Source organism: Anas platyrhynchos, chromosome 20 (genome assembly GCF_047663525.1).
Source record: "Anas platyrhynchos isolate ZD024472 breed Pekin duck chromosome 20, IASCAAS_PekinDuck_T2T, whole genome shotgun sequence".
NCBI classification, from domain to species: domain Eukaryota; kingdom Metazoa; phylum Chordata; class Aves; order Anseriformes; family Anatidae; genus Anas; species Anas platyrhynchos.
The window spans coordinates 14,142,501-14,205,000 of NC_092606.1; the positions used below are offsets into that span (position 1 = coordinate 14,142,501).

Below are 62,500 nucleotides of genomic sequence, written 5' to 3' on the forward strand. Positions count from 1 at the left end.
ATCTGAGTTTTGATTTTTTAAAGAAAAATAGGTGCCTTATACTTCAAACCTCAAGTCAACCTCTACAAATGCTAATTATCTTAGCTGCCGTCAGAAGCAGGATGCTTCAGTAGAGAACGCATCGTCCTTTACTGTGTATTGAGTCATTCAGGGCTTCCATTTGGCATTTCAGTTTCGAATCCAGAATAAAACCTATGCGTTATCTTCCAGACATGCCCAAAAGAAAGACATGCACATGCAAATAATAAAATTCTACCATCATTATGTCTGAAAGGTTTAAGTTGATTGCACAAACCACAAGTTTTTGCTTTAGCAGAATTATAAAGAAGTGGATGCTGTGGTTATACCTTGCTGTCGGTCCTCCTTTAGTGCGAGCTGTGCATGCGGGAAGATCTTCTGCACAACTTGTAAAATATTCGCTCCTGATCTTTTAAAAAGTGGCTTGAAAATGGGTGATAGTGCTTGTCCGGGTGAAGCCACGATCCTGTTTGATGCCGGAACAACCTTCTTCAGAGCCATGAAAAAGTCCTTTGCTTTTATTTTAATAGAAGCAACCTCTCCCTACTTGCATAATATAATGCTTTTTTTTTTTTTTATATAATGCTTTTTTTTTGCTTTTATTTTAATAGTAGCAACCTCTCCCTACTTGCATAAATCTGAGGATAGCATCGACGTAGAGAGCACAGCGCAGCTTCAGTACATAAAGATTTGATATCTGCACCACAGTATCCTAACAAACAAAAATCAAACATTACATCAGTCAAGGCCCAGGTTTACAACATGCAACATTTAAAGAATTTGTAATGCCAAAACCAAACAGGTTAACAGGGAATTCAAAGTGCTACCGCTCTGCAGGGAAGTTTCATGTTGCGCACTGTCTGATATCTTGCGCTTATGCAGCTGAAACAGACTCCTCATCAAAAACTATACTCTTGAGGAAGATGCCCCAGAACCATTTAACGTTCTCAGACAACAAAAAGAACGACAACAAAGAGTAAATAGATGAAAGCATCTAACTCTGATTGCTATGAAGGCGTGCCAGCTGCCTCGTTGACTAGTTGTGCAGCAAGGCACAAGAGCTTGGGTACTGCCTGGTACAAGCTAAGGTTCTTTACAACTTGCTCACAAGCAAGAATCCATTTTGGTTTCAGTCTTACCAATGCATTTCTCAGCTAGTTCATCAAGCAACATGTCCGGTGGCTTTGGGGTCCAGTCACGAGTATGAATCTTGAAAATTTCTTTTCTAGCCTGGAAGCAAAATCATTGCGTTTTAGCTTGTCCCAAGTTTTCCTTAAAAATACCAAGAAACAAACAAACCAAAAAGCAAGCAAACAAATAAACAAACAAAAAAAACCCAGTCCTTCCTCAAAACCCCTCATCCATTAATACGCTTTTCTTATTTGCTCAACTTTCAAGTATTTTACAGTTATTTAATATACACTCTGCATTTTCAACCAGGAAATTGAATATTTCTTATTTGTTATACTGAACTTTTTCTAGGAACCTACAATGAAAGAAAAGGCATTTATAGCTTCAATAACAAGTTTCCAAACTACGGGACCTAATGACCCAGAGGAAAATACTGTAATGAAAAATTTATCCAGAAACATTTCTTTGTTGTCCAAAAATCTTCTCTAAAACTTAGCAAGCTTTCATTGTGACAGTCTCATTACTTCATCACATTTGCTTTTCAGTCAGTAAATTCACAGAAAGCACTTCTGGCACAATGCTTCAAATTGCTACAATTACTATAAAGAAGAAAATAATTATGACTCAAACTACTACCACCGATCCGGGGCACAATCAAATGCAAACACGTCCCCTATTCATTCATAAGTGAAGGATTGAGACCAAAAACACAACTTCATGATGAAAACGCCCAAGTGGACTAAATAATTAAGCAAACAGGTACAACTTTGAGAATGAAAGGTTTGATTATAGACCTAACTACTTGGTGGTATCATCCTGACCATATATATCCAGTACCAGATTTGCCCTCCATGGAACAACGCAGTGTCTCCACATATCACTCTTTTGTTCAAGTTGTCAATTATTTTTTTTTCCTATAAAGTTGGACTTTGCCATGGTAGAACTAACGTTGAATTTAAGTTCTCACCTCTTTATTTGGCAAGTTGAAGAGGAACTCTCTGCCAAAGCGTCCTGGTCTTCGTAAAGCAGGATCTATAGAATCCAGTCTGTTGGTAGCTCCGATTACCACGATCTCCCCTCTGTTATCTGTGCCATCCATAAGCGTCAGAAGAGTTGAAACAATGGAACTAATAGAAAAATATAGTTTTTATTTACTGGTTCAGTAAATTTTGTTACATTCCACATGACTTTCTTGATGCCGGAACAACCTTCTTCCTAGTAGTCATTCAAAAGTGGGAAAAAAATAGTCTACCAAGTCGGGTTTTTTTTTTTGGTTTGATAATACATCTGCAGACTGGTAAGTCATCAAGCACTTCAAGACTGTTTGAAATAATCTCTACATTAATGGAAAAGGAGTACTGCACACTTCTGCTCAGGAAGAAAATCACGGAAAATGTTCCGTGATGTTCCCTCGTGCTTTGGTAATGCTCTTTCTCAGTGTTTTTAGTCTTGTCCTTTCTACCTTGGCATCTCTCTGCAATAGCTGAGGAGGAAAGCTTTTTAGAGCTACATTCAGTGTCACACTTGAGAGAGGAAGTTTGCCGCAATTTCTCACCAGGCTCAGAAGTCTCTTTGCCGTACAAAACATTTTCATTAGAAATGAGGTCACGTTCTTTTGATCTTCTTGGTTTCTCCTTGTCTCCACCGTCATCACATTGGTACTGTGCGAGGTATTCATCCTTCCCAGTAGATTTCGGAGGGTCCGCGACACTGCACAAAATAAAATCACATTTCTCACTTCTGCTGAAGGACGTGAAGATTAACAGTAAAACCTTCCAAAGGCAAACAAACAAACAAAAACCTCCAGACTACAGGAACACTCGCAAAGATATGCCATTTAGAAACCTCTCCTGCGATAAGGACACCTTCTCCAGCTCCCAGAGAAAATGTTTTTCCCCTCTTGCTTCTGAAGCCATTGCACTAAAAAAGCACACGCATCTGTCTCCCTCCACATGCTGCTGCTCTGAATAAGAGCCAGAAGATTCAAAACCACCCTATTTGGTCTCCCCACATAGCCGAAAAAGACACCAGTTGAAACAGAGTTTTCTACCTCTCTCCCAAGAATTTACATTCACATATCCTGTGACTGCAAAAATAGAAGGCGGGGCTCAGGAGGAACAGCCAGTGTTGGAAATGAAAAAAAGCAGCCTGTTTCTTCAGAGTCTTAAGCCTATTCTACTAGGAAAACAAAACAAAACAAAACAAAACAAGAGGAGAGGAGAACAACAGCGGGAAATTTACCTATTCTCCAGGTGTTCAATTGCAAAGCCTCCGCTGGAGGATCAACAGCTGTGAATTCAGCGTGCTTAGGAGAAATCAGATCTACGTCTGAACCACAACTATTTCAGTAGTATCACTAACTTATGTTACTCTGAAGAAGCAGTCAGCACCGTTTCTATGTTAGGAAATAGCTGAACAGAGTCTGTTATTCACAGGAATTATTCAGGCAGGCTTCTTTAGGAAGGCTGGGTTTCACTAGAACATTACTAGCCTGTAAGCCTCATGGCATCACCTTCCATCTTGACTGCTAAACCTCCTTGCTCCCTACTATCTTCTTTGCCAAGATACAGCTGTCCACGTTTACTTTTCCTACTTGGCTGGACTGAATTTAAGAAGGGATCTTGCAACTCTTCCTCTTGTTTGCCACTTAATCATCATACCAAATGAAAACTATTTGCCTTTCACCTCTTTATTTCAGGCATTCTTTCCTAGTGGTCATTTAAAAACGGAAAGAAAAAGTCCATCAGCTTTTTTTTTTAATATCCAGCAGACTGTTAAGTCACCAAGCACTTCAAGACTGTTGGAAATAATCTCTACATTAATAGAAAAGGAATTCCTCAAACACACTGCGGCCGCTTACCTTTAATACACTCGTTGGATGAGACGGAGGTGTATTTCTTGCTTTTGCCTGCACTGGAAGGCTTCCCTTCCTTGTAAGGTTGTTTACTGCTCTCACTTCTGCATTGCTCACATGAAGAGCCATCTGGAGGATGGGATTCTTCCTTCTTCTCCCGCGTTATCTTCTGGAAACGAGGATCTAAGTGTTCCAAGGAGCCTTTCACTTTCCTGCTGTTTCTCTTTTTTCTTCTTTTTCTTCTCCTTTTTCTTCTTGTTTTACGCTTGGGATTGGCATTGTCAAAGTGGAGCACACAGAAACACAAATCGTGAAGTCTGAAAGAAACATGCAAGTTTAAAAGAGAAAAAAAGATGTGGCACTTGTTGCCTATATGAAACTTTATTTATTTTACCACAGGTGATGATTTGCAGCATGTCAGCTATTTTGTGGTGCTTTGTGCACACGCAACTTACTTTAGATGTAGCAAACTTAAGCCCTCAGATTGGAGGACCATAGGTCCTGGTTTGTACACAGATCATTAACAATGGCTAGCTCTGGAATACGTGCAAGCAGAAAAAAACTTTTAACCTAATCCAGAATGGTGTACGGATGTGTTTCCAACTATGTGGTCCAAAGCTAGTGCTCTGAAACAATTCAGCAATAGCTTTCCTATCTTCACTGATCAACCTAACAACATGATCCCCAGCCAGCTGATGCTATCTAAGTAACTTAGAAACTACCAGAAAAAAAAAAAAAAAAAAAAAAAAAAAAAAAAGAAGAAGAAAAAAAGAGAAGAAAAAAAAAAAGGAGAAAAAAAAAAAAAAGAAGGAATACATGAGAAGCACCCAGAAAAGAATTAGGATAAAAAATGCGGAGTATGCTGGAATCCTTGCTTACTTGGAATCCTTCTCTCCATGTTTATCCTTAGACTTCTTTTTCTTCTAGAACTTGTGATATTTTTGCATTTTTTTCACCACCTAAAAGCTCCTTTTCTATCTTTCTGTCTTTCCTTTCTATTTCACTTTCACTACCTTCTGCACGGGTAGATTTTCTTTTTCTGTTTCCTTCTGTTTCATTTTTCTGGCGACAGTTCTCCAAATGAGCTGACACAGGTGGAAGCGCATGTCTTTCACGAGAATGTCTTCCAGAATGTTGCTGAGATACCGAGCAACGATGCAAGTCTGCTCGGGGTGTGCTAAAGCGACGTCCATCTTCATCTCTCAAGAGGGAACCGTGAGGCCATCCACTTTTGTAATGATAATGCTTATGTGACCTGCCGTAGTAAGTTGCAGTCCATTTGTCAAAGGCTGCATCGCCGTGAGAGAACTTTCTCTCTCTACTGTCTCCTGTCGCATGAGGTGAATAGTAATCATTGTAATAGCTACAACTTTCCCACCTCCGTGCTTCATCTCGATAGTATCTTTCTCTGCTCCAACTTCTTTCCCCTTTGGATCGGTAATATCTATTGCTACCTTGTTCTGATCTTCCTCCGCTGCCAGATCTGTACTTTGAATATTTGACTGCTCTTCTGCCATTCTCAGGGCTGTTTCTTTCACCAGGGAAAGATCTGCACCTGCTTCCCTCCCAGTGCTCCTGCTTGTGACGCTTTTGATGAACAACTTCCACGCTCTGAGAACACCTCCTCTTGCTGGAAGGACCTGCTTTTTGACTCTCCTTCTCTTCACTAGGAGCATGTTCCCTCTTGCTTTGGTAATGCTCTTTCTCAGTGTTTTTAGTCTTGTCCTTTCTACCTTGGCATCTCTCTGCAATAGCTGAGGAGGAAAGCTTTTTAGAGCTACATTCAGTGTCACACTCGAGAGAGGAAGTTTGCCGCAATTTCTCACCAGGCTCAGAAGTCTCTTTGCCGTACAAAACGTTTTCTTTTGAAATAAGGTCACGTTCTTTTGATCTTCTTGGTTTCTCCTTGTCTCCACTGTCATCACATTGGTACTGTGCGAGGTATTCATCCTTCCCAGTAGATTTCGGAGGGTCCGCGACACTGCACAAAATAAAATCACATTTCTCACTTCTGCTGAAGGACGTGAAGATTAACAGTAAAACCTTCCAAAGGCAAACAAACAAACAAAAACCTCCAGACTACAGGAACACTCGCAGAGATATGCCATTTAGAAACCTCTCCTGCGATTAGGACACCTTCTCCAGCTCCCTGAGAAAGTGCTTTCTCCCCTCTTGCTTCTGAAGCCATTGCACTAAAAAAGCAAATGCATCTGTCTCCTTCCACCTGCTGCTCTGAGAAAAAAGGCATAGGGGCGAGCGGGGAACAGCCAGTGTTTCTCCAGACAGTGGAGAAAAATGGAAAAACATTCTATGAAGGAACACAAGTTCTCCTTGAGGCACCAACCTGCATCAGAGTGATATGCTCAGTGCTGATCATTAGTTCTGTTCGTAACGCTGGACATACAGTATGGAATTGTACTAATTTAAATCCTTCCATTAAATACTATTAGTAGACAGATAAAACCATAACGAACTTCCATAAGGTCTTGTCTTAATCAGACTGTGCTCATTTTACCTCGTTTCCTCTGACAAGCTGTTCAGCTGGCTGGCTGTGAGGGACTCCGTGATGATTTCTCGATTGACTGAAGGCATAGCTCCAGGCATCTGCAATCAAAACGCACAAGTCAGCAGACAAAAAAATACTATTTGTAGTAGTACTGAGGACTAGTCTTGTCAGAATTTCTCCATTAAATGGTAAGCAAGACCGTTTTGAGTTGTATGCATTATCTACACTTCAAAGATAACCCCAACTCACCTCCCAAAATCTACTTTATGAAACTTAGGAATTTTTATCTCAGCTGAGCTTAAGTTGACAAGTTCTAATGTAAGCTCAGGTCTGCAAATTCTAATGGGATAATACCACAAAGTCTTACAATCACATTTGTGCTGTGTTTTCTCAGTATTTCACCTGAATTAGGAACACAATAAACACTCCCGAATACATCATAGGTGAGAAATTCTCGATGGAGCAAATCTATGTTTCAAGCAATCCATTTGTTTTAGAAAAGAACATCTCAGAAGGTTTAACAGGTTCAACTCGGCAAGTGGAATCATCAAGTTTCAGTCCGTTTTCTTTCGATTCATTAACTAACCTAATAGCACCATTTAGTGAATCGGTTTTTGGCAGCTCATGCTGGGATCTTCCTTCGTCAGCATTCTGACAGGAAGAACCGGAATGCTGCAATGTACGGACTACCTTTCCAACCAAAATTCCATTAGAGGACATTGCATTGCAATTCCTTTTAAATAAGCCCTTTGACTCCTCCTCAGATTTTCCTGAAGATTCTGCACCGTAAGGGACTGTGTTATCAGAGCTGAGTTTAGGATTTTCATTCACTGTTGGCTCCACAAAAATCTCATCAGAAACTTTTTTGCTTGTTTGCATTTGCTTCATTTGCATTACCGAATTTGTAATTGTGGATGAAGGAACAGCCTGGTAGAGATCTTCGTCCTCCGCAGCACTGCTAAGACAGTCAGGCTGTGACACAGTCCGACGAGCAGGCAATTTATTGTGAATACTGGTGGTGATCTTCTGTTTTCTTGACGGATCAGTAATTGAAGGCCTGGTAATTGTCTGGTTTTGAACACAGGCCATCGGTGGTGCTGAAGATGGCCTTTTTAGGGTGACACCAGTGGTCTTTGCGTCCTCTTTTATGGATCCATTTCCATTTAAACGGCTTGAATTCTGTATTTAAAAAGAAGAAATGGCAAGATGGATTAACGCAAACACTGCATTTAACATTTTGAAACACAAAACTCTCCTACTGAGTATTTCTACAAATGGTCTTAACACCTACAAAGAAAAACACACTGCCCTTTAAAGATAAATGCAAGTCCAATAAGCGTATTCAATTCCTGCTTTTGGTTTACAGCCGATTGGAATCAAATTAACATCATCTTTGAAAACCAGCCAAACAACTTAACATTACCTGCTGCTATTCCCAAATATATTTATTTTCCCCTTTAAACATACCCTGAAAAGCCTGAAGTAATTGTTCTGGTGCTCAGGAATAAGACAATTAGTTTTCCCTGTCTTAGCTAAAGTGACGACGATAGGAAAAACAAGTCCTCTTTTAAATGATTCGAGGATTAGTACACTCTGCTTAAATTGTCAAAGAGCGTAGCTCTCTGTGCTTTAGAAAGCTGTCTTGGAGGTATTAAGTAATGGAGTCGCATGGCTGCACAATTTAGCAGTAACCACTGTTTCAATGACTCTGGCTGTAGCATGAAGGCTGTGAAGAAAGCTGCAGCATGGGAAGGAAAACAAAACTAAGATGCTGAAAACCAAACAAAAAACCCCACACCAAACCCCAAACCCACTAGCAGTTTGGTGCCGTTACCTGCCCTCCCACTTCCCTGAATTACCTTAATCATATGAGGAAGAAGTCGTGGTCCCATAAATCCAGCCTGCTTACTATTAGCCCCCTGCTGACCAGGAGGGAATGAACAGGGATAAGATGGTGCTGGCAAGTAAAACGCACGTTCTCCAAGTGTCAAATCATAGCGCCTTCAGAAAAGAGCAGTGATCGGAGTTTAGTTTTTCTTTCAGCCTACTCTTGGATTAAATCCCATCCTATAATTTTAGAGGAACAGTTCATACGATATGGAAGCCTTCTCTACAGAAGGCTTCGCCAAGACTACAAACTGAAAAGGAGAGAACAGTCTTCCTACTAAGACTATCACTTTCAGAACAATAATTCATTCTTACACGACAGATGACCTTCATTTTTCTCCTTCTCTAAATTAGCCAGCTACAGGTAACACATAGATAGCAATTTACACAAGTGCTGCAGTTTCAGGCCAAGCAACAAAAGATAATAAATGACACAGAGAATTTCAGGTTAGACAGAACTGAATTAGACAAATAATAATCTTTCCCTGGGATAGCAAGAAAAACACTTGCAAAACAGAAAAATATCAATAACAAGAAAGTAAATCTCTTCTGAACACATGTTAAGATTTGTTATTACCTGATATAAAAAAGTATGTAAGCTTGCTGACCAAGAACTCTCTTAATGTCAGTACGGACTACTTTAGCATCATTCATCTGATACCAAAGTCCATTACCAGCCTGCAAATAAAGACAACCATTTCTTTAGGTGAATTGCACGTGTTCCAAATGAAATCACGGATAGGAACAAAATACACACATGTCAAATAAAAATATAATGAAATCTTTTTCCCTAGAAACAGTAGCTGCTAGTCACGCTTTCACTGGTTTGCCAGCACAACCTTTACCCTGTTAGAAATGCTGTTGACTTCTACCTTTACATAGCATATATAGTGTCCTGAGTGACAGCTGACACCGTGATGTACCAGCACCGCGTATAAGGCATAGAGCAGTGGTTCTCCCATTGACTGTGACATGTAGGCTCTCAGGTCCAAATACTCCGGATATTTCACCACCTAAAGAGAGACCAAGAAGATAGAAAATTATCCCAGAGTACTTCGTGGACTAGCCAGAGAAAAACACTTCCAAAAAACACAGACTAGAATTTATTTCTAGAATATATTTCTAGAAGATATTTCTTGATTCACTACAAATAAGTCTTCCCATAAACAATGTTTAAGACTAGAAGTTGCAGAGAACTGTTTCCTGATGAATCAGCCTTCTCAGAGGAAAGCATATGCTTCTTGTCAAGCGGGAACTTTATTGATATTAAGAGAAAGAATAAGCCATAGTCGTTAGTCTACAATTACTGTCTGAAAATATAAACAACTTTCAGCTTTGGGGGATGTCCCATTACACAATGATATAGTTGCATTACAGTGGTAAATATACCTTGTTGATCTTTCCACCTGTGAAATCTGCAAATCTTTTCAGTGATATTGTGAGAACCTTGGAAGAACGGTGTATGGTAAATCTCTTGGATGCAGGAACCATCTTATTACACCTTAAAAACAAGCAGAGATAAGTGTTTGAAGGCATCTTCTTTTTTCGCCCCCAAAACAAACTCGTTTTAATGTCTCACGCATGCCTATGCTATTTGAATGACATTTACTTGCATAATAGGTTGGTCTTTTTTCTTTTCATAAACCCATGCACTGCGTGTCAGGTTTGTTAATACAGTGAAGAAGGTAAATTCTCCCAAAACCCCGGGCATAGCAGGAACAGGAATCTCTCACGAAAGGGTATTACCAGGTTGGATGGCAAGGTACCATTTCTTGGTCTACAAAAGTGGCTATTTGAACTCCAATCCTGGATACATTCTTTCAGCTTTCAAGGGAAATACAAATAATGAAAGTGGAACGAGAGAGCCTTGGTCCCCAGGACTAGAAATTGCAAATAATCTCCAACATAGGTCGTCTATCAACATCAAAAATACAACAGAAGCACATGGTCATTCTACAGGAGGGAGACATTTAACAGTAGGAAGTCTTCATGTACTGAGCTTGTCTGGAAAGACACTGAAACTGTCTGCCATCCTTTGAAACACAATAGTTCAGTTTGATACATTGCCCGCTCCAAGGTAGGACCTACAGTGTAAGCAGTGAAAATTAGCCACTAGCCCAGAGAACAACGGAAACTGGGCAGTTTACATCAAGAAAAGTACTGTCGAGAGCTAATAAATAGAAAGAACAAAAGTATCTCTTTTTGAATTCTGATGGCAAAATACGAGCCAGAGAATTGCAAACCCATAGGGAATGCCTCTGAACAAGACTTCCCCCCTCCAAAGAAACAAAAATCCAAGTGTTTTATAAACTTCCACAAAACTCGTAAGTAGATCCAAAGTTTAGAGGTAGTCCAACAGAGTCATGCAACATATAAAACTGACATCTAGGATTAAGACCTAATTCGTCAAAATCTTACTCGCTACATTTATAGCAATTCTCTCCACCCAGCTCTTCAGGTTTCACAAAGAGTTCCAGAGCTCTGGTAACAGATGAAACCGCCTAGAGGAGCGAGAAAGAAGAGCGTAAAGTCACCGTAAATTCAAAATTCCAGAGACGTACTAGTAGTTTGTAAGAGAATCTTACTAACATACTCCAGCGATCTACTATGAGCACTGTGAAGAAGGAGGCAGAAAGAGCATGCTCAGCATTGACCTCACCTGGAAGTCATTTGACTTCGGAACAAATACTTTTCCAGTAGCCTAGACAGCACCTATAGTGTGCTTTGTCATCAATACTGGGGACAAATTCATCAGTCTAACAATTAGATGTACATTGGGGTAGAACAACAGAGAAGTATGACAGCATTATAATTTTTGCAGAAAGAGAATTCTTTCCCCTTAAACCCAATGCAAATGTGGAGACTATTTACATGGGTTCCACAGAAGGACAAAGTCCAATCCACTTCCTTAGCACCACCAAGCTCTTACGTTTTAACATTATATGTGGTTTGGTTTTTTAAGGTAAACAAGTTTAATTTAGAAAGTTAGGCATGTACTTAAACATCATGAATTATATTTAGAAAACATCTTACCTTTATATCCAAAGTGATATCAAGAAATGCCTCATACGTATCCGAAACTGCTTTGCAATTCAAGCACTTCACTGGAAGCAAAATATAAATGCTTAACCTTATGTGAAGGAGACTAACTGTCCAAATTCAAGTTGTTGCCAGATACTACTTTAGACAAACTACAGACTGCTTTACTACCGACAAAAGACACAGATCAGTTCTAAGGACAGGAATATTTTTTAAAGTACCTCTCGATCTTAGAAATCCTCCAAATATTTGATGAATGATGGTGGTAGCTTGAGAAGATCTGTCCAATCTGGAAATAAATTATAATCAGACCTCAGAAGATTTAAGGCGCAGAGTTAACTCTTCAAAGAGTTTTATGAAAACTAAGGATGATGTAGACTTTCGTTGCTGATAGTAAATAAGGCACTAAAAGGTGCTAGAGATCATTTTTGATAGTAAATAAAGGACTAGAAGGTGCTAGAGAATGTATGAAAGTGAACTTGTTTATGCTTACTCGGTGCTTCCATTCAAGCACGCTTCCTGCATAGCATCAACAGTATAGCGCAAGAACTCGTGTGCATCTTCTTGACTGCCAAAACGGAAATGTTGTCCTATTCCTAAAGAAGAAGATGATAGTATTCACCTCATTTAAAAATGAAATCATTCTTGTATTTCTAAAATCTCTCTTCTTTCTAGTGTTAAAACCACTTATACACATCAAATAAGTATTTGAAGATTACAAGCTATCGAAAAGAAACACATCTGAAGCCACTTACGACTGAGATTACTGATAACATGCGTAGGCTCGATGGCATCAACAGTGCAACGCAGGGCCTGGTTAATGTGAGTCTCCATTGTGCACATCATGCAAAAATCTTGTTCACGACCTGAAGAGTGAAAGAAGAAAGCATCCCAGTCCAGCAAAATATCCATAACTACAAACAAACATCTAAGTAAAATTTAAACTATAGATACGATATCCACTCTCCTTGCTACATTCTATTCTCCCAAGATGCCAATGTCCCAACAGTCTTGTAACATTTCATTTCACACAACTTTACAGAATAAAAATATCCACTAAGCCTGTATTCAAATGCATTTTGTGATGAGAAATCTAAAAGACTACTGCAAAGTCACATTTGTAAAGGCTGACAGGAATGTGAACTCCACAGGCTGAAAAATGTATTACTCTCTAAAATTACTACTAAATGCATTACTGTCCAATGCACTTCATTATTCCCACGAAGCAATAAATGATCCTTTAATAAATACATAAATAAATAAATAAATAAATAAATTCATTAAACAAACAGTGCATTAATTGCACTCCGTATGCTATTCGGAGCCCACTGCTAATACAGTGCTCAAAGCCAGCTTCTACAGGTAAAATCAGGCAAATAAGCTTGTCTCAGAATCACTGCTGTTCTTTCACCTTCAGAGCTGTCCAACAGATTTGAAATACTCTTAGAAAGTACTCACATGACTGGCCGTGCTCGAGAGAAAGCATGTAATTGGCAAGTGGGGGTGTGTAGGTCAAACACTGTAGAGTAGCATTAAGAAAACATGTGTTGCCAAGATTGTACAGGCCAACTCCAACACTTTGTGTTTCTCGCCAATCCATACAAATCTTCTCAGGTGGAAAAAGAATGCTCTGTGGTGGAGCAATTCCATCATTAACGACTGCAAGAAAGTTAAATTTAAAAAGAGATTTTGTTTGTTTGTTTCTAAGCAAGGTATTTAAAAAAATACTATTCTGCAGGAGCACCTAGAGGAGCTAGCTACAATCCAAGCCAGAAGAAAATTATTGCAGACAGCTTTAATACCGCCAAATTCAAATTGGCTGGTCAACACAATGTTTTGGGGAAAAAAAAAAAAACAAAAAAACAGCTTTCGTCAACCATTTTAATTTTTCTAAGGCAAGGCTAACTGCCATTCTGTTTGTAGTACCTAATGCCAAGTTCCTCTCCATCTATAATCTTTAACCTGATTAACTCAACTACTGTTTTTTTCCTTATTATAACTTAAACCACAAGCTTAGACTTGAAATTATACGGAAAAAAGGTAAAAACTAGTAACTAGGAATGACGGTACCCCTACAGATACCAGATCTTTTCCTGAGCAATGTTATCATTCAAAAAACGTGTGAAAAATGGAAGCTGTGAATAGCAACAATCAAACACTTTTCTTTGCAAAACGGAAAAGACAGGGATGAATCTGTGCATTACAAAAAGCTCCCCATATTTCTCTGTTGACTGTAAATATATCAAAATTAATTTCTGTAACATCAGTCACTTCAGTTGCCTTAGGGGATTCGCTTTTGAAGTCTTTGTTCACACTAGTCCCCTTCTCTATCAGTGCAACAAGTAAGAACTGCATTTTCTACTTTTGCTTTGAAGAAAATGGAGTCAGGATAAAGCTCACACTTACTTAGATCTCTTGGGGCAAAAGCCTTAGATTTTTCAGATGATCTACAGTAAATAGCACCTCCACGTCCTTGGGCCACAGAGACTTGGCTTGAATCTTCTGCAGGCGGTATCTGGCCCCAGTTTGCGGTGCGTGACATCAGTATTTTAGTACTTGGTTTCTTGGATTTGCCAGACCGCCTTGAAGAGGGCTTTTTAGACTTTGAAGATTTGGGCTTCTTAACTACGGTCATTGTTGACATCTGCGACAGAGACAGAAGTTCTGGTTGACGTAAGAATATCAAGAAGCATTCCAAGAAGAAAAGAATAGCAGAAGTCCTGTCACTTAATCTCAAAGAAACAGCCTTAAGAACTAAATCGCTGGTATGAATGATTTAAAAAGAATCCCCAAACTAAACACACAAAGTGAAAATTTCCATCTAAACTCTATTGGTATTACTTTTAGCTTCTGCAGAACTAGTGGCTGATGCCATTTCTTTCACTTCCGTAGGATTTTAATCTATTACAACTCTGGAGTCTTTTTAATATAAAAATGTAGAAGACATTCTCTGAGGGGAATCAGTTATTTATTGATTTCCAGAGTTGCACAATTATCTGTTAATTATTACCTATGATCTAATAGATAATTGTTGCAATTATCTATTGCTGGCATTAGTAATGGAACACTATTACTTCACTGCCTGCGTTTTTCTGTTTCGTGTGCACAAAGGTACCCAGAACTCACTGCTCCTTTTCTTCTGTCTTTCCAGGGATCGCCCTCTACCTCACTGTCTACTGCACCAATCATGAGGGGTTTGTTGTTATTCTATAATGAGCCTAGCTTTTAAATACACCTTTTCTGGGCGTCACTTTGTGATAGCAAGTTAATTTGTGAGGGCTCCTCAGTCTACATCATGTGGTCGCTTTTTCCAGGTGAAAAAGCGGAGCCGTAAGTGGCAGTACACTAAAGCCCTGGCATGTTGAGATCCAAGAAGAGAGATGTTTGGCCCTCCTTCTCACTCCTGGGAACCATATACCTCAAAACCCACAGAGGATGGGCTATATCTCAGAGAAATCTTGGGAAAGGAGAGCATGAAGAGCACGTTTGCAAATTTATTTCTCCCTGGGCTTCTTCTGCTTCTCCACGAAATACGAGTTTGAATATAACTTTGGCAGCAGTACTTCTGGTGTTTTACTCCTACCACATTTAAAACTCCTACAAAAAACTGAAACGTTAGACTAAAAAGCAGCTCTTTCCGTTCTGCTTTGTAAAGTTGCACGTTTTCCTCATGCAAAACAACAGGGCAATGTAAGCTAGAAACGGAAATGCTGAATGTAAAACAAAACAAAACAAACCTCAGCCCTCCAGGACAAAAGCCAATAACTGCTACAAAGTCCTTTTTAAAATGCTGATTAGGTTTCAAGGTGATACCGCTTTAAATAAGCATAATTGTGTGTCCGTAGGCAGAAGCATCCATGACAGGATGAACTTCTATACTTCATGTTTTGTTACTGTCTTACTGTAGCACACAGGGACTTGTTACCTATAGGGAAACCACTAACCTAATGGAGCGTTTAAAACATAAGCTAGTTTGTTATACCAAAATGACTGAGAGAACAAAGCATAAAGTGCTTTCAGATTTCTAGCACGCCTTGATTGCTATCCATTAAACTTCAGACACGTTAAACAAAACACAGTAAATAAGAAAACTCCTAGTCCCACAGCTGGCAAATTATGTGCAGAGGTTGTAACTAGAACTTTTTTCCCTTGACATTTTACATTTAAGATTGATTTTAAATCCATTCTATACACACTTTCCGTTCCTGAAAAAACAATACGCAAACCTGAAAAATGCATTTACACGAGAAATGAAGTCGTCCTTGTCCGACTGGAAGACTAAGGTGACAGCTCCTGGGCTCAGGGATTTTCAGATAAGCTCCGATCTTCACCAGTGACAGCTCCTTTTTTCGGATTGAAAGAGAAAATGTTTCAGCAACACACTGAAAACACACTTAAGGGACAAGAAACAAAATTAAGACTGTAGTGAGAAGGAGAAAAGAAAAACAACACTGGGGAAGAAAGGAAAAGGTAAAGGAAAAAGGAAAAAGGAAAAAAGCCTTGATCTTTATACTGACCAACGAGATAAGCCTTACACATTTTTAAGTTTATTTTTGACAACTGATTGAGGCGTTACCAGGTATTAAGTACGATTCAAGAGCAAATATTAACACTAGAAAGAAGAAATCCGATCCACCACCACCGTTTCAAAATACATCCATTTCTAATGTGGAGATAACGTCTCTCTGACAAGGTAGTAGAAAAACTGTAAATACCGACAGAGCTTCCTCTCCCGATGTTCCATATACATACCGATGCTGTTCCTACACCTACGCTCTGAGCATAAATTTATGTTGACATGAGTATCGGGTGTTACTCCTCTCTTTGTTTGCCTTGAGAGACACACCTCTTGTCCACTGAAAAGTAAACTCAAGATTCCAGATCAGTTAAGACAGTTGCTATCCCCCCATTCAGAGTTCTGCAGCAGCACTGTTCAGATGTGTTTAGCAGTCTCTTTAGAAAACGTTATCACTTAGGACCTGCTTCTCAGTAGGTACACGTTTGGCCTCCGCTTAGCAGAGAGTCAATCCCAGCTTAAGCTTTCGTACAAGAGCCCCTTCACGAAACGGACTTGGGCCCTGACATAACTGAGCTTAACCTTTAACCTTGAAGCTTCCTTAAAGAAGGAAGCAGCACCCAGGCCAGGAAATAGAAATTAATCGTCACTTTACCCTGAAACGCAGTGAGCTATTCTGTGCTGGCAGGATTGCTGCCGGGCTGGCCGACGAGGCGGCGGGCAGCTCCCCGGGGCCACAGGGCCTGTCACAGGGAGCCGCCGGAGGTCTCCAAGGTCCGGGAACAGCGGCAACAGCGGCAACAGCGAGGACAGAGGGGACAGCAGCAACAGCAGCAGCCACCTCAGCCAGGGCCGTCTCCACAACCGCCAAAACGGTCTCGGAATGCTGCCGAACTCGGAGCTCCAGCGTGACGCCTTTTGAACCTGGCCGCTGGAAGGACCTGCTTTTTGACTCTCCTTCTCTTCACTAGGAGCATGTTCCCTCTTGCTTTGGTAATGCTCTTTCTCAGTGTTTTTAGTCTTGTCCTTTCTACCTTGGCATCTCTCTGCAATAGCTGAGGAGGAAAGCTTTTTAGAGCTACATTCAGTGTCACACTTGAGAGAGGAAGTTTGCCGCAATTTCTCACCAGGCTCAGAAGACTCTTTGCCGTACAAAACGTTTTCTTTTGAAATAAGGTCACGTTCTTTTGATCTTCTTGGTTTCTCCTTGTCTCCACTGTCATCACATTGGTACTGTGCGAGGTATTCATCCTTCCCAGTAGATTTCGGAGGGTCCGCGACACTGCACAAAATAAAATCACATTTCTCACTTCTGCTGAAGGACGTGAAGATTAACAGTAAAACCTTCCAAAGGCAAACAAACAAACAAAAACCTCCAGACTACAGGAACACTCGCAGAGATATGCCATTTAGAAACCTCTCCTGCGATTAGGACACCTTCTCCAGCTCCCAGAGAAAGTGTTTTTTCCCCTCTTGCTTCTGAAGCCATTGCACTAAAAAAGCACACGCATCTGTCTCCCTCCACATGCTGCTGCTCTGAATAAGAGCCAGAAGATTCAAAACCACCCTATTTGGTCTCCCCACATAGCCGAAAAAGACACCAGTTGAAACAGAGTTTTCTACCTCTCTCCCAGGAATTTACATTCACATATCTTGTGACTGCAAAAATAGAAGGCGGGGCTCAAAAGGAACAGCCAGTGTTGGAAATGAAAAAAAGCAGCCCGTTTCTTCAGAGTCTTAAGCCTATGCTACTAGGAAAAAAAAAAAACAAAAAAAACAAAACAAAACAAGAGGAGAGGAGAACAACAGCGGGAAATTTACCTATTCTCCAGGTGTTCAATTGCAAAGCCTCCTCTGGAGGATCAACAGCTGTGAATTCAGCGTGCTTAGGAGAAATCAGATCTACGTCTGAACCACAACTATTTCAGTAGCATCACTAACTTATGTTACTCTGAAGAAGCAGTCAGCACTGTTTCTATGTTAAGAAATAGCTGAACAGTCTGTTATTCACAGGAATTATTCAGGCAGGCTTCTTTAGGAAGGCTGGGTTTCACTAGAACATTGCTCCGCAAGTCCCTTCTATTCCTTTTCCCCTTAGAATCTGGGGATGTTTCAGCTAAAAAGGAGGGCAGAAACACTCTCCGTAGGTCTCCACCATGTAGTAAAACAGCGCTGTGTACCTGGTTAACTTCTGCAGCCAGCAAAGCATTGCTATTTGCAGCAGTGCCCTGACCCCAGCCTCTTGCTGAGCTCCGTCCTGTGCTGCTCGGATGCTCCCGCTGCTCAGACACGGGGGCTTAGAGAGCCACCGGGCCAGCACAAGCCCCCGAGCTCACTGTCAAACTTCACTTTTGGCATCTTTCACTTCACCATCGCCGCCGGACGAGGAGCCCAGCAATGCCTGACGCCGCTCCGGGCTCACCTAAATGCGGGGCAGGAAATTCAGATTCAAAGCTGCGAAGGTTTTTCTTAGTGAAAGCATGGAATGAGTGGCCATCGGTGACTAACCTTACAGGAAGGCATTCACTTTGTGAATGCTGCAGGGAGTGAAGACTGAAGGCGTTTTCTGAGTGACCTAAGGAGAGCCCTCCCCGAAAAGCAGGACATTTTATTGTCTATGTAACATCTCCTTTGAAGGCTTGAGCATGAGATACACCAGGTTTAAAATCTCAAGACACGGATCTGCCACCACAGAAGCAATACATTTCATCTACTAAGCCTAAATACCGTATTTTGCCTCCTCTGTAAGTTTAAAAAAACACGGCCATGCTTGAAGGAATGCATTCTCAGATATTCTACGTATTTACAGTGCTTTAATTAATACCACAGACATGTTGTGCTGTTGAGGGGAATTTGCAATTACATTTTCATTTCCAACCAAACGCAGCCTGACACAAATTGGGAGCAAAAGGAACTAATCATCTGGAAGCCGGGATATGCATCATTCGCCATTTTCTAAGAAAATGACAAAAATATAAAACCCCAGCAGTCTGAGAACGTGAGCGCTGAGGTAAAGGCCTGATCAAACAAACGCGCACAACTATGATTTGTCCTTTTAACTCAGCAAAAGTCTGCAAACTGCCATGGTAGCAAATGAGGAGAAGGAGCTGGTATTTACAGAAGTTGCAGCTGAAGATTCAGATAAACCATTCGGGTCGATGCTCCCTTCCTGCAGGTTTAAGCTGCGGTCACATCGCCTATTTCAAACCCTTTTGATTTCTACCAGTCACCCCAGATCCCACCTATTTTGCACGTTTTCCAATCAATGAATTCGCTACATGATTTCTGGGGCAGAAGAGCAGGCCTGGTGAAGAGGAGCATGCCTGGTGCCATCATTCAATCAAATCAAAAGCGTCCAGGAGAAGCCCGGGGTGTGGTACTCACAGGGAATGTTTGCGAGCGGCCAAGTTCAGCAGAAGAGAATAGGCAGGACTGGAAGCCCAGGGGAACGAGATGCATCTGTTGTTGCAGGCAGCCCCAGCAAAATGTTACAGCTTCACTAGCCTGGGGCATGATCCCCCCCTTCCCTTTTCACAGCCAAGTACAATATTAGCTTGCCTTTTCTTTTTTTTTTTTTATTATTATTATTATTTTTATTTCTTTTTGCCATCGTCAGGCTGAGGCCGGCTGAGAATATTTTGTGTCTAGACTAATAAATGTTTGTGCAGATTTTACAAGAGCGGCTTATGGGAACAGAATCCACTTTTTGTTTTCTGCTGGAGGAAAAAAAATAAAATAAAAATAAAGGAGGAGCATTAAAAGTAACCAAGCACCCCCGTGCATTTGTTTGAAATTACATATTACGGTGCTGCTATTTTATGTGCAATCAATACATAATTTGGAAGAAAAAAATGCTTTTAAAATTCAGAGCTATCCCTGAGCAGCTAAGGTTCTCTTGGAAACTGAAGGAGGAGTCTGAAATTATTGTTCTTTTGTTTGCCTCCCCCAGTGGGAAAGGCAGCACACAAGTAGAAACCACTGTGCTTTGAGGCGGCATGAATCATTAAGAATAAAGATTCCTCCCCCCCCTCCCCCTCCAATTAAACATGAGATATTAAAACTGAATCTAGGACAAAGGTAAACTAAACAGACGCCTTCCTTCCCAGGCAGTCAGTGGGTTAAATCAAATATCAAAGGGGCAACATCAACCTTATAACTTCCTCTGCCGAAATTAAAAAAAAAAATAAAGGTAACTTCTATTTTGCCTGCCCCGACCCCAATCGCATCGCCCGAATGGGTGCAAACTGCTGGGATATGTGAGGGCCCAAGCCTACATTTTCCCTTTTTCGTATTTGTTGGAGGAGGGCGGGGTATCTCCAGATGAAATGGCTGACCGAGCTTTTTATTTCCTCGCTTTGGGTGGAAATGACTGAATCTTTCCAGGCAGCGGAGCAGTGCTCGACCGGCTCCCTCGGCCTCCCCGCGTGGGAAGAGCTCTGCCGGGAGCAGCCCGCGTAACCCTCAGATGCCAGCCCCATCAGGATTAGGTCCAGCAATGGGATGTTGGCTCCTCTAAGTGAGGACGCATCCTCTCGAAACACATACACAGAGATTTAAATGAGATATTCCCAAGAACACCTGCCTATTCTTTCAGCACGTGTGCAAAGAGTAAATTCATTTTACTTCATTCCTCTTTTTCTCAACTCTCCCCTCCTTCCTCCGGAAGGAAACAGCCAAGCAATATTAGCAGGGCCTTCCTTTTCTCCTGGTGGAGTCCAAGAACGCGAGAATTGAGAAAAGCGACTTGTCAGGAATCAAGTTTAAGAAGAGTGTTTGTGGACTGCGAGGTAAAATACCGGAAGCTGTAATCAGAAACACAACTTTTAACTAAAAAAAGCTTCTTTCCATTGTAAATTATTCCAGTTAGTGAAATAACAAATTAGTTCTCTGCTCAGCCACAGCCTCCTCCACCAAATTTAAGTAGAACCTGCAAAGAAGTCAAAGTTGTAAAACATTTGTCAGATGCAAGGGGCAGCGTTGCGTGGGTTAGCATCACGCTCAGATGCCCACAGTACCAACAGGTGCTTTCTTTCCAGAGGCACCGGCTCCTCCACGAGTTCCCCGCACGAAGAACTGAAGAAGCTGCAGGCAGGGTGAGCCTTCCTCAGTCCTCATCCTCACAGCGAGGAGTACTGGGGACGGGGAGCTGTGTTTCAGCTTGCTAAGAAGCAGAAACCCCCCGAGTTTTCAGACGGGCTCCGCTCAGCTCCCCTTGTGACTGCTGCTCGGGACACGACCCTGCCTTGCTCAGCACCCTCGACTCCAGCAGGTGCTGCTGCTGGCAGCTGCCCTATGTATACAAAAAAGAAGAAACCAACACAGTATTTTCCTGCTTTTAAGTATATCCCAAAGATTTACTAGGCATTGTGACGTTCTGCAGAAGCCCACAGCTGTAACTAAGGTTTGTGGGGTGTAGAGGGGCTGGGGGCTAAACAAGGCCAAGAAGAGCCACATCTCCTCCCCGGTTGTCTCCCCTGTACTCTTTTTAGGACATCCAACATTCCCAGATCTCGTTTTGTCCCAGTGACCAAACAGGAGCCTGGCACTCATGCACTACGCCTTAAAACCTCTACAAACCGTGCGCCTAAGTCACAGCACTCATTATAAGCCGGCAGCTCTTTCTGGTCTCACAAACTATATGTGGCTTGAGAGATGCTCTCCAGATTCAGGGCGCTGAACACCTGCAGCCTTTGCCATAACCATGACAAAGTTCAGGAGCTCCCTGCTGGCTCCAAGGCTGGCTCCAGCAGCGGCTTCAAGCTGTGGGTCAAGAAGGCCAAGACACCCAACGAGAACCTGCAACACCAAGTGGCTTTCTGGAACGGCTCCAAACACAACTGGAAGCCTGTTGGTTTTTTTGGAAGTGAGCTCTTGTGGACCTGTTAGGTGCAAGCAGAAGTCAAACTCTCAAAGCATGTTTGCATCATTAAGCTCTCCATGATCTATCTCCAAGGTCTTCTAAGAGCTAGTAGCAACGTGGTCAGAGTTCTTGCCTGTTTTTCCCTTCACGTTCTTCCACGTCAGCAGCCCTGTGCTCCCTTTGGGCTGACTTCCAGAGCTGGGTAGAAAGGATCCCCTGGAAGCAGAGATGCTGCTTTATGCAACACCTTGCAGCTCACTGCACTCTGAAGGGTACACGAAAAGAGGTGAGTGGTCCTGGTGTGGTTCCTTCCAGCTCTCAGAAAGGCAAGAGAACTGGAAATGAACCATCAGCCAAAGGGAGGCACGGCGCAGCCTTGCGAAATGCCATCTGGCTGCTACAGGATAAGGAAAGGAGGCATTTTTGGTGGCTCCCATCTCCACAGAAAAAGAAACAACTATTTATGCAGCAGAGTGGTTGGAGTATTTCAGGAGGCCCTGAGCTACCCCAAAAACCAACAACGAAACCACAAACCAAACCGAAACCAAACCAAACTAACATGATGGACTGCAATAAAAGATGAACATCAGAATTAATACTACCCATGACAATAAAGATGTTGAAAACTTGAGTCATCACATCCCTTGTGTAGACTGCAGGAGGAAGCACCTTTAGTGCCTGATGTGACAGTGTCAGAAAGTTAATTAATAACACCACAAAACTGGATTCCTGTGAGCACACACTCGGCAAAGGTGATACAACCGACAGCCGGACTTGAACACTGATACTGGTACCTGACTGGGAAACAGCGAGGAAACAAAGGGAGGAGGGGAAACCGTGCTATCCTGAAAATTGCATCACTTGTTTACAAGTCACCGGCAACTCCGAGGCAAACCATCTCGGGCATTTATGGATCAGTGACCTCACGTCTCTGGCACAGGACGGAGAGGGAATACCGACCGTGAGTTCACAGAAGGGAATAGCGTGTCCAGGCCCTCCTGCACTGCGCCAAATGTGGTCAAAATGTCCCCTCCCCTCATCACCCCAAAACTTATCACGTAGGACTTCTATTAAACAGACCCCAAAGAGCTCGTTCTGTCAATTTTGCAACAGGCTCAGCATTTCTCAAAATTAGAGAGGCTAATTTCATAATATACAAAAATACTGCATCTGGCACAGGGGAATTCTCAGCTAGACTTCAGCCTTGAGACAAAGCGAAACTGACCATAGAAATAGAGATTGGCCAGAGCTCAGCCACAAGAGAGTATGCCTCCGTTATATTTATTATGTGCAAACAGAACTAGAAAAACAGTTTACACTGACTTGCTGCTTTAGAAGTTAGTTCCATAAAGATGGAAGAAATTCTCAACTCAAACTTGAAGAAAGCATCAGACTTCAAAACCAGTCGTAGATCTTTGAAGTAAGACTGTTATGAATTCAGAAGTCACATCCAAACAAAAAGATCATTTATATTAATGGTAACTAGATTAAAAAAAAATTAATCCTGTCCCTCAGGCTTTGTAAGTGACTGGGGAAAAAACAGCGCAAGGATAGTAATAAGCCTAAGTGAAACACCACAAACTGCTAAGGGAAGCAAAAGACCCAAGGAAACAGCCTTTTTGGTACATTAGGAACAAAAGGAATCCTAACAACAGCACAAAGTCCATCACTTGACAGAAATTCTTCAGCGTAGAGAAATTTACAAAAGGCAGAACCGTTCAAAACCAAGCTCTAACAGGCTCCAGGGATGCATGGACACGCAGCGATAAACATCGGTTTTCCTAGTAATAACCAGCAGAGATAAATGACGACAATTACGGCTAGCAAACGGAGCGCTGGATGCAGCTGAAGCAGGCACAGGTCATCGAGGGCTTGGCAAGAGAAGAGAGAGCCCAGGAGAGCCACAAGAAGCATTCAAGGAGTAGGAAAGCCTCACAAAGAGAATGCGTGCCCTACCTCCAAGTGTTATGTCTCAAACTTGTCTTTGTTAAACAAGCACAGTGCACAGGTGCTTTACGGAAATGCAAAGGGCTTTTTGGCTGAGGAAAGCTAGTAGGACTGCCAGCCTGAAGTTAGCAGTCACCTCGTTTAGAAAAAATGGCACCTCCTTCTAACGAGCTCCGGAGAACCCAATTAACAGCGTAACTGGAAGAGGCTGCCTTGCTGGCAATGTTTCAAGACGGTAACAAATGGGTTTTCTACATAATGTCTGCTTGTTCGGGGAGGTTTGGACTTACAGCCTATGGCATTTGGGTCCTGGGGTTTGCCTCATACAGGTTGATCTCCACAGCTGGACCAGGTTCCTCTGAGCAAACACCAACACAGCACAGGCTGCTGCTTAACACCAGCAGCACAGCTTTCCAAACTCCCCTCTCCTTTCCCCCTCCAGCGGGCTGCTCGTGTTCACCTCAGGCCTTCCACAACAAAGCCCCCTTTGCACGGATCGCCGTGCACTTTGACAGCCCCAAGGCGCTCTCTGGGGCGCCTGTCCCGGCTGGGACCGCCACCTCAGCCTTGACTCACCCTTCAACGAAGCCAAACTCCTCCGTCAAGCCTGACAGGGAGCCCCAGCACCTACCGGGCAGCGCTGACAGCCGCAGCCTCTCCGCTCCCTCAGCGCCCCGCCGCCGCCTCCATTAGGTGCCTCGCCCCGCCGGCTGCCGATCTCCAGCGCCGCGCAGCACCTGGGGGTCAGCCAGGCGTCAGGGCGGCCCCCGGTACCGCAAAAGCCCCCGGCACCGCAAAACCCCCCGGCAGGGCTGGGGACATGGCCCCGCTCCCCTCCCACCGCCACACCGAGCGCGTGTGTGTATATATAGAGGGGGGGGGAGCCCGGTCTCGGCTGGCTCCGTCCCGTTTCAAGGCACGGAAAGCGAAGTTGCTCGCCCTGCCCGTGTGCCCCCCATACCCCCGGCTCTGTCACAGCCCAACCGCGCCTCGTTCCCCCCTCACAGAGCCGGGGAAGGGGTGCTCGCAGCCGCCCCTCTCCTCAGGGCCGGCCGGGGGAGCGCCTCGCCTTCTCCCCGGGGGTCTCCCGTGGCCGCCTGGGGTCGCCTCCCGCAGCCGCCTCTCCCCCCTCTCCTCTCAGCCCCGCCACCTGCCTCCTCCGCCGCCGCCGTTTTGTGTCTCCGGGAGTCGTCCGCTGCCGGCGGGGCGGGCGCTGAGCCGTCGCCGAGTCCCAGCTCCGCCGGCCGCCCGGGCCCTCGCCTCGCAGCCCGCGGCACCCACTCGCATCCTCCTGGCGCCTCGCAGCTTCCCCCCCCGTCCCCGGGAGGGTTTGAGAGCCGGGCAGGGCCAGGCAGCGGCGGGCCGCGGTGCCTCAGCCTCCCCCGGCAGGGAGCGGGGCGGAGCCACTCCGCCCGGCAGGCGGCGGCCGGCCCGGCCCGGCTCGGCTCGCCTCGGCTCAGGGCATAAAGGCGCTGAGGGCGCCCGGCTCCCCGACCTCGGCTTCTTCTCCAGCCCCGAGTTCCCCTCAGGTGCCCACTGCTGAGGGAGGAATGCCCTCCGGGGCTGGCTGGGACACCCCCAAAACCTTTGGAGAAAAAACAAACAAACAGCGAACAAACAAAAAACCCACCCCCAACCCCCTTTTCTTCCACCTCCAAGTTGAATAAAGAGGAGCTCTTCCTTCAGTACGTGTCCAGATATCTTAGTCTACGCTTCGCTTTAACTCCCACTACGTACTTCTCTTCAATACCGCTGCTTTTAGCAATGTTTTTACCTCAGACGCTAAAAGTTGATCTTTTCCCCAAGTCAGAAAAAACAGAATGGGGCTTCTGGGAACCCTTAGCTGTGACAGCTGTTCATGTCCAACCGAGATTTACACCTTTATATATATTTAACTGTGAAGGTCTTCTTCTCTCCAGACTAATAACGGGGAGAAGTTTGCCCAAAACTTTGAAGAGCAAAAGTTTTGATGCCAGGAACGCTCCTGCTTCCTCGTTGCCTGTCATTCCCTTTTAAGTATGAAATTTTCCAGTTGCAATGCAATGAGCTGACTGTGGTTCCAGAGGTAAAGATGCATTTAGGATACCAGGTTTTCAACATCGTCTTGAAGTGGATAAGAAGAAACACATTTTTGCCTCAGTGATATTTTTTTTTCCTCTGCTTTGCCTGGAGATGCAATGAAAGCTTCCTGTTGTCCGCTCAACACAGGCATCTTCTTCACGGTAGCTTTTTAAATACAGTGCTAACAACACAGCTCTTTGTTCCCTTCTGTACATCTACTGAAACGCAGATTAGGTGCCAGGCGTAGGTCAGTCTTGGAAAAAGCTGCCACCCCTAACACACTGACGGAAACGTCGGCATTGAGTTGCACCTGGCTCACGATTTGCCAGTGTTTGCCTAGAAAGCTCCATGGTTTATATAGCATAGATAGATCCTGAAACAATTGAGAAAAGTTAGACTTGGAGCACTGTGTCCAGCAGTTCTGGGCTCCCCAGTACAAAAAAGACAGGGGTCTCCTGGAAAGAGTCCAGCGGAGGGCAACAAAGACGATAATGGGGCCTGGAGCATCTCCCCTGTGAGGAAAGGCTGAGAGACCCGGGGCTGTTCAGCCTGGAGAAAAGACTGAGAGGGGATCTCCTCAATGTGTATAAATATCTGAGATGTGGTGGACAGAGGGATTTGGCCAACCTCTTTTCAGTGGTTTGTGGGGACAGGACAAGGGGCAATGGCCACAAAATGGAGCCCAGGAAGCTCCGCACCAACATGTGAAAGAACTTCTTCACGGTGAGGGTGACAGAGCACTGGGACAGGCAGCCCAGGGAGGTTGTGGAGTCTCCTTCTCTGGAGATATTCAAGGCCCATCTGGATGCCTACCTGGGCAACCTGCTCTAAGGAACCTGCTTTGGCAGGGGAGTTGGACCCGATGATCTCTGCAGGTCCCTTCCAACCCCTACAATTCTAACAAAAAGGACTGGTTCATATTCATACTGGTGCCACAGTGGTGGAAGACGCTTATTAGACTGGCCTAGAAACCTGAAGTAATGTGCTCAGGAGTGCTAGCTAGTATCCCAAAAACTCAGCCCTGTAGAATGCAGTCACGGGAGAAAGATGACAATGCACTTACAACAGATTAGGAAAAAAGCTAGGAAGCAGAAATGGATATTTTTATGGTGTACTCTTTTGAGCACCTCAGAAGTTCTTGTCACCTGTCTTGTCTGTGATTCCTCAACTTCATGTTCATTATATAAAGGATTTCTCAAAAAGTCATTTTAGAGAACAAGAAAAGCAAACCATATACACAATCCCATTAAAAATGTCAAGCATAGATAAAAAACATCATACGATGGGTGAGCAATGTCTGACGGGTAGGGCTCAGAGGGTTATGGTAAATGGGGCTACATCAGGCTGGTGGCTGGTCACCAGTGGGGTCCCCCAGGGCTCCGTTTTAGGGCCAGTTCTTTTCAATGCTTTTATAAACAATTTGGATGTAGGACTAGAAGGTGTTTTGAGCAAATTTGCTGATGACACTAAACTTGAAGTTGTTGACTGTTGAGGGTGGAAAGGCCTTGCAGAGAGATCTCGACAGATTGGAGAGCTGGGCGATCACCAACCACATGAAGTTTTACAAGAGCAAGTGCCGGGTCCTGCACCGGGGACGGGGCAACCCTGGTTATATGTACAGACTGGGCGATGAGATGCTGGAGAGCAGCTCTGCAGAGACAGATCTAGGGGGGTTGTGGTTGACAGCAAGTTGAGTATGAGCCAGCAGTGTGCCCTGGCAGCCAGGAGGGCCAACCATACCCTGGGGTGCATCAAGCACAGCACTGCTAATCGGTTGAGGGAGGTGATTGTCCTGCACTGCTCCGCGCTGTGCGGCCTCACCGCGAGCACTGTGTGCAGTTCTGGGCACCACAGTACAAAAAGAACATTAAACTGTTGGAGAGTGTCCAGAGAAGAGCTACGAAGATGGTGAAGGGCCTTGAGGGGAAGACATATGAGGAGCGGCTGAGGGCACTGGGCCCGTGCGGCCTGGAAAGGAGCAGGCTGAGGGGAGACCTCATCGCGGTCTATAGCTTCCTCATGAAAGAATCATAGAAACACAAGGTTGGAAAGGACCCACAAGATCATCTAGTCCAACCATCCTTCTATTACCATTACTACCTATTACTAAAATAGCAGTAAGCACAAATGAAAGCTTAAGAACACTTTCTATTACTATAAAAATGAATAATTTGTAATACATGGTTAGTAATATTTAGCAAACAGTGTGCTACCACCATCACAACGGCCTATTACCCCTTCTAGCTTCAGAGGCATCCTTACACATCCAAAATAGAGAGGAGGATATAAACTATATGGATCTCTCTCAGCAGTGGTTTCACAACAATTAGAAGGAAGAAACAGTTGCTGAGAAGCCACAACAAGCTCAAGTTAATTTCTGGACTTTGAATAATTACTCCTTAAGTTCTCTCTCTCTCCATACAGTAGAGCACGCTCCTGACTAACTTGTACAGTGCACTCTGAATAGGAGAGATTTGTTTGCCTAAGCTAAAGGAAGAAATAGAAAACCAAGAAAGCTACTTAACTTTTAACACTTAAATTAAATGTTAAGTTACAAAAGTTCACAGGCCATGAGATAACATAAATAAATCCCTTCTCGAGCTAAAAGATCTCATTTTTTTTTTCAGGAGCAGCCTCCCTGAATCTAAATAATCCTCTCACAGGCAGAACAGAGTGTCCGTTCTAACTCTTTATCAGATGTGGAAGAAGAGATCGAGATGACCAGTGCCTAAAAAAAAGAGGCACTCTCTTTTCAAGGCAGACTGATCGGCACAACAAATTTCATCTGTTCTCAAGCACAAGCAACTCTAAGATAAATGGGTTCAAGGATCTTCAATGTGAAGAGTGAATATCCAAGCGTATACTGGGAACACCTGACTTGGACCATGGACGCCTCACACAGATTTCTGAGGAGTTCGGACAACTCCGAAATCATCTTTTACAGGAAGAGACCAGAGAATTTGACTCAGTGTAAAACTGGCACAGGCAGAAATCTCCCCAATTACAGATGCTCAAGCGCATTAGTTAAAAAGAGATTAGAGTGTGACTAGAGAGAAGTCTCAAACTCTTGTTATATACTTAAATTTCTCTCCAAGGATGGAACAACTGCTATCACCGTGCATGACTGGCTGTAGAGGGAGAGAGCGAGTGAAAGACTTAGAAAAGCACCTTCCCTTCGTAGTCCTCCCGCTCCCAAAATGGTTCCCAAGGAAAACTACTGACAGACTAAGGTTAACTGCTTTGAAAGGGCTGTGTGGGTGGACCCATTGTCTTCAAGTTCAAGCTTTTTCCTGCAGAAACTGCCAACAGTTATGCCAAATATAACAATTGTTTTGCAAGGTGGATAAACGTCTTCCAGACTGAAAGGGAGAAGTCGTACTGTTGTTGTCTGTGCACAGACAGCTAAGCAGTGAAGAGCAATGCTAAACAACCACGATACCCCGGAACACACAAATACTGCGTAACAGTGACAGAAAGTGCTAGCATTCAAAGCAAAAATTACCTCCACCAAATCGGTTTTGTCGTAGTCTTCTCTCTGGTTGTAAATACACTGATTAATGACGCCATATACTTTTTCCAGGTGATAAATGTCAAATCCCTTCGTTATCTCAGTGACAAAGCATAACAATTTCTGAAGACAACAATGGAGCAAAACAACAACTTTGAATACGCTCTATATGTTTTCGGAGGTTGAACAGTAACAATACAAGTGAGAGCCTACTTTTTCTTACGCTATTAAATAAAATGTGACACTTCAGAGAACAGATTAAATATCCCATGAGATTTCATCAGGGAAAATGAGTTAATTTTTCATATTTCAGAGAAAGGAAAGGCTGAAATTTCGGACAATCTTTTACTACTAACCAATCTATCACATCAGTGGTTGTAATTCCAAGTCGACTGCTCCCAAAGCAGCAGGGAATGACACGATCCTCTTTGTAGGACAGCTGCTGCCACAGCAAAGCCACTGTTGCATTTCATTAGAGAAGCATTGCAGCAGCGCGGGGCACTGTAAAAAGGCTGCAGATCTTGTAGATACAGCTGTGCCAGCTGGAAAAGGAAGCACCCTTAGGTGATTACCTTTACCCACGTGTGCCATGCCTACAACTCTGCTGGCAGAACAGATTGCTCAAACGCCCAGAGCAAAGGTGGATTAGTTTGCTCAATCCTACCTTTAAATTCAGGGGTGGGTAAATAGCAAAGCGACTGCTTGTAGCAATCACCTCTCTCTCACACAGTCATTTCTATTACCAAAGATGCAGAGATGATAATCTCTGGCACAGCAACAGTGACAAGCTAGTGGCAGCACCTTCTTCCACTGCCACAGCTGTCCATTACCTGTGTGAGCCTGCAAGCATGTAGCTTTAGGGAGCAGCCATACCAAATGGAAATACTACTGCCCCCTGGAAATAATGCTGCTTATCATCTTATCAGCAAACTCTGCCTCCTTCATGTATATATATATTTATATATATATATATATATACACACACACACACAATATAAGAAATTCTAATACTGCACTTTCAAGGAATTTCAGAAAAGTAGTCACTTCTCCATGGCTAGCTAGTTTACGTCAACCTGCTAACTTCAGGTTTAATATCATCACCGCAAGAAATAAAGATCCTTTTCAGGTTCTTAATACATCAAAGCATGAAAAAAAATCCCCAAATAAAAGCCCTCAAACCCATCATAAGAATTATGAATCATTAAAATGATATCCATAATAGTACTAGCAGGTTGTCAGTGTGGTATTTTAAAATTCAGCAAGGCCTTTTGTCTTAAAAATTAGGCAAAGAATCTGTCTCCTAAACTACAGATGACCAGAAGCAAATGGTAGCCTACAGAAATCTCCATGAGGTGTGGAAACTAAACAGTCACAGTGCATTACAGGCTGAATTATTTCACTATCTGTATGTCCTTCCAATTAATTGTTTTAATTGGCATTGGTTAACAATGGGCTTAATTTGCAATTTTACATGACGCAGGAATATGTCCTATTTGAGCATTAAAAAAAAGCTGAAATTAGACATACTTTGAGCTCATAGCGATCCACAATAACTATGTAGTCTGTCTCCGTAGGGACTTGTACAGTGTTCTCATCACTTATCTGTTGTTGGTCTTCTTCCCAAGAACGTTCAGGAGTCACCGCTTGAAATGCCCAGGAATCTGGAAGGACACAGATTTCTTCAGTCAGGTTTTCTGTTTATCTAGAATACAGTCTCAGTGAAGTATCCTGTACCTGCCAAACAGTCTCTTTCTACAAATACAGAGACAGAATTGTTATCGTCTTCACTGAGAAATACTTGGCTTCTCCCTTCTTTCCAGCTAAAGTCACTGCTCCACAAAAATTAGAAACTAAGACAAAAAAAGCAAACAAAAATACCCACAAACAAACCAAAAGCACTAATGAAAAGCTTAATAGTGGAAAAAAATAGTCATGTTGCCAATTCAGGTTAGGGAACACATCTTAGAGTACAACATTAGGGCTTAAGTCTCCTATTCCACATGTTACTCTGGATCCACGCATCTTGAAGTGCAGCTTTTTCACCTAAGCTGCTCGTTATTGGAAAGCACCTCGTACAATAAAAGAATGTCAGTGACTGCTGGCTTTCAGTTAGGTACCATTAGAAAAAAACAGACTTCAGAATCAAAAAAACAGCACCTACAGAAACATGCGGGCTTGGCTTGCACAATTAGAGGAGCAACATCATTACGGAATAAACTGTGTGGTGACTTTTGAGAGCTGTAACAGAAAAAATAGAGTGAAATTGAAGGCTAAAGCTAATAAATAGTGCAATCCTCCTCAGCAAGAATAAGGTGCTAAAGGATCCGTTGGACTTCTCCCTTACCATTTGAACTTGGATTTTCATTAGTTATAGTTCCCCATCTTGGTGGGGAATATTCACAAAGCTTAGCACTTTCCTTTTCAGTGTTAAGTTTTACTTGACATATGTCAGAAACATGTTTGTCCACAAACTCTTCTTCATCACTATCGTTTTGGTCATCTGTTGGTACTCTGTTCTCTGTATCGAATTGAGAACTCCTTCTTCGCTTTGCTGCAGCATGCGCACAGTTGTTCCTTCTGCACTTTCTTTCTGACGCACCTACAAAGAGACAGCATAAAAAAGTAATCCAAAACATAACCAAAAGAATTCTTTCTTCAAAATCCATTATCTTCATCTTACTTGACTGACAAGGAAAACAAAGGAACTGAGCTACCACTGCCTACATATGCTGAGAAAAGAGTTGAAAGTTAATGGGGTCAGTTTGCTATTAAGATTAAAAACAAGCAAACAAACCACACACACTGCTATGGAATTTCATTCACTAAACAGTCACTTTCAGGATTTTACATGCTGAGGATTCTTACTTTGGATTGGCAGTATTAATACAACGTGAGGTTATTTGATAAAGTCACTGTCTTACTGCATGAACTAATACAGATGAACATCATAAAAGCCTCTGGAAATAAGCTCTCCTTCGAGTCTGGTATCAAGCTGAAGACTTCAAAAGCTAAATACATGTTTGGAAGAGATTAATTAATGAGACAATTTTAAGGGAATATTCAAAGGAGAAAAAACGTGAAGACTTATACCTCGTATGCTTCCTGATTCGGTAAACCTTTTGTGAAAAAACAAACTTTGTGGTTTTGCCCAACATTCGTAGTATTCATATAGTATTGCAAAAGGATATGGGTGGAGTCCATGGCAAAATTCCCACTCTCACTAGTTAGACTTCCCTCCTTCAACTGGAAATCACAGTATGAGGGAGCTAAGATTTTAGCATTTGGGGAAGGGAGGGGTGGAGTGGGGGTAAAAATACCATTTTGCATAATTAAAAACTAGTTAAGTATTCAGAAACTGCCATCCACAACATTTTTTACCTCAAGAATTACCAATTTAGGGGCGACTAAATGGCAATTGGGCCGTCAAAGTTTTTGTTTGTTTGTTTTGTTTTATTTTGTTTTTTTGTTTTTTGTTTTTTGTTTTTTATATTGTAAACCAACTTTCTTTGAACTTTAATTCATAACTATATTGAATGGATGACCTCTGGATTTCTCTCTCACATTTTGAAGTAAATTTGAAAACAAAATACCTCTGGCATAAAGAGCCAGGCATCAGAGACACCTGTTGCGCCTCAAGGACAGAGAAGGTATGAATGACAAGAGCAGCTGAATAAAATGCAACTTACCATTAGAAATGGGTGTACTGGCATCTACAGGTGCCGCTGTCATCGCCTCATTTTCATTACTCTCTTCATCTGGTTTGTCGTCTTCAGTAGCAGGGTTCTGCTGTGGTGACTTGGAGTTGTCACATGGAGCACATGCTGGAGAGGTGCGACCTTGCAATAAAGAATAGATACCAAAGATCTTCGTTGTGCATTTTCAGTTACAAATGCAGAGACAAGTCTTAAAATCCTTAGCGTTAAAGCACGTACCTCTTTTTTCACGAGATTCTTTAATTTGTTCACAAAGTCGTCCAAACTCTGTATCCATTTTGTTCCTCACCATTGAATATGCAGTGTCTTGCAAAACATAGGCTCTGTGACAATCTGAAATTTTACAGACTTTAACTGAATGTTGTCTACCAACCAATGAAACTGTTTTGATCACAGAAAAAAATTGCTTTCTTCATAGGTTGGTTCCGAAAGGTTATCTCAGTGAATATTTTCAGCATATCAACATAGAAGTTAATTAAAACAAAAGCACTAGTTCCTTGGGAACATTTATATCACAATTCCATGCCCAAGTAGCAAAATGATAAAATATTTACAATGTGGTAAGAGATGTTCTCTGTGGATGTCCAAAATCATCGAATCCATCCAAAGTCTATTGTCCGCACACAGCATTTATCCATCTATACGTTTGACAGATTTTTTAAACTAGGGCTAAAAAGCACATCCTCACTTGTAGATCTTTGATCTGGGTAGTACTCTAAGGCATTGTTACAGATTGGATCGATGTCCTTCAGATAGTCTCCTGCAGCGGGGTACTGGCACGAGTCAATTTGAGTCAGAACTGTTGAAAGATCCATCGGCTCTTTAATCCTTGTGGCATAGTCAGGTACCTGCAGATCAAATACAAGCATTCAGAGGTTTTCTTAACCTTGCACACTGTCTACCAAAATTACTCTGAAAACTTTAAATAAACGACTTCCTAAAAACCCTGAACATTTGCGATGCATCAGAAGATGCTGAAATTAACCAGTTTGCTTCTCAAAAATGGAAGGGCTCTTTCAACTGGCATTAGAGCTGCTAGGAGAGGACAACAAGAAGTAGGGAGGTCAGAAGCACGTGCATGGTACAGAAGAAACACTGAGGGTGGGAGATTCATTTCACTTTGCTTCAGAAAATCACAACAGTGAAAGCTGAGTAAGCCATCCAACATTCTTTTTGCTGTCGACATTGAGGAAAAGGTGCATGAATTGCACCTGTGAAGTACCTATTGCAGGCATCTACTTTAGAATGAGATAACTGGGCCCAGAGGTGCTGATTTCTTCCCTCAGACCATAAGAGGAGCCTAATGACTAGTTCAGATGAAGACATATGTATCTGTCTAGATTTTTCACAGCTCAAGAACCTAGGAGAAAAGGGGAAGAAAAGCCAGTGGATGCCCACGTGAAGAGGCCTTTGCTGATCCGCAGGTATAGTCAAGTTACACCTGTCTTTGAAATATACGCCCCTAGTTTAGGCTTATCTAATCAATTAAGGAGAAAAAGGGATCTAAGCAGCCTATTGGAGGAAAAAGAAAACACACTGCACTTATGGTTGATTCCTCTTGAGGAGTTCCAGATGAAACAGAGAACAGGATCTCAAAACTTATTTTTACAAACTGCTGCTCCTATTCCTGTTCCCACAGGAACTGACAGTCCAATAAAAGGCTTTAGACTTCATTAAAGTAGTCCTGTAAGTACTGTTTGTAATTATAAGGAAAGATCTCTGTGCTTTTCAGTGCTGTGACATGCCTACATATCAAAGCCTTTTCACGAACAGACTGTGTTGGCATTTGGACTGGCTTCTTAGAATGAAACCAGGGCTTTCAGTGAATAATCCGATAAGAGACATCTGAGAGTCAGCAGAAGTAAAAGCACTGCCTCTGCTTCTTGCAAAATCCTAATAGTGCAGCCCTAAAAACGAAGTTGAACCTTCCCCAAAACGCTGAGAAATACAAACGCTGAGAAGTTACAGACACACACAGATCAGCACTAGTTTACCTTCTGTGGGTCAACGGGCTTTGCAAATTCCCTGAAACGTCTGTCAGTGGCAGGTCTGTGAGTAACGTCCCTCAAGAAAATTCTAAGTTCACGCAAGGTATCCTCCTCTTCCTCCTCCAGCATCCCTACTTCTTCCTCTTGTGGCTTCTGAGGCTCAGCTGGTGGTGCTACAGGCAGGACTTCCAATGTCCGATCAACTTCAATTAATCAGGAAAAATTAGCCAATTTACAGTACTCAAATACAAGCATATGACAAAATTACTGACAGAAAATGACCACCAAAGCAAATCCCAAAGAGCTAGTAACTTCGATAGGAAAGTTTTAGATGTACTTCTTATATCCTCCTCACCTGTTTTCTTTACAGGAGGCTTAGCCACTTGATTTAGAATTAGGTCCTCAAAAAAAGCTGCTCTCTCTGCCCTACCAGGCAACTCAATATTGCACACTTCTCCAAATTCCTTATTAAATAATTTTTGGATCTAAAGCAGAAGGAGGAAAGACATTTCAGATGTAAGGCCACAAAAACTCATCTTCTATTCCAAAAAGATGAGTACCTTTTAAAATGAATAATAACCTGAAGAACACAAACTGAAAAAAGTTATCTTCCTGGCCTTAAATGGCTACATTTTCACAGGCTGGCACGGCAAATTCAAATATCACCTTTAAGAATCACCTGTAGAATTAAATCTTGGTGAAGGGATTGTACGCTACACTGATAAAGTAATGGCTTTCACCACATCCAACATCGCTTCCTTTGTATTTACTTGCCTTGCTGCATCCTTTACTTAGAACCTTTATGGCTATAGAGGGAAGAGAAAGGCTTCAGCAGACAAGTGAGGGCTTTTTGCTGAGTTTTTATTTCTCTACCAAAAGGTGTCTGAAGTAGCTAGTACCTCTACATCTTCCTCCATTTTCAATTTCTAGTATTAAAAGGTAGGTAAGGAATTTCACTACTTATTTTAGAAGGAATTTAGAACCTGTACAAAAACTTCTGTGGGAACTCAAGCACTTTCAAAGCAGTTGATAATAAACACATCTAGGTAAGACCTGTTCTCTTCCCCCAGTAACTGAGACAAAATAATCGGAATGAGAACAGCGTGTTCCTGTTTTGGGCACCTTCCCTTAATGTAAACTCTCAGAAGTCAATGAAGTTCTGCATGTACTTTTACTACAGTTTATTTAGGAATACAACTAGAATTCCATTCCAAAGTTACTTGAGCAGAAATTGGAACTCAGCTTTCCAGCTTGGAAAGCTTTGGCCTATATGAAGAAAGAAACTGATTTTTTTTTTTTTTTTAATCAAACTGTTTCAATTCTCTACTAAATTGCATTATTAGCAGTTTACCCAACATAGCATGGAATGGCAGACTGTCAGAAGAAATCTCTTCAGTAAAAACATCTTCTTGTCATTTCAAGCACTGCATATTCTTGACTGAACCACTTTGTAGCCACCAGAATTATTGTATTAATTTATTATTTGCATGCATGAGAAGGGGGTGAAAGTCACTTGCTTGACTCAGAAAAAACCTTAAGCAGATGCTTTCACAGTATTCTTTTTCTCTAAGCAAATTTTAAGTGATTTGTTAGGGTGCCTGAGTAATAACAGTAGGCATTTAAGAAAGCGCAGCATTTTGATGCTGAAAGCATTCATAAATTACAAGACACTGAAGAAATAGTAAGAAAAGTATTGACAAATACCTCTTCTGGGAGATCTGAGTGACGTACATCAGACGTAGCAAGCAGCAAAACAGGCGAAAATGCTGGAAGAGTTAGAGTTAGAAAAGTAAGTTTCAAGGCAGGTCCAACGTTGTCCCACCATAAATGGATATCTGGGACATAAATTATGCTTGGTGCTGTCTTCTGAGCATTTCGGATCAGCTAGTGAAAAGGAAAGCTTGGGTAAGAAAACTAAAACACGTAGAATAACCTGTTAATACATAGCTACATAGCCACCTGACTGCCCCATGAAAGGAAACTATGTGAACAGAGTGGCAAGCATCCTTTCACATAAGGAATTTCTCTGTGCACCCTTTCAGATTACCAGTATTCGAAGAACTCTAGTCAGAAGATGGGAAGGATATATTCAGGCAGTGGCTAGACACCGTAGCTATATGGCCACAGCCACAATCATCGCATAACAAAGAAAGGAAATGTCCCTCTTATGGGACACATCAGTATTCAGTCGTGTAACATGTCTGTCCTTACTTGTATGGCTCTCAAATGTTCCCACTAAAGGTAAAAATATTTAAAGGTAGTGATGCCAAACAATAAAATGGATTTCCTGCCTAAAAGTAAAAACACCAGATCTGTTTATTTTTTCTAGTTAAAATCACATCAGCGTGCAAATGAAGTGTTTAGTGAATGTTAATGCTTTTATTGCACATACTGCAACGGCACAAGTTGTGTATGTCCGCGTGAAAACAAAATAAACAGAAGCCCCAAACCTTGGTTGCCTTACTAATACAATTTAGAAGAAGGCTACAAAAAGTAGCCGACATGCAGTCTGATACAGAACCATCTACTGGGAGCACACAGTCTTCGGAGGCAATGAGAACTACTTTCTGGATCCCAGGGAGATGAGCAGCATTTCTTTCCACAAAGAGATGTTTATTAGCAACACCGCCCAGCTTCCTGAGCTGCTAGCAACATCATCACTGTAAAATTGGGTATGGAAAATGTGGACATGTACAACATCCAGATTGTTTGTGGTTTTGTCTAAAAGAAAAGGGGATTTTCAGACAGAAGCAAACATCCCAGCACATTAAAACAACGCCACCTCCATTACCAATGAATTTTGCTCACCTTACTTGCAACTCGATTGATCCTTTACATACAGTCAGTGAATCCAATGAGAATAAAAAGAAAAAAGGTACCTGTCTGCAGATCTCTTCTGGCGGTGCAACGTTTGTAAGCAGAACAGAAAGGTCCAGGGTGTGAACGGGAAACTTCTCCAAAGCGTGCAACACCACGGGTGCCACGTAAGAAACCTGGCCGTACCCTTCTTTTCCTACTATTAGCAGACGGGGCCGGCGTGATGTTGGTTCACAGAAAGCACTCCTAGAACAAGAGTTAAGAAAACAAGTTTATAAATGAGGTGCTGAATAGACACACACAGATGTTCCAAGTAATTTTCCTATAGACTTACTTTTCCATCCCCAAATAATCCAAATGGTAGCGGTACATTAAATACATGTAAGATTTCCAGTTAAGTTATTCAGTCATTCCAATTGTTTCATCTTCTTCCCTTGTGTTGCCTATTCTTTACTGAACCAAGACTGCAAATTAATATCCCTGCAATCTTGCTTTACTACTAGGAAATAAATTTGTGAGGAGCATTTGTTTCCCCACTACAATCAGGCTGTACCTTTGCTGGCTTAAATCAAAGATGCTAGAGACTTCGCCTTGCTCTAGAGGACAGAAAATCTTCTGGACAGCACAGCAATAGAAACTGAGAAAAATAACTGATCCAGCTGTGACAACATGATCTAACTTTCCAACAGTGGGCTTGCATGACTTCCATACTAAAATACCACAAGATTAACACAACTTGGTGGCTTAACAAATAAAGACACCATTCAGATTTTTCTCAAGGTGTTTTAACAAGCCATTTCTCAGTTTTCTTTCTACTACATAATTCACCATTGGTTTAAGAATCCTGGAAAACAGAAGGGCAAAAGGTGGCAACACAAACCCATAAAGTTGGGGTATTTTTAGCTAAAAGGACAGACAGGACATTTATATGGTCTTGAGTCTTTCAAAGAATGCCATGGATTAAGTCAACGTGTTCTGGTAGTCTACGGATCACTTTGGCTTAGGAAGACAAGCCTGGGCTTTTCAATTTGGTCATTCAGAGCAACTTCATTACCACTTTAGTCCCTTCACCCTTTCTCCTTGTGAATACCAAGCACCCCTTCAACACACAAACTTGATGTTACCCCTTCGTCTACCACCCCTCGCACTTTTAACAGCTGGAACTGTTTACAAAGACTCAGCAGTCCTGAGAATCTAAACATAACAGGGATCTATCTTTCTTTACCTGCTGAAACAGAGGCGTTTTTTCTCTGGTCTGTCAGGCATTCCATCTTTTAATTCATCTCCAGAAACCAAGGATGCATCGTCATCACTGTCGAACATATCATCTTTTAAAATAGGATTTAAATGGTCTGAAAGACAAAAGAGGTTTGTTAACTTTCCTGAATAGCCTTTGTCTCTTTCTCTTACATGAATACAGCTTCTAAATCAGTGCCAAAACCCTTTCTTCATTTGAGAGCACACACTGAAAGCTATTTCCTAGAGTTCATCCCACCACAGATCTAAGGAGATGGCACAAGGCCCTACAAAGCTGTACTAAGTCCCACTGATGTGTACGTATAAGGTACGCTACTCTTGGTGATTTTTTTCTCCCCCTTAGAATAAAGGAGATTACAAACAATTTCCGCAGTTGCTAAATAGCTAAAAAACAAACAAACAAACAAACAAAAACAACAACAACAAAAAAAAACAAACAAAAAAACAAGACCATTTCTTTCTGGAGGAGGTTCCCACAATGAAAGCACGGGGATTAAGGATGTGATGGCCACAGAATTCCATTCATCTAGTAAATATCAGTGCTAATTGATCTCACGTGCACATGTATAGTACGATCTACAAACATTTAAATTAGGAGACTGGTTAAAAATGATGATAGCTAAAACAATATTTAGCTTAGACCAGTTATACTTGTATCCTGGTCCCGACATTCTTCAGAAAGGAATTAGAAACATTGACCTAGAAATGCTTCCCCTCCAAATATCTGAGTTTTGATTTTTTAAAGAAAAATAGGTGCCTTATACTTCAAACCTCAAGTCAACCTCTACAAATGCTAATTATCTTAGCTGCCGTCAGAAGCAGGATGCTTCAGTAGAGAACGCATCGTCCTTTACTGTGTATTGAGTCATTCAGGGCTTCCATTTGGCATTTCAGTTTCGAATCCAGAATAAAACCTATGCGTTATCTTCCAGACATGCCCAAAAGAAAGACATGCACATGCAAATAATAAAATTCTACCATCATTATGTCTGAAAGGTTTAAGTTGATTGCACAAACCACAAGTTTTTGCTTTAGCAGAATTATAAAGAAGTGGATGCTGTGGTTATACCTTGCTGTCGGTCCTCCTTTAGTGCGAGCTGTGCATGCGGGAAGATCTTCTGCACAACTTGTAAAATATTCGCTCCTGATCTTTTAAAAAGTGGCTTGAAAATGGGTGATAGTGCTTGTCCGGGTGAAGCCACGATCCTGTTTGATGCCGGAACAACCTTCTTCAGAGCCATGAAAAAGTCCTTTGCTTTTATTTTAATAGAATTAACGTCTAGTAGCAACTTCTCCCTACTTGCATAAATCTGAGGATAGCATCGACGTAGAGAGCACAGCGCAGCTTCAGTACATAAAGATTTGATATCTGCACCACAGTATCCTAACAAACAAAAATCAAACGTTACATAAGTCAAGGCCCAGGTTTACAACATGCAACATTTAAACAATTTGTAATGCCAAAACCAAACAGGTTAACAGGGAATTCAAAGTGCTACCGCTCTGCAGGGAAGTTTCATGTTGCTCACTGCCTGATACCCTGCGCTTATGCAGCTGAAGCAGACTCCTCATCAAAAACTATACTCTTGAGGAAGATGCCCCAGAACCATTTAACGTTTTCAGACAACAGAAAGAACGACAACAAAGAGTAAATAGATGAAAGCATCTAACTCTGATTGCTATGAAGGCGTGCCAGCTGCCTCGTTGACTAGTTGTGCAGCAAGGCACAAGAGCTTGGGTACTGCCTGGTACAAGCTAAGGTTCTTTACAACTTGCTCACAAGCAAGAATCCATTTTGGTTTCAGTCTTACCAATGCATTTCTCAGCTAGTTCATCAAGCAACATGTCCGGTGGCTTAGGGGTCCAGTCACGAGTACGAATCTTGAAAATTTCTTTTCTAGCCTGGAAGCAAAATCATTGCGTTTTAGCTTGTCCCAAGTTTTCCTTAAAAATACCAACAAGAAACAAACAAACCAAAAAGCAAACAAACAAACAAACAAACAAACAAGCAGTCCTCCCTGAAAACCCCTCATCTATTAATACACTTTTCTTACTTGCTCAACTTTCAAGTATTTTACAGTTATTTAATATACACTCTGCATTTTCAACCAGGAAATTGAATATTTCTTATTTGCTATACTGAACTTTTTCTAGGAACCTACAATGAAAGAAAAGGCATTTATAGCTTCAATAACAAGTTTCCAAACTACGAGACCTAATGACCCAGAGGAAAATACTGTAATGAAAAATTTATCCAGAAACATTTCTTTGTTGTCCAAAAATCTTCTCTAAAACTTAGCAAGCTTTCATTGTGACAGTCTCATTACTTCATCACATTTGCTTTTCAGTCAGTAAATGCACAGAAAGCACTTCTGGCACAATGCTTCAAATTGCTACAATTACTATAAAGAAGAAAATAATTATGACTCAAACTACTACCACTGATCCGGGGCACAATCAAATGCAAACACGTCCCCTATTCATTCATAAGTGAAGGATTGAGACCAAAAACACAACTTCATGATGAAAACGCCCAAGTGGACTAAATAATTAAGCAAACAGGTACAACTTTGCAGTGTCTCCACATATCACTCTTTTGTTCAAGTTGTCAATTATTTTTTTTTCCTATAAAGTTGGACTTTGCCATGGTAGCACTAACATTCAATTTAAGTTCTCACCTCTTTATTTGGCAAGTTGAAGAGGAACTCTCTGCCAAAGCGTCCTGGTCTTCGTAAAGCAGGATCTATAGAATCCAGTCTGTTGGTAGCTCCGATTACCACGATCTCCCCTCTGTTATCTGTGCCATCCATAAGCGTCAGAAGAGTTGAAACAATGGAACTAATAGAAAAATATAGTTTTTATTTACTGGTTCAGTAAATTTTATTACATTCCACGTGACTTTCTTGATGCCGGAACAACCTTCTTCCTAGTAGTCATTCAAAAGTAAGAAAAAAATAGTCTACCAAGTCGGGGGTTTTTTTGGTTTGATAATAAATCTGCAGACTGGTAAGTCATCAAGCACTTCAAGACTGTTTGATATAATCTCTACAGGAGGAACAGCCAGTGTTGGAAATGAAAAAAAGCAGCCTGTTTCTTCAGAGTCTTAAGCCTATGCTACTAGGAAAAAAAAACAAAACAAAACAAGAGGAGAGGAGAACAACGGCGGGAAATTTACCTATTCTCCAGGTGTTCAATTGCAAAGCCTCCTCTGGAGGATCAACAGCTGTGAATTCAGCGTGCTTAGGAGAAATCAGATCTATGTCTGAACCACAACTATTTCAGCAGTATCACTACCATGTTACTCTGAAGAAGCAGTCAGCACCCTTTCTATGTTAGGAAATAGCTGAACAGAGTCTGTTATTCACGTGAAGTAGTCAGGCAGGTTTCTTTAGGAAGGCTGGGTTTCACTAGAACATTACTAGCCTGTAAGCCTCATGGCATCACCTTCCATCTTGACTGCTAAACCTCCTTGTCCCCTACTATCTTCTTTGCCAAGGTACAGCTGTCCACATTTACTTTTCCTACTTGGCTGGACTGAATTTAAGAAGGGATCTTGCATCTAAGAAAGGGAACAAAAGTTGCTGCCCAGCAGCCTCTGGCTCAGGGAGGAGTGGGAAAGCTCTGTGCAGCCCCCAAGGTCCGTGCAGCAGGAGGCAGGAGGTGCTCCAGGCTCACAGCAGCAGTTCCCTTGCGGCCTGTGCAGGGAGAGGCCCCTGGTGGAGCAGGCTGTCCCCCTGCAGCCCATGGGTCCCCCGTGGAGCAGATCTCCACGCTGCTGCCCCCCTGTGGCTGGAGGAGCCCCCGGTGGAGCAGGTGGCTGTGGCCTGGAGGAGGCCGCGGCCTGTGGAGAGCCCCCGCAGGAGCAGGCCCCGGGCTGGACTGGAACAGGCTGTGCTGAGCCTGCTTTGCCCGTGACGCTCCTTGTGGAGTGATCTCCCTGTCCTTCTGGCAGCCCTTGAGCCCTTTCCAGCCTCTTTTCTCCCCTTGGCGTTGGAGGAGGGGCAGGGAGAGAGCGCTTGTGCTGGAGCTCAGCTGCCCAGCTGAGGAAAACCACCACGGTTTGCTCTCTCTTGCCGCTGCTGCAGCACGCTGGTAGCAGCCAGCAGCGTCTGTTCTTCGAGCCTCAGCAAGCCCACAGCATCTTCCTTGAAGGGATCCCTTTCCTTCACGCCTGCCAGGCGCCGCCTCCAGAGGCTGAGGGCTTGTGCCCCGTTTGCAAGCGCTTTCTCAGTGCCCCCTTCCCCAGAGAAGGATCCCAGCTGCTTGGCTCCCCTATCCCAGCAGCGCAGCAGCCAGCTGACAATGTGCTCACCTGGAGGACAGCTGCAATCTTGTCCCATGGCTCGCAGCTCACCCAGGGATGGGGATCACCTGCTTGCTGCTGCTTTTCTCTCTGCTCTCCTTTCCAACAGCCTCCTGTTCCCTGGGATGGCCCTACCTTGGGGTAGGCTGCCTTGCCTTCCTCTTGCTCCTTCCCCTTCTTGGGAGGACTTTCTGCCCTTCCGAAACGAGATGACTTCTGCATGCATTCCTTCCCCTTGTGTGTATTGGCGCCTGAGACAGCACCGGGGTAGTCCCCGGAGCCAGCTCTTAGGGCCTGTGCCAGGCTTGGAGGGGCTGCAGGGAACATGCCAGGGGCTCGAGGGGCTGCAGGGCGAGTGACAAGGCTTTGAGGGGCCTCAGGTCCCAGCGCAGTGGTTGAAGTCGATGCAGGGAACATCAGAGTTGTTGGAGGGACTGCAGGTAAAATGCCAGGGGTTGCGGGGGCTGCAGGGTGCTGAGTCACAGCTTTGCATCAGGTCAAGACGCATTTTCCTAGAACCATCCATTTCCTCCTGAAGGGGCTGAATAGCATGGAACGGTCTTCAAAATGCACAGAGCAGACCCCAGCAAACGTAGGGATGCTGCTAGCAAGTAGGGAACTTTTTTGTTGATGTTGTTAACATTGTTTCACGACAATAGATGCAAACATGTATCTTGAGTTGAGGGCAAAGGTTACCTTGGATCTGAAGCACACAGGCGTTCGCTAATGTCCCCCCATCCGGAGTGAATCCACAACAACTCGGAAGGAAAACTAAAGTCCAAAGCAGTGCACTGGGATAAAGAGAGTTTAATAGGGTAGAAAAGGAATAAAAACAAACAAAATTAGAAATGAGAATATTGATAATTTATAATGTATAAAATATGTAAATATTATTTAATTAATAATAGTAAATACTTATCATTTTCTAATAATGAAACAATGCCATACTGTACAACACAGTCAATAAAGTGGATTTAATGAAATAAATATAACAACCAGTACATTAAATAAAATTTAAAAAATTAAATTGAATAAAAATAAAACTCAGTAAATTAAATTAAATTTAAAAATTTAAATTTAATACAAATAAAACTCAGAAATTTAAATAAAATTTAAAAATTTAAATTTAATACAAATAAAACCCAGTAAATTAAATAAAATTTAAAAATGTAAATTTAATACAAATAAAACCCATTTTTCCCGTGCCAATTAGTTCCTATCCCCATCATCACTTCCCATCCCACTGATCATTTCCTATCCCAACAACGTCCCAGTTCTGATCCCCTGATCTGATGATGGTGCTGCGGGGGCCGTCGAGGAGAAGCCCGAGGTCGGTCACGGGTAGCCGTAAGAGTAGGCTCTGGCGTGGTCCTTCTGCCGCTGCTCGAAGAATTGCCCGGGGCCGATCCTCATGTGGTGGGCCGCCCGCTGCCGCTCCTCCTGGGCCGGCTTCTTGAGGCGCTCCCGCTCGGGACGCTGCTGCGGCGTGATGGGCACCGACAACTCCTGCTCCTCCAGCGGTGTGGGCGCTGCGTCGCCGCCCGCCCAGGGCCCCACACAGGGCACGTAGTCCCCCGCGGGGCTGCGAGGGGGACTGGGCAGGGCTCTCCTGAGGGCTGGGAGAAGTTGAGGCCTCTTGAGGGGAGCCAAGGGAGGCTGGGGCAGGGTTCTCTTGCGAGCAGGGATGAATTCCTGCTGGGGGGGCCTTTTGGGGAGAGGCTTGGGCATGGGTCTCCTGCGGGCAGGGTCGGAGGGTCTCTGGAGGGGACTCAGGCGAGGCTTGGGCAGGGCTCTCCTGAGGGCAGTGAGGAAGTCAGGGTCGGGGGGGCTCTGGACGGGAGCCTGGGGAGGCTGGGGCAGGGGTCTCTTGCGGGCAGGGAGGCAGTCAGGGTCGGGGCGCCTCTTGAGGGTAGCCAAGGGAGGCTGGGGCAGGGTTCTCCTGCAGGCAGGGATGAATTCCTGCTGGGGGGGCCTTTTGGGCAGGGCTCTCCTGAGCTGGGGCCGGGCTGCAGGCTTGAGGGGGGAGCTGAGTGGCGGCACAGCAGCTGCAGGGGGCTGCAGCGCCCGCCCAGCCTGCACCTTGTCGGGGTGCAGCCCAGGGCTTGAGGGGACCTCACCCAGCGCTCTGGTGGCTGCCAGTCCCTGTGTGCTGGGCTCCTCAATGTCCTCGCAGAGGTCGGGCAGCTGCGAGAGGAAGCGCTTGAGGACAGGACTGCTGGGGACAGCGGCGAAGGTGTCGTGGGGCTCCACGGCATCGAGGCAGCTGAGCAGCTCCTCCAAGCCGGAGCTGTCCAGGTCGGCCGGGAGCTGGTCCTGCAGGTGCTGCAGCTGCTGGCTGTCCCCTGCCAGCTGGGGAAAGGCCTCGGCGAAGGCATCGGGGCCCAGCTCCAGCAGCTCCAGGGGCTCCTCAGGCACCTCTGCAAGTGTCGCCGCTGAGGAAAAAGCAAGCCAATGCAATCCCCCAAGCATCCCCCGCTGCCAGCTTTGCCATGGCTCCTGGGTGTGGGGCGCCCAGCGGCCGGCTGGGCCAGCCCCAAACTCACCGTCGGGCGTCGCCGTCTGGGTGCTGGCGGTCACTGGAGCCTGGGCAGGCTCGGGGGGAGTGGGGCCGGGCAGCGGGGGCCCCTGGTCCTCGCTGAGCCCCACGGCGTGCAAGCAGAGCTCCGGCAGCTGCCCCCGGCTGCTGCTGAGGGTGTGGGGCGCGGGGAGTGCCTGCCCCCGCAGCGGAGGTCCCGGCACGAGGAGTGGTGGGGGGCCGGGGTAGGCAGGGGCCTGCAGCAGGCAGGTGCCTGCGGGGTGCAGGAGCTCCCCATGGAGCACGGCCCTGGGCCCCAAGCAGAGGGGAGCACCATCCTGGGGCACCAGCGTCCCCGTCCACATCAGCAGGGGCTGGGAGACACTGGGGGCACCCACAGGAGCGCTGTGGGGGAGCTGCCCCACAGCAGGGAGCTGCCCCACGGCGGCGGCGGGGAGCTGCCCAAGCTGCAGGTGGTGCCCCTGGGCTGGGAGGTGCCCCCCAGGTGGCAGCTGCACCCTGGCGGGGAGCTGCAGCACCTGCCCCTGGACCCCCGGGCACCACGTGCCAGACGGTGGCCTGGGGCAGTGCGGAGGGGAGGGTGGGTACCTGGGGGGGCTGCAAGGGCAGCGCCGTCGCTCCGGGGAGGGAGGGAAGCAGCCAGGCAGCCACCATTGGTGGCACGGCTGGGACAACGAAGGGGGAGTTTTGCGTCTGCGGAAGCCGTCTGGGGAAACCCTCTGTGGGAAAAAGGGCGCTGGGCTGAGCTCTGGGGCGCTGGGCTCACCAGCAGGGCCGCAGCCCCGGGAGGAGCGGGAGCCGGCTGCTGGACCTGCCATGGTGGCTGGAGAGTGGGGCGGTTGCTTGGGGAACGCGGGCAACGGGGGTTCCGTCCCAACGGCTGACCAGCCCCTCGCCGACATCCTGGGGAGGACTGCAGGCTTTGGAGCCAAGCAGGCTGCCCAGCGCAAGACTTGGCCATCCCCAGCAGGCTTTCCCTCCCATGCAGCACTTGCCATGCCCACGACGCTTCCACACCACCACTTGCCCGGCCCAAGGCTTGCCCAGCCCACGACCAGCTTCTCGGCCTCAGCGGCAGTGCCCATCCTTGCCATTTCACCGCATGGCACATTCCCAGCAACCCAGACGAAATCTGCCCCATCAACACGAAGCGTTTCTTCAGCCAAAGAGACCTCGTCCCAAAGAATTCCCCTCTCTTGGAGGACTTCTCCAAGCACTTCCTTCCCCAGGGAATGGTACCCACCCCATTCAAGACTTCCCATCCCAAGGCTTTTGCTTCCCAGGGATTTCCTTCCTAGGGAACATTGCCCATTTCCTAGCCCAATGGCTTCCCACCCCAAAGAAGTCTTCCCATGCTGTAGCCCCGAAATGCCCCCAGAGGGCACCTGGCAGCTACTGGGAAGGAAATGAGCTCTGTCATGGTGAGCTAGCTGCTCAAGGCCCTGCTCTTTGGCCCAGGTGTCTGTGAGGCGGTGTTGGCAAGGAGTCCTGTTGTGAACATAAGAACATAACGTAACAGAAGAACATAAAATCACATAAGAGAGAAAAAAAATGTAGAATAACAGAACACGACATAAGAACATCAAACAAAGACAACTCTCACGATGTGGTCTGATAGGATGGAGGAGAAAGCAGAAATCCAGCAATGCTGTCTTTCCTACTCCTCAAAACCAATTCCGTTGACAACTGGGAATGCTTCCAGCTGGAAAAAAATGCCAGAATGAAGTGGAGGACTCCTTGCCATCACTGTGTTTCTGGAGCACACCTCTACCTTTCTGTCCAACAGGGGGTTCTTCTTGGGAGATAATTGCCCAACATGAAAAAACACAACCAAAGCCAGAGGACCCATCTCCGCAACAAGACGATAAATAGAAAAGACATCTCTAGATGCAGACCCCAGAGCTCCAATTCACTATGTCCCACTAGTGGAAGTTATTTTTTAGGCTTTGTTTTTAAGGCCACTGGCTGCCTCCTCCCTTATGCTGCCCATTCTCCCTGTTGTCCTGTCTTCTTTCTCCTGCATTGCTTCCTTTCCTTGGTGGACCTTGCTGAGCTCTTTGATGTTTTGTTGTATATATATGTATGAAGACATAAAACTGTTAGAGAGTGTCGAAAGAAGGGCAACAAACAAGAGGGTCTCTTTTAAGAGGGGGATTGAGGTTTGTGGCAAGGTTTTGGTAGCAATTTAGGGGCTGCACTGTGCTGGACACAGCAACAGACGCACCATAAGCCAAAGTCAGACAATAAGCCAAGGTGTGTTCACGCGTGGTTTACTGTGGTTTACGTGTGGTTTACGTATAGAAGAAAGTTTTTGCCTAGTGGTGAGTATACTGCAGATTTGCTGCATTGTTCTAAATGAAATAGCAAGATAAGTGATGGCATCGTAGGCTGGGAAAACATTTCTAGAGTATTAGCGCATTTTGAGCATCATTTTAACTGTTTATGCAAACATGAAGATTATTAAAATCAGTGTTTATTTATGTCTGTATGTAATCAGGTCATCATGTTGTATAGCATGCAGTAAATGGTTTGTGAATGCTGCTTGAAGAATGAAAAGTGTAAGTCAGCTCCACAAGGAATAAATGAATTTTGTTTATTTGTGCAATGCAGAGATTAGAATTAGACCAACAGCATGGAACCAAAGTCTTGCTGTGTGCCTTTTATCTGTAGGACAGTTCATGGAGGCTTCAGCAGCCCTATCTGTTTTCTAGCAGTCTGAAATGTCCTCTGTGGTGCTGCACCCAGTTGAAAGCCTGCACTGATTGTGCTGAACTTTCCTAACAGGAGGCACGGGTCCTTCGTCGGACGCTGGCTGGGGATGTATGCTGCGATGCGGGCAGATGATGCTGGCCCAAGCACTGATCTGCAGACACTTAGGGAGAGGTGAGTGCTGGTCCTGAGGGAACTTCGGTATTGTCTGCAGACGCTTCTTCGTAAGTACTCCATTAAAAGCACAAACCCTGAATTTATTAGTGAGACTTTCTTTGATGCCCTGGTAACAGTTCCTAATGAATCAATTCATATTCAGCTGGGTGAAATCATCCCAGCCTGAAGCAGAGAAATAGGCATAGAAGGAGAACAAATGGGGAATCCTGTCGCCATTATTTTATAAACCTTTTAGTGTAACACCCAAGTTGAGGCCAAGGGAAAACCTGCCACCGTGGGACAGTGCTCTTACCCTTCTCTTCACTACTCGCTTGTCAGCAGCACGAGGTCCAAACCCCCCTGGTGCAAGCTCTTAAGCATGCATGTCACATCCCAGGATGCTGCCAGTGGAGTGTTTGGACTTTCTGTATGGATCTTATGTTGTTATTTAATGGGTGCTTAGAAATCCAACAAGGTCTAAACACAGCCTGTACTTTTAAATAATCTTGGAAGCTCAGAGATACTGGAATGGCTATCAACACGCAGCATGATCCGTCAGAATATGTTTGCAGTTGATGTTTTTGTTTTGTTTTATTTTCCCTGTTTTTACAATCTAGCCTATGATGATAAAGGGCAGCTTGATGATAAATAACAAGCTTGGAATTCTAGGAGCTCTACACAAAATGTAAATATTCGAGTTGAATTGAAATGTCTTTTAACATCTCATTATAAAGCTTTCTGCTGTCTAGACATTTGATCAGTGTAATGAAAACGTCACCATTTTTTATTCTCTATCAATTTTTCCTTTCAGATTGGCAATGGGAAAAACACAAAAAACAACCAGAAGAATATCACAGAATCCTACGATGCTTTCTCGACAGGAAGGCTTGCTGTTATTCAATCCACCAGATGGGTAAGAACAAACATAAACTTTCAGGTTTTTTCCATTGAAATTTCTACTGTGTTGAATCACTAATTTGCAGTATGTTAATTCATAATTTTAAAAAGTGGATGTGAAGACAAGGTGTATGCTTATACAAAAATAAAAAGGTATGCAGATGGGCGCAAAGACTAGTAGTACAGAAACATTCCCTGAGACCTAAATAAAGCCATGTACTAGAATGTAGCTCTTGATAAACTCTGTAAGCCTTGGGTACCAGAGTCAGTAATGTTAGAACAGACAGTCTTGTAGCTTATTGCTGTAATTTGTAATAAGGGGCACTAACATTTGTTAACTTGTAATTCTCATTGTAGTTTAGAAGCCTTTTGTTTATTAAAGAAACTGGCACTCCCTAAGTTTTGAAAAGAGCATAGATTGAGAAAATAATTGTTATTGCTAAGTACAGATCGCAATTACTCTAGAATGTTTGACAGTCACGGTATTTACTGTATATTGTTCCCACATTCTTTATGGTCTCATTTTTCTTTGATTTTGTGTACGTGTGTCTTTTTTTCACTATGAAAACAGCACAGGTGGGTGTTGGAGAGGGGAAGTCAATTGGAGAATGGTTTGGACCAAATACAGTTGCTCAAGTACTAAAGTAAGTGAGATCATACCAGTCTCATTCAGAACGTACTCCCCTGGGGCAGCCAAGAGAAGGCCCAGGCAGAGTTTTGAAGGCTGCATCTCCCCCTGTCCCACAGTCAGGAATGTACTTGCCATCTATTTACAAGTGTAGCATGGAATGTCATGCCACAGCTCGGTGTGCAGGTACTGAGTTGGGAATGGGTGACCTCTAAATTTTAATAAAGGAAGAGCCTGAGGAGAAGAAACTGCAGGAAAGTCTCCTGCTATGCCGTCTGCATGACCAGTCACACCACAGATGTATATTCCTTTCTGCACAGTGGCACAGCTCTGGCAGGTCGAGAGTGCCACCGTGTAGGTCGGAGTGGTGGTGTGAAACATCAGAGAGAAGCCATCTCGGCTGAGGAGGGAACTGAGCTGCAATTCCTCCCTTTCTGAGCAGCAGTTCTGCCAGCAAGGCTACTGGATAAAGATGGGCAGCTCCTCATAGTCTGGGAGCCACACTGAAAGGAACTGAGGCTGCTCAGTTCTCCAGGGGTACGTGGAGGTGTCTTACCTCAGGCAGGGGCTAGGCTACAGGTCCTGCGAGCTCAGCAGCAAGTCTTTGACACCCTGGAACAGGCACATGATCTGAAGAGGGAGGGGAGCTGAAGCATGCCCTGGACTCCAGATCTTTCATGGCCAAGTTTTTCATGGTGAAACGCTCACCCCCATTTCTTTCTGGCTTATTTGAAACAGCTAATTCTGCCAGTGCAGCTTAAGAGTGTAGCTCCCTTCCGCAAAGGTTTGGATTTTGCAGAAGTGGACATAAAACTGTGTGCTGCTGTCTCCCACTGAAGTTTTGGTGCCCCAAACCCTTAGCTGATTTAGCTTTTAACGCCCCATTTCTGCTGTGCACGCAGGCTCAGGCAGAAGTAATTCCACTGAATTCAGTGGAATTTCTTAAGCAAAAAGTAATCTGCAAAACTGGCATAGGAATTTTTTTCTTTTCCAGATGAGAAAAGACACAATTGGGCAAGAACCCATTGCAGAGACTGTCGAGTGCAATAAAAAGTAATAAACTTGATGTAGTTGAACTGTTACTGTCACTGCACTTAGCAGTAAGACAAAACAGTTTGCACATGGTGCAGCGCATATGTTTTTCCTGGTACCACTCAGTACCTATTTTTCTAAAGATATTAAACATTTAATGTTTAAAGTTTTCTTTTTCTTACATGGAGACTTTAAAAAATGCAGAAAGGATGTTTTTTCTTAAGAACAAAAAAATAAATAAATGGTTCTGAGTGTAAAGCTACCCTTTTGATCCAACTAGTTTATATTAATTAGTACCTTAATGTTTTCTAGGAAGCTTGCTTTATTTGATGAATGGAATTCATTAGCAGTTTATGTATCTATGGGCAATACGGTGGTCATTGAAGACATCAGTAAGTGACACCTCATCAGTTTTCTGGTAACAGTTTCTGATTTGACTCCATTTGCCAGCATGTATCTAAACATGAACAAATACTTGGGGGGCCATGGGTTTGTCTTGCAAGGGTAAGAAGAGGGAAGAAGGACATACAAACTCAGTTGTGTTTTTTTGATCCCTGATGCCAACTTCGTGCTCACATCACTGGATGTGAAGAGCTCCTTGAAGAATTTCTACTGTCATCATTGCTGCCATTTCATTTCTCTGGCATTTTATAGGCAAAGCTTGACACTATTAATAACATTAATAGGACATGTCACTGCAGTCTTAAATTGTCATCCCCCAATCATTTATCTAACGTCTCACTTGGACGTGCCAGCACATACTGTCTGCTAGAATTACTTCTACTAAATAGCTGTAATTGCCATGCCCGGCTCGTTTTGTCTTGGGTGCCCTATAAAGATCCCTGGCAAACTAGCTTAATTCACTACTGAGAGGAAGATCTGCTTTGTGTTTCTCTGTGCGTTGACTGATTTCCAGTTTTATTCCCGCAGAAAAAATGTGCTGGTGCCCTCCTCAGAGCAGCAGCGCGTCCCACAGCAGTGCACATTTGCACAGAAGTGCTCTTGGCCAAAGCAAGAACGCAGGAGGACTCTGCACAGGCTGGAAAGCCCTCTTGCTTTTTATACCTCTACGACTAGGGATAAATCACATAAATCCTGTATATATTGATGCATTTAAAGTAAGGTTTTCTTTCAATTCATTGCTCGTTACTGTCAAATAAGTTTGGGTATCTGTGATGTCAGTAAAGAAATGAATTACAATTTCCTTTACTCCTTTTGAACTCCTAGGAATGCTTTAAGATGCCACAGTCTTTGGGAGCATTAGGAGGGAAACCAAATAATGCCTATTATTTCATAGGATTTTTAGATAAGGAAAAAAGAAACTTATTCCAAATGTGCAGATGATCAAAAGAGAACATTTTTTGAAGGGGAAATAGTAAGGAGTCTAAGCGTGAACCTCTAGAAGTAAAGAAAGATGAGAATAGAATAAAATAAATGAAGAAGCATATCTAAAAGAGTTTAGAAACAGTATGAGATGATCCTTAACAGGAGCAGAAAGTTAACAGCAAAGCTAGGTGTAAAAATAAGTGATGACATCAACAAGAGCAGCATACTAAGAATAGCTGATAGCATTTGACAAGTGTATTGGTCAAATGTCACTTTTATTTTCTTGTATTTCAAAACTGTTTCTGATGGCAGTATCTTTTTCACCTTTTGCATACCTTCTGTTATTAAGTATTGCTCTAATTAATTTAAAATGCATTCCTTCAGATTTCACCCCACTTTGGGCCAAAATTTTGCAACCCTATTTTGTCCTTTTGTAAAACCTAGCCTGTTTTAGTTAGGCTTTTTTGTTCCAATTTCTGAATGAATGCCTAATGGGATTACAGATTGCATCTGTGAACATCCTGTACCTTTTAATCTGTCAAATGTTAGTGTTTACAACACTTGAGATTTAAAAAAAAAAAAAAAAAAAAAAAGTACTGGATCTCACATGGAAAAATAAAAGTATGTGACAAAGATAGAACATAACCAACCAAAAAATTACAGTAATAGGTCACCAATAGGAAGTTATACTAAATACCCTGTGGGAAACGTTGTGGCTAAACCTTCCGATTCTCTTAAAGAATCCCTAGTTGGAAAGTCTAGATTATACTGACTGCGATGGCAATCTAATTTCTATTTTACAGTTCTGGACCAAGTGCTTATTAATGTCACTTGCTTATTTTTAACATACGGCTTTTACCCATCCAGGCAATGAGCTGATCTATCTGGACCCTCACACCACTCAAAGCTTTGTAGATTCAGAAGAAAATGGCACGGTTGACGATGAGAGTTTCCACTGCCAGGAAGCCCCACATAGAATGAAGATCATGAATTTGGACCCTTCAGTAGCTTTAGTAAGTGTCAGGAAATCTGGAATGCATATACTTTACCTCAAAGTAATGTCTCTCTACATTGGTAAGGGCAGCAATGCATCTCCTTGAACAGAACCAAGATCACAAAGCTGTCTTCTGTGATCAACACATAGTAGTTTGTACATAACTACATGGAGAATCTTAGGGCAAGTGGGGAGCTGTCTGTACTGTAGGGAGCTCGCTTTGTTTTCTTTACTGAGCAGCTTTTACTTCTTTCAAGAGGCATTATAATGGTCAGAGCAAGGAACTGAAACAGGTTTATGTGTTTTATTCTATCACTACTTTAGGTTTTGTCACCTCTAGACAAGTTACTTAAACTTACTTTCTATCATAAGTTAAAAATGTTTAAGTGGAATTATTGTATTTCACCCCAAAGTACAAATACAAATGTATTATTTGTAATTCACCCAAAATGTCATGGGGGTACTGTGGTATTTGAAAAAATTGGATCTGATCCCATGCCAGTATCCTGTGATTGGGTGATTGGCAGTTGTCACCAGTGGGATGTGTTTCTAAAGCTTTAAACAATCTGTAAAGATACCGGTTTCTGTCATTCATTGGTTGGTTAGGGTTAGGGTTAGGGTTAGGGTTAGGGGGTTAGGGGGGGTTAGGGTTAGGGGGGAACCAAGTGTGCGGGGTGCGGTTACCGGGGGGGAACCATTTGCGGGGCGCACCGGGGGTGGAACCAAAATGAGGGGGGAACCAAGTGTGCGGGGTGCTGTTGCCGGGGGGGGACACATTTGCGGGGCTCACCGGGGTAGGGAACCAAAATGAGGGGGGAACCAAGTGTGCGGCGTTCGGTTGCCGGGGGTACGCATTAGCGGGGCGCACCGGGGGGCCAAAATGAGGGGTTAACCAAGAGTGCGGGGTGTGGTTGCCGGGGGGACACATTTGCGGAGCGCACCGGGGGGGGTCCATGGGGCTTGGGGGGAAAACAAGGGGGGTGGGGGGGGAACCAAAATGTAAATATAGTTTTCCGGCACCAGGCTTCCGGGAGGCCATGTTGGGTGCCCAGAGCATGCCTGGAAATGCAGGGTTAGGATTAGGGTTAGGGTTAGGGTTAGGGCACATATTAGCGCGACGCCGCCCGGGCACATTTAAGCACGGCGCCGCCCGGACACATTGTACTTGTGGGGCTGGGAGGTTGTGGGGAACATCTGGAGAAGGTGCCTGTAGGGTTTGGGGGAGCACCTGCAGGGTTTGGGGTGGGATCTGTGGGGCTGGGGGGGGTCTCTATGGGGCCGGGGGGGTTTTGGGGGGGTTGTGACCCTATGGGATTCCCCCCCCAGAGCCCCAACCCGCGGCTGACCTAGCATTTTAGCGTGGCCGCCGTCCACCGGCAGCTTCATGCCCGTCTTCCGCTCCCAGTGGCCCGCGGGGCGCCCGGTGGCCCTACCGGCGTCACCAGCGGCCACCTTGGGGTCAACAGCGGCGATTTTGGGGTCAACGGCAGCGGTTTTGGGGTTTCGGTCTGGGGGGTGCTGACATGCCCCCCCTGCACCCCCGCAGGCATCCTGGCCCTGCAGCTGCCCCCGAGGAGGCTCGACGCCGAGTCCTACAGATGAGAACCAGTCCCCTCTGCCCCCTAAATGCGCCCCCAGCCCCCCAAATGCCCCCAGACCCCCCCCAAATTGACCCCCCCCAATTTATTCCCCCCCCCCCCCAGCACCTGCCTCCACCTGGCCGAGATGCAGCGTAGGGTGCAGGAGGTGCTGGTGGAGCGCGAGCGGCTGCTGCGGGCACGGGTAGGACGGCGGGGGGGAAAAAATGGAGAGGAGGCACCAAGGGGGGGGGGGTCCATGGGGCTTGGGGGGAACCCAAGGGTGGGGGGGAACCAAAATGATGGGGGAACCAAGTGTGCGGGGTGCGGTTGCCGGGGGGACCCATTTGCGGGGCGCACCAGGGTGGGGGTAACCAAAATGAAGGGGGAACCAAGTGTGCGGGGTGCGGTTGCCGGGGGGACGCATTTGCGGGGCGCACCGGGGGGGGGGTCCATGGGGCTTGGGGGGAAAACAAGGGGGGGGGGGGGAACCAAAATGAGGGGGGAACCAAGTGTGCGGGGTGCGGTTGCCGGGGGGACACATTTGCGGGGAGCACCGAGGGGGGGTCCATGGGGCTTGAGGGGAACCCAAGGGGGGGGGGGGGAACCAAAATGAGGGGGGAACCAAGTGTGCGGGGTGCGGTTGCCAGGGGGTTAGGGTTAGGGCTAGGGTTATCGTTAGGGGGTTAGGGGTAGTGTTAGGGGGGTAGGATTAGGGGTTAGGGGTTAGGGTTAGGGGTAGTGTTAGGGTTTGGAGTTAGGGTTTGGGTTAGGGTTAGGGTTATGGTCAGGGCGTTAGGGTTAGGGTTAGGGTTAAGGTTAGCGTTAGGGTTAGGGATAGGGTTAGTCTTAGGGTTCATTAGGGTTAGGGTTAGGGCTTAGGGTTATGGTTAGGGGGTTAGGGTTCGGGTTCGGGGTTAGGGTTAGGTTTAGGGTTAGGGTTAGGCGGGTTAGGGTTAGGGTTAGGGTTCGGGTTAGGGTTCGGTTTAGGGTTAGGGTTTTGGGTTAGGGGTAGTGTTTGTTAGGGTTAGGGCTAGGGTTATGGTTAGGGGGTTAGGGTTCGGGTTCGGGGTTAGGGTTAGGTTTAGGGTTAGGGTTAGGGTTAGGGGTAGGGTTAGGGTTAGGGTTAGGTTTTGGGTTAGTGTTAGGGTTAGGGTTAGAGGGTTAGGCTTAGGGTTAGGGGTAGGGTTAGGGTTAGGGTCAGGGTCAGAGTCAGAGTCTGGGTAAGCGTAGTGAGATCCTCTCCTGAGCCTATGTTATTTTCCAAAGATTGATTGACGCTTTTAAGGTTTCAGGGGTAGGGCACTAGGGTTGGGTTTCAGGGTAAGTATTCTTAGGGTTTATGTTTAGGATTTTAAGTTGTTTAGGTTTGGATTTTTAACGGTTAGTATTTTAGGGATTTGGGGGTTAAGGTTTTAAGTTTTTCAGGGTTACTGTGTTAGGGTTTTAGAGTTTATGGGTTGTAGTGTTGAAAGGTTTTTTAGGGTTAGGGTCTTAGGGTTTTCTTTTTGGTCAATTATTTAGGGTTAGGGTTTTAAAATTTTATATTTATTTATTTATTTATTTATTTATTTATTTATTTTTTCAGGTTAGGTTCTCCAGGGTTAGGGTTTGGAGTGTCCTAATTTTTTGGGTTAGGGTTTGGAGCATCTTAATTTTTTGTGTTAGGGTTTTGAGCATCTTAATATTTTGTGTTAGTGCTTTGAGTGTCTTATTTTTTTGGATTAGTGTTTGGAGCGTTTTTGGGTTTAGGTTTTTGGGTTTTTAGGTTTTAGTTTTTGGGTTTAGGTTTTGAGAGTCCTATTTTTTGGGCTTGGGATTTGAACGTCTTAATTTTGTGGGCTTGGGATTTGAACGTCTTAATTTATTGGGTTAGGAGTTTTAGGCATAGGTCTTCAGGTGTTTAGTGTGGTAAATATTTTGGGTTATGTCTGTAGGGGTTTCGAGGATTTTTAGGGTTAGGGCTTGAGGCTTTTTTGTAAAGGCGGTAAGGGCTAGGGTTACAGTGCGTGCTGGTAAATGTAATTCCTGAAAACTCGGCCCGTGATTGGCTGTTCCGGCTGTCCAAGGAAGGCTGGTAAATATAGTTTTCCGGCACCAGGCTTCCGGGAGGCCATGTTGGGTGCCCAGAGCATGCCTGGAAATGCAGGGTTAGGGTTAGGGTTAGGGTTAGGGCACATTTTAGCGCGCCGCCGCCCAGACACATTTTAGCGCGGCGCCGCCCGGACACATTTAAGCACGGCGCCGCCTGGGCACATTTAAGCGCGGCGCCGCCCAGACACATATTAGCGCGGCGCCGCCCGGACACATTGTACTTGTGGAGCTGGGAGGTTGTTGGGAACATCTGGAGAAGGTGCCTGTAGGGTTTGGGGGATCACCTACAGGGTTTGGGGTGGGATCTGTGGGGCTGGGGGGGGTCTCTATGGGGCCGGGGGGGTTTTGGGGGGGTTGTGACCCTATGGGGTGCCCCCCCCAAAGCCCCAACCCGCGGCTGACCTAGCATTTTAGCGTGGCCGCCGTCCACCGGCAGCTTCATGCCCGTCTTCCGCTCCCAGTGGCCCGCGGGGCGCCCGGTGGCCCTACCGGCGTCACCAGCGGCCACCTTGGGGTCAACAGCGGCGATTTTGGGGTCAACGGCAGCGGTTTTGGGGTTTCGGTCTGGGGGGTGCTGACATGCCCCCCCCCCACCCCCCCAGGCATCCTGGCCCTGCAGCTGCCCCCGGGGGGGCTCGACGCCGAGTCCTACAGATGAGAACCAGTCCCCTCCGCCCCCTAAATGCGCCCCCAGCCCCACAAATGCCCCCAGAACCCCCCAAATTGCCCCCCCCCCCAATTTATTCCCCCCCCCTCAGCGCCTGCCTCCACCTGGCCGAGATGCAGCGTCGGGTGCGGGAGGCGCTGGCGGAACGCGAGCGGCTGCTGCGGGCACGGGTAGGACGGCGGGGGGTACAAAATTGTGGGGGGGCACCAAGGGGGGTGTGGTCCATGGGGCTTGGGGGGACCCCAAGGGTTGGGGGGAACCAAAATGAGGGGAAAACCAAGTGTGCGGGGTGCGGTTGCCGGGGGGACGCATTTGCGGGGCGCACCGGGGGGGAACCAAAATGAGGGGGGAACCAAGTGTGCGGGGTGCGGTTGCCGGGGGGACGTGTTTGCGGGGAGCACCGGGGGGGAACCAAAATGAGGGGGGAACCAAGTGTGCGGGGTGCGGTTGCCGGGGGGATGCATTTGCAGGGCGTACCGGGGGAGGAACTAAAATGAGGGGGGAACCAAGTGTGCGGGGTGCGGTTGCCGGGGGTACGCATTTGCGGGGAGCACCGAGGGGGGTCCATGGGGCTTGAGGGGAACCCAAGGGGGGGGGGGGGGGATCCAAAATGAGGGGGGAACCAAGTGTGCGGGGTGCGGTTGCCAGGGGGTTAGGGTTAGGGTTAGGGTTTTGGTTTAGGGTTAGGGTTCGTTAGGGTTAGGGCTAGGGTTATCATTAGGGGGTTAGGGGTAGTGTTAGGGGGGTAGGGTTAGGGGTTAGGGTTAGGGTTAGGGTTAGGGTTAGGGTTAGGGGTAGGGGTAGGGTTAGGGTTAGGGTTAGGGTTAGGGTTAGGGGTTAGGGTTAGGGTTAGGGTTAGGGTCAGGGTAAGGGTCAGAGTCAGGGTAAGCGTAGTGAGATCCTCTCCTGAGCCTATGTTATTTTCCAAAGATTGATTGACGCTTTTAAGGTTTCAGGGGTAGGGCACTAGGGTTGGGTTTCAGGGTAAGTATTCTCAGGGTTTATGTTTAGGATTTTAAGTTGTTTAGGTTTGGATTTTTAACGGTTAGTATTTTAGGGATTTGGGGGTTAAGGTTTTAAGTTTTTCAGGGTTACTGTGTTAGGGTTTTAGAGTTTATGGGTTGTAGTGTTGAAAGGTTTTTTAGGGTTAGGGTCTTAGGGTTTTCTTGTTGGTCAATTATTTAGGGTTAGGGTTTTAAAATTTTATTTTTATTTATTTATTTATTTATTTATTTATTTTTTCAGGTTAGGTTCTCCAGGGTTAGGGTTTGGAGTGTCCTACTTTTTTGGGTTAGGGTTTGGAGCATCTTAATTTTTTGCGTTAGGGTTTTGAGCATCTTAATATTTTGTGTTAGTGCTTTGAGTGTCTTATTTTTTTGGATTAGTGTTTGGAGCGTTTTTGGGTTTAGGTTTTTGGGTTTTTAGGTTTTAGTTTTTGGGTTTAGGTTTTGAGAGTCCTATTTATACGCTTCGTTGGGTTAGAAACTGGCTGGATAGCCGGGCCCAGAGAGTTGTGGTAAATGGAGCCAAGTCCAGTCGGAGGCCCGTCACTAGTGGCGTCCCCCAGGGCTCGGTGCTGGGGCCGGTCCTCTTTAACATCTTCATCAATGATCTGGATGAGGGCATTGAGTGCACCCTCAGTAAGTTTGCAGATGACACCAAGCTAGGTGCGTGTGTCGATCTGCTTGAGGGTAGGAAGGCTCTGCAGGAGGATCTGGATAGGCTGCACCGATGGGCTGAGGTCAACTGTATGAAGTTTAACAAGGCCAAGTGCCGGGCCCTGCACCTGGGGCGCAATAACCCCAAGAAGAGCTACAGGCTGGGAGAGGAATGGCTGGAGAGCTGCCAGGCAGAGAAGGACCTGGGAGTGATGGTGGACAGTCGGCTGAATATGAGCCAGCAGTGTGCTCAGGTGGCCAAGAAGGCCAACGGCATCCTGGCTTGTATCAGAAACACTGTGACCAGCAGGGCTAGGGAGGTGATCGTCCCCCTGTACTCGGCTCTGGTGAGGCCGCACCTCGAGTACTGTGTTCAGTTCTGGGCCCCTCGCTACAAGAAGGACATCGAGGTGCTTGAGCGGGTCCAGAGAAGGGCGACGAAGCTGGTGAGGGGCCTGGAGAGCAAGTCCTATGAGGAGCGGCTGAAGGAGCTGGGCTTGTTCAGCCTAGAGAAAAGGAGGCTCAGGGGTGACCTTATCACTCTGTATAAGTATATTAAAGGAGGCTCTAGCGAGATGGGGGTTGGCCTGTTCTCCCATGTGCCTGGTGACAGGACGAGGGGGAATGGGCTAAAGTTGCGCCAGAGGAGTTTTAGGTTAGATGTTAGGAAGAATTTCTTTACTGAAAGGGTTGTTAGACATTGGAACAGGCTGCCCAGGGAGGTGGTTGAGTCACCATCCCTGGAAGTCTTCAAAAGACGTTTAGATGTAGAACTTAGGGATATGGTTTAGTGGGGACTGTTAGTGTTAGGTCAGAGGTTGGACTCGATGATCTTGAGGTCTCTTCCAACCTAGAGATTCTGTGATTCTGTGATTCTGTGATTTTTTGGGCTCGGGATTTGAACGTCTTAATTTTGTGGGCTTGGGATTTGAACGTCTTAATTTATTGGGTGAGGAGTTTTAGGCATAGGTCTTCAGGTGTTTAGTGTGGTAAATATTTTGGGTTATGTCTGTAGGGGTTTCGAGGATTTTTAGGGTTAGGGCTTGAGGCTTTTTTGTAAAGGCGGTAAGGGCTAGGGTTACAGTGCGTGCTGGTAAATGTAATTCCTGAAAACTCGGCCCGTGATTGGCTGTTCCGGCTGTCCAAGGAATGCTGGTAAATATAGTTTTCCGGCACCAGGCTTCCGGGAGGCCATGTTGGGTGCCCAGAGCATGCCTGGAAATGCAGGGTTAGGGTTAGGGTTAGGGTTAGGGCACATTTTAGCGCGCCGCCGCCCAGACACATTTTAGCGCGGCGCCGCCCGGACACATTGTACCTGTGGGGCTGGAAGGTTGTTGGGAACATCTGGAGAAGGTGCCTGTAGGGTTTGGGGGATCACCTACAGGGTTTGGGGTGGGATCTGTGGGGCTGGGGGGGGTCTCTATGGGGCCGGGGGGGTTTTGGGGGGGTTGTGACCCTATGGGGTGCCCCCCCCAAAGCCCCAACCCGCGGCTGACCTAGCATTTTAGCGTGGCCGCCGTCCACCGGCAGCTTCATGCCCGTCTTCCGCTCCCAGTGGCCCGCGGGGCGCCCGGTGGCCCTACCGGCGTCACCAGCGGCCACCTTGGGGTCAACAGCGGCGATTTTGGGGTCAACGGCAGCGGTTTTGGGGTTTCGGTCTGGGGGGTGCTAACATGCCCCCCCCCGCACCCCCCCAGGCATCCTGGCCCTGCAGCTGCCCCCGGGGGGGCTCGACGCCGAGTCCTACAGATGAGAACCAGTCCCCTCCGCCCCCTAAATGCGCCCCCAGCCCCACAAATGCCCCCAGAACCCCCCAAATTGCCCCCCCCCCAATTTATTCCCCCCCCCTCAGCGCCTGCCTCCACCTGGCCGAGGTGCAGCGTCGGGTGCGGGAGGCGCTGGCGGAACGCGAGCGGCTGCTGCGGGCACGGGTAGGACGGCGGGGGGTACAAAATTGTGGGGGGGCACCAAGGGGGGTGTGGTCCATGGGGCTTGGGGGGACCCCAAGGGTTGGGGGGAACCAAAATGAGGGGAAAACCAAGTGTGCGGGGTGCGGTTGCCGGGGGGATGCATTTGCGGGGCGCACCGGGGGGGGGAACCAAAATGAGGGGGGAACCAAGTGTGTGGGGTGCGGTTGCCGGGGGGATGCATTTGCGGGGAGCACCGAGGGGGGTCCATGGGGCTTGAGGGGAACCCAAGGGGGGGGAGGGGGGGGATCCAAAATGAGGGGGGAACCAAGTGTGCGGGGTGCGGTTGCCAGGGGGTTAGGGTTAGGGTTAGGGTTTTGGTTTAGGGTTAGGGTTCGTTAGGGTTAGGGCTAGGGTTATCATTAGGGGGTTAGGGGTAGTGTTAGGGGGGTAGGGTTAGGGGTTAGGGTTAGGGTTAGGGTTAGGGTTAGGGTTAGGGTTAGGGGTAGGGTTAGGGTTAGGGTTAGGGTTAGGGTTAGGGTTAGGGTTAGGGGTTAGGGTTAGGGTTAGGGTCAGGGTAAGGGTCAGAGTCAGGGTAAGCGTAGTGAGATCCTCTCCTGAGCCTATGTTATTTTCCAAAGATTGATTGACGCTTTTAAGGTTTCAGGGGTAGGGCACTAGGGTTGGGTTTCAGGGTAAGTATTCTCAGGGTTTATGTTTAGGATTTTAAGTTGTTTAGGTTTGGATTTTTAACGGTTAGTATTTTAGGGATTTGGGGGTTAAGGTTTTAAGTTTTTCAGGGTTACTGTGTTAGGGTTTTAGAGTTTATGGGTTGTAGTGTTGAAAGGTTTTTTAGGGTTAGGGTCTTAGGGTTTTCTTGTTGGTCAATTATTTAGGGTTAGGGTTTTAAAATT

At 45.1% G+C, this 62,500-nt stretch overlaps 2 long non-coding RNA genes and 1 pseudogene across 2 annotated transcripts; all 3 read right to left on the minus strand.

Moving 5' to 3' along the window:
* Nucleotides 1-3,986: 3,986 nt before the first annotated feature.
* On the minus strand, nucleotides 3,987-17,028 carry LOC139998570 (ubiquitin carboxyl-terminal hydrolase 42-like; annotated as a pseudogene).
* An 11,467-nt stretch (nucleotides 17,029-28,495) lies between these two features.
* LOC139999137 (uncharacterized) lies at nucleotides 28,496-33,159 on the minus strand. Its single transcript, XR_011804242.1, has 3 exons — nucleotides 33,014-33,159; nucleotides 30,855-31,926; nucleotides 28,496-29,450 (listed from the first exon to the last, which is right to left on the minus strand). It is a non-coding gene; the product is annotated as an uncharacterized lncRNA (long non-coding RNA).
* Nucleotides 33,160-35,037: 1,878 nt separating this feature from the next.
* LOC139999175 (uncharacterized) lies at nucleotides 35,038-37,274 on the minus strand. The gene is made up of 3 exons (XR_011804333.1): nucleotides 36,733-37,274; nucleotides 35,384-35,513; nucleotides 35,038-35,231 (listed from the first exon to the last, which is right to left on the minus strand). It is a non-coding gene; the product is annotated as an uncharacterized lncRNA (long non-coding RNA).
* Nucleotides 37,275-62,500: the final 25,226 nt, after the last annotated feature.